Source organism: Polypterus senegalus, chromosome 13 (genome assembly GCF_016835505.1).
Source record: "Polypterus senegalus isolate Bchr_013 chromosome 13, ASM1683550v1, whole genome shotgun sequence".
NCBI lineage: Eukaryota > Metazoa > Chordata > Cladistia > Polypteriformes > Polypteridae > Polypterus > Polypterus senegalus.
The window spans coordinates 36881222-36946652 of record NC_053166.1 but is presented as its reverse complement, the minus strand read 5'-3'; the positions used below and the strand labels follow the sequence as shown (position 1 = coordinate 36946652).

The window sequence follows — 65431 nt, the reverse complement described above, 5'->3', positions numbered from 1 at the left end:
ACCCCTAAAGAAATTATTTATTTAATCCGGTTAATCTGACGGTGCATCACATTTTGCTAATTTAGCAGCGCCAAATGAATCGATAGATTATACTCTCCCATGAATGTTATTGGCTGACTTTAGTGACCTGAGTGGGGTATTGTGGATTTTATTTACAGTCATATGAAAAAGTATGGGAACCCCTCTTAATTCTTTGGATTTTTGTTTATCATTGGCTGGGCTTTCAAAGTAGCAACTTCCTTTTAATATATGACATGCCTTATGGAAACAGTAGTATTTCAGCAGTGACATAAATTTATTGGATTAACAGAAAATGTGCAATATGCATCATAACAAAATTAGACAGGTGCATAAATTTGGGAACCCCGGCAGAGATATTACATCAGTACTTAGTTGAGCCTCCTTATGCAAACAACAGCCTCTTGACATCTCCTATAGCCTTTGATGAGTGTCTGGATTCTGTATTGAGGTATTTTTGACCGTTCTTTCATACAAAATCTCTCCAGTTCAGTTACACTTAAAGGCTGCCGAGCATGGACAGTCTGTTTCAAATCATTCCATAGATTTTTGATGATATTTAAGTCAAGGGACTGTGACGGCCATTCCAGAACTTTGTACTTCTCCCTCTGCATGAATGCCTTTGTAGAGTTCAAACTGTGTTTTGGGTTATTGTCTTGTTGGAATATCCAACCCCTGTGTAACTTCAGCTTTGTGCCTGATGCCACCTGTCCATCACAACACTCACAGTAGAACAATATGGAGTTACCAAACAAACTGTATTTATTTTTTTTGGGATGTGAGAGGAAGCAAGAGTGCCTAGAAGAAAACCTACACTGATAGGAGGTGAAAGAGCAGCTCCATACAGACATGGATTCAGATTCCACTACTGACATTGTGTGACCATGAGCAAATCACTTCACCTGTGTGTGTATCTCAAATTTTGTCACAATGTGTGTCTGTGGTCACAGTGATAAAGTTTCAACCTTGATCAGTCAGTTTCTCTTGTTGTTTTCAAGGGATAAACTTGGCTGATCCACTCTCTATTTGCATCAAAGAAGAGCAGTGTGCAGTGATTCACATTTCATTGGATGAAAGTGTACCAGGGTTAAAATCCTTGTTGGTTAGTCAGAATCATGGTGCAGACGTGCTTAATGTTGTTGTCAGTATAGGATGTGGACTGGTGTTCCTCTCTCTTTAAATGCTCAACACTTGTCCAACCATTTTTAAAATTCTCAATCCTATTTGTAAACACTCTTCCATAGTTTAACACTGTCTCCATATTGGGCAGAAAGCCTTCTATAGATTATCTGCCCCCAGTACACCTTCAGCCCATAAAAAGCCACTGCTCTCTAATCTTCTTGTGTGAAAACAGAGAACAGAGTGACCATGTTTACTCTTAGACAACAGTGAGAACAACTGACTGAAACATGACCACAGTCACAAACACAACATGTTTCCACATGCAAGTGGGGAAAGTGTACAGACAACCCAAACAAAATTATTACAAAAGTGCAGATAATTATCGACTTACCATTGTAAATTGTTTAATTCTACTTTCAATTCAGGTTCAAATTTATTGTCAAGTGTACACAATACAACAAAATTCTTTATTGCATGCCTCCCACAGAATATTGGCAGCAGTACAATGTCAAGGACTAACAAAAAATGTAACACTATAATAATACAACATCACACATTAAAGGAAACTGCATACAATTCAAATTGTTTAAGATGCTGTTGCCAGACTGGCTGTTGAGTAGCATCACACATATGCGTCGGAGGACTGCTGCACAGGTTCTGTTGAGGTATATAATAATCCACCACTAACACTGTCTTCTCTTTCTTCCTCTGCAGTCCTGAGAGGCCACATGGTGAAGGCAATTAGTTCTGCCCCTTTCAGCCCCGCTGACATACAACCCGGACATACCGGAAGAAGGCATCACTTTTGGCATGAACAAGCCAGAAAATGGAGCTCCGCTGAATCCAGACCCCACAAATGTATCCCAAATCCCAATTGAAAGGAAGCACGCCATCACATGTTATTTATCTCTACTACTAACTTCTACCTGCCAGAGCCAGCATAGTCAGGACTGAAAATTTGACCTGGAGCACCCAGCAAGGGTGCAGGCCTTCGACCTTTGGGGCCAACTGGCTCACTGGCTCTGGCCTGGAGAGAATACAGCCAAGCAGATATTGGAAGTGGTGGCTACAGACTTCCTTGTCCACACCCTTCTAGAATACCTGGTTTGCCCTGGTCCAACCTGGGTGGAAATGGAAACACTGGTTGAAATCATAGAGCATCACTGCAAGCCAGACTGAGCGCCTAGAGGAACGCTGCCACTCCTGCTCCAGTCAGACCATGAAGACCAAGATGAACCCAAGAGACTCTCCAGGTGACTAAATCCAAGACCATAGCTTGGGAATTAGTAGGGGTTTTCTCATGTGTCTGCATCCCCAAAGAGATCCTTACAGACAAGGGGACGCATTTGATGTTACGGACCTTCAGTAATATCACCAGGCTCCTCCACATCCACCACCTCAAAACATCCATTTACCACCCCCAGACAGACAGCCTCATTAAGCATTTTAAGCAAACGGTCAAACAGATGCTGGGGAAGATAGTGCAGATGAACAGGAAAGACTGGGACCATCTTCTACCTTTTGTTTGCCTTTTGGGAGGAACTGCAAGCTTCCACCAGGTTTTTCTCCTTTGAGCTGCAGTATAGCAGACAGCCCCGGGGACTACTTGATCTTGTCCAGGAGGGCTGGGAAGAAGATGCAACACCCCTCTTCCATACAATCATTGAGACAGTTGTACAATCGAAACTCCCACCTTTGTGAATTTTGTCAGGGGGACAGAGTCATCGTGCTAGTCCCCACATTGTATTCCAAGCTCCTCACCCATTGGCAGGGTCTGTACGAAGTCCAGGAATGAAAGGGCTTGGTTGATTACCTCATCTACTAGCCCAGCCAGAGATCAAGAGAACACATTTTTATAATGTCAACCTCCTGAAGCCCTGGGTTGACCACGACTCTATCAACTCTACAGCTTCTCCAGTCTTGCTGGTCTTTACTGATGCCGGATGGCTAAATTGCAGGAACATCACATACCGTTTCCCGGAGGCCAAGAGGTTAGAGGTGGATCTCCAAATATGCTGGATGCTGGAACTTGGAGTGATAGAGGCCAGTTACAGCCCTTGGTCGAGCCCAATTGTATTAGTGCCTAAGCCAGACTGGAGTTGACATTTTTGCAATGACTTCCATCAGCTTGACCATGTTTCCTGGTTTGATGCCCATCCCATGCCAAGGGTAGATGACCTCCTAGAGAGACTAGGGAATGCTCAGTACCTGTCCACCCTTGACATAATATGAGGCTACTGGCAGATTCCCTTGACAGATGCAGCGAAATAAAAGACCAAGTTTTGCAACCCTAGTGGCCACTAACAGTACCGTATCCTACCCTTTGGTTTGTACAGGGCCCCTCGCAGCCTTCCAGGATCTGGTGGACAGACTGTTCCCACTCCACACTGCCTACAGTGCTGCCTACCTTGATGACATTGTCATCTATTCCAGCACCTGGGAGGAACACCTACTGTACATCAAGAATGTCCTCCACACTATATGTGATGCCAGTCTGCAGATCAACCCCTTAAATGTTATTTTGGGTTGACCGAGGCTAAGTATCTTGGCTACATTATGGTTGGAGAGCGGGTCAAGCTGTAGTGGTCCTGCTGACATACAACCCAGGCGTCCAGGAAGGAGACTTCAGTTTTGGCCAGAGCAGCCCACAATAAAGACCTTTGCTGAATCCAGACCCCACAAACGTATTCTGAATCCCTGTTGAAGGGACACATGACATTGCACTCTATTTCATTTCTTTTCTCTTGATTATATTCTTGTACTTGGATGAATAAAAGGGACAACCTGGTTGGTGTCCCAAAATTTCTTGGCTGTCTGATACTGGCATTCTTGCACCAGGCCACAGTAGCCTTATAGCGTGAGGATAAAAATAGTCTATGAATAAATTGGTGTGAGGGCTAGTGGTCTTATACTGCTTGTCAAAAAGGAATAGGGCAGAATGCGACTCTGTAGGCCCTAAACAGGGTGACTAAGGTCTTTAATGATAAGGTTTTCATTTCTTAAGCAGCCCATGATTTTTTTCCTGAAAAAGGGAGCTGTAAGACAGAAATATTCTGAGCCAACTTTGTCACCCTATACAGTGTTTTGCAGTTGGGATATTGTGCATCTAGTGAGGGTCCACTGATGTTGGTGAGCACTGATGGGAGACATTTGGGATTTCCTCAGCCATCTAAGAAGTAAAGGAGTTGAAGGTCCTTGTTTACAATAGCTTAATGTGTAATGTGTGGTGCCCACTCTGGTGGCTCCAAGAAAGCTACATCTAATATATAAAGCACAAAATGTATGTGTAAGTGCATTTATACATATGTGTATGGCCGGTATACAATTCACACTGTTGAACCAATCTCTGCCAAAATATTTTCACCTTCCTCATTTGATCAGGGGAAGACCTTAGACTATGTCTTGGATCTAAATTTTGACACTGGAAGGTACCTTTGTGTGTGTGTGTTTTTTTCCTTTTCAGTACTGTTTGAAGGACAGGGTCACTGGGTGGATCAGGAAAAGTTAGGACAAACGGACCAGAGCTTAAAATTACTTACTGTTTCTAGTTTTATTACATTATGTCGCATATATTTAATAATTTATAGTGTATTTCTCCTGAAAAACTGATAAAATATTTTTCTTCATTTTTTTCAAACACTTAACTAACGGAACACAAGTTAACAACTTTCGTTTGTTAGCCTTTTTATTTGTTAATTATTAATTAACATCAAATTATGAAAAAAAAAATAATGAAGAACTCCAAACCTTACTAGAATGATTTCAGCTAAAACTAAATACATAACAGATTCGTAATACAACACACTACAGGCAAAATGCTGTGTATTTTCACCAAATAACCATTACTTACGTTATGAAAGTAGAGTAATTAATTAAGGTCAACATTTCAGTGTTAGATCCATAAAATCTCATATCACGATTAACTGATCGTAATCTTCCTCTTTTATAATCTTACGTTTTATTTTTACAATTGTTCAAACGGCCTTTTTCTTGCAGAAAGACTTTAAACACCTACTCCGTCAGGGGATGGGTGGTGTCACTTTAAATCTCGCGGGCTTCATGTAATCTCGCGCCTGCGCATAGGGCTTAGCTGCGGACAGGCAAGATGGACGGTGATACGCTAACTGGAGATTTCTTGTTTGAACCGGTGGGCAAAGCTGAAGGTACGATATAAGGTGGTAATGAATGTCTGAATGGAAATAAAATGTGTGTCTAAAGTATGACAAGGAGCAGCACGAGGTAAAATAACACAACGATTTACGCCATAGGCTGCGGATCTGACCGTGGAATGAATGGCTGACTGCCTGCTATTTACTTGCAGGCACTGGCCTTAAAAATGCCATTTGCTGGTGGGCGCTGAAAAAGGATAATGCTGCTCAAGGTCGCAGTAGCGAGGTGCGATGGATGGATGGATGGATGGATGAATGGATGGATGGATGGATGAATGAATGAATGAACGAACGAACGACAGACATCACTTCACATAGCATAGTTGCGATGATCACGGCCCGTCCATTTTGTGCAAAAACAGCGTGCGAGAAACCGCACCGGTGCAAAATTCACAGTACATGTTTGATTGCTTTTAATTGATGATAAAACGCACACACACACATATAATATGGCGTTTTTATATAAAAATATTCTTGGGTCTTCTGTAAGTCCCCAAAATGTGAAAGCTGTGGTGAGTAATGCCATAAAATATTGTACCTTTTAACTTTCATTGAGAGTTTACGTGAATATCGTGCATGCCTCTGACTCGTATATGCTTGCAGAGTTAAAATAAATAGTAAATTCAGTTCCAGGGATACAGCTATATCAGGAAGGGTACTTTGGTGACCCATATCATTTTCTAAAAAACGATAAAGTTTAATTTTCATTCGTAACTTTTTTGCAGAAAATTAAGTACATGATATTTTTGTGTTTCAGTAGTAATATAGTGCCAACTTTTGTTTTGTTCATAATTATTCGATCCATTCAGTGAATTTTTTTCGTTCCCTGCAGGACGTTCAAAGTTATGCACAGTATTATCAGAAAATGTAGTTCATGCTCTGCCTTACCATTTATATTTTAAGAACTTAGACATTTCAAGCATACTGCCACAAAGTAAATTGTCCATTCTTTAAAGGGTTCGTCCAGGGTAACCTGGCAACAGTTCTTTATTGCAGTATTTTTTCATTACAGTATTTTACTGATACAAAGACACATACCAAGATTTGTTAGAATGATCAATTTTAAAGTTCTTTTTTAAAATAATTTTTGACAGTTGTTTAAGAAAATGCATTGTTGCTAAGACTTTTAAATGGAGCACTGGCCTCTGTCTGTTTTCACTTAAGAACACACATAGCCCGTGAGCAGTTCTTCTTCTTTTGGTGGATGCTAACAATAGCATGGCTGACAGAAAATTCTGTGTTCAAGTTGAGCCTTTGGATTTGTTTTTGTTTTCATTATGTATCACATGAGCTTGTTAACAATCCAGGTTTTTCTAGGGACAGTTTTATTTACCTCCATTGACTGAAATCCAAGGGTATTTTATAAATAAATTGGGGCATTTTGCAAAGTATACAGAATAATATATTACCTTATTAGAGTAGTGAAAGCTACTGGTTTTAGTCTCATCAGTAGCAGAAAAAATACATGTTAAGCAGTAGAGTTTGATTACCTTTCTTTTTATTAAAATAAGGCTCAAAATATAATATATTGATACATTCAAAAACATATTTCATTTGTCAGTGGTTCTTAAAGTGTTATAATCCATGCATGAATTTGTTAAAGTCAAAGATCCAGTGGGCCATCTATGGTTAACGGTCATTTGTTAGTGTAATACTTCATTACAGTTACCACTTTTATTCAACTTAACCTCATCAAATGGAAAATACTAAAATTGTAATCCATTGTTCCACATCTAACACAGAGACCGGGATTATACATTGTTGGGTATATCTACAGGAGGAGGAGGTGGTGGTGGTTGGGAGCATGCACTGATACAGTGCATTGCCGCACCCACCACACAACGAACCACCTTAGGATCCCAAATTAGGACCTGAGTGCAGCCATGCAAAAGGTGGCACTTAAGCAGCACACTAGTTTGAATGGAGGTTTTCTTTACAGTGGCTGGAGACCCCCACATTTTCCCTGCAAGTTGGAGGACCTGCTTGCAGGGTTAAATGTAGGTTAATGTTATATGCAGGACGGAGCAATTGCAGGATAAGGACCTTGCTCAAGGGCCCAATGGAGTGGAATCACTTCTTGCACTTATGGGATTTGAACTGGCAACCTTCCAATTGCCAGTGGAGATCCTCGGAGCCACTAGTAGAAGCTATGAGCTTGTGTTTTCCCTTTCTTTTCATTGCCTTCCTGATGAATTTGTAGAGATCCTGCTGTAAAACTAGGAAAGAAATCTGTACAAACTTGTATTGGGTTTGTATCACTTGCAGAATGAATTTGAACAGTTAATGATCTAAAATTGGAATTGAGTCACTTCTCGTTTCAGTGTACATGTAGCCAGAGTTGTATCAGATTTACTCTTGTTCAGTCAGTCTAACAGTGACAATTAACAATAAGCAGAGGGGATAATAGGTAAATATCATTAAAAGATTGCAACTTTCCATCAATCCATCCATTTTTCTAACATGCTAATCCAGTTCAGGTCATGGGGCGGCTAGAGCTTATCCTAGCAATCATTGAATACAAGGCAAGAATGATGCATTGGGATGGTGTCTATCCATCACAGGTTTAACACACACAAACACACACAAGCAAGGGCAATGCTAATCCACTTAATTTTCATGCCTTTTGACCATCAAAGGAAACGTGGGGAGAACATTTTAAACTGTGCAAGGAACACCAGGGGCACAAACCCTGTCTCCTTAATACAAGACAAGGCAGTAGCGCTATCCCTGTGCCATAAAGGCCAGCATGTTTAGTAGTAAATAACTGCCTAAATAACCAGACCTCCAGGAAAGCAGAACAACAGTTTCGTAGAAGATTCTTAAATATTAAAAATCCAGATAAAAACAAGTTAATTACACTTTATCAGTTCCATTGAGAATTTTGAAGACCTGGGTTAGGTCCCTCCTCCGCTCAAATCTAAGCGTGGAGCAGATAAACATGATACATACCTTGCCTCAAGAAAAGAGTGCTAAGAATACTTGATAAAATGTATGACTTCCAGTTTACTTTTAATGTCACAAGCATGCCTTTGAAACATGGTAGGCTTGTTTCTTAAACTAAAACCTCTGCTGCATTTTACATTTTAATGTTTTTGTTTTTACATTGGGACCTTCACCTCCATTAGAACATTCAACTGCAACTTCCTTTTTTTTTTTTTTTTTTAAATTCATAAAAATACTTCATATTAGAAAACCATTCCATGTTGGAAAATTAATATTTACTTTGATTAAGAAGATATATTTGACCTTTAAAATCCCAAACTTTAACAAACCAACTACAGTAAAATGAAGCACAAAAATGTTGCTTTAGCTGTTATTGCTTCAGCAGCAGTAACTGGCTTTCCATTAAGAAATTTGGTTGGAACAAGAACCTAAAGGACTTCAGCCTGCCAAGACTAAAACTGAGTAGCCCGGCTGTAATATATGGTGTGGAATGTACATGTGCTACTACTAACATAGCAGTGCACAACCTATTAAATGAATTATGATAAAGCAGAATGGTTCTGGGAGTGAACATAGGAGCCTGAAAATTGATGTAGGAGGCAAGCATATGGTTTTCCTTTTGTTCATTAATACTGTTGGCTCATTGGGAATCATCATATGCCTTTGCATGACAAAATGGACGAAATACTGCAGTTGTACTTGTCAACAAGATAGTCACTTGGTGTGCTCCTTGGTGGTAATTTTGAAGCAGTTTTCCATGAACCTTAGTTCACTCTAACAACATGTGTCATGCAGCAGCATGGTTGTAATAAATATGTATATAACGAATGTTAGCTACCTAAATTAATCAACCATCACCAGAGAGATTAACTCTCACTGTCCTCTGTTTATATTAAAAAAAAAAATAACTCGCATTGTTCAGTGTGGTGTTTAGGTTTCACCCATTGCAAGACTAATCGGCACATGCTCCCAATAAAAATATTAGAATCAAAATATTAAAGCTGAGTTTTAGTGCAATAATGTGTGTAGTACTTGTAAAATTATTACTAACATTACAGAATTACTTGTAATTCTGGGGGCACTTTTTACTCTTGTGCTTATATTTTATGGGATAAAATTGTTGAATTTGCTAATAATTATTTCTCACTCTAGCAGTTTTTAATCACTCGCTGATTAAGGTCAAGTACATCAGTAAAACATGACATTTTCATTCTCAAGGTATTATCCAGACATAGTGCTGCGTTTGCTTGCTGTGGAATTTTTACACATTTACCATTTTCAAATTCACCTTTCAAAATCAATCTGTTTCTGCGAGTGTGAATATCATGCTGAGATTTTGGGAGAATAATGAGGCAGTTGCAGCAGATTGGCTACCTGATTCACATAAAGAAAGAATCAAATGATCAACTTTTAACTAAAAAAAAACAACAACAAATAGCTGTCTAATTAAATTAAGCGCATATTGGACCGCTTAAAACATAATGAGACCACGAACATGTAATTTCTGACTGACTTTTTTTTTTTATTTGTAATTATTTAATGAGATGAGAAGTCAGTGTGGATTAAAAATTTGGTGATTCAAAGAGTATTGTTTTCTCCAAGTTGATCCACACAGTTTCTGTTTTGAAGGGTGTTCACATTTAGTTCTCCATTCGAAAGCTCATATTTCCCAATTTTCCAATATAGTTTTCATGCAGTGTAAGTTTAGATTGTATACTGATTAGCATACTGTAATGAAGTATTCCTTCGTAGGTTATTGCAATATTCTTTCCATTTATACAATTATAAAAACATATTTAAATATGATGGATTGACTCCAGTTTTTGTTTATTAAGTATGAAGAGTTAACACTTTTTTGTTCAAAATAAATGCAAAATATTTGCATAGTTAAATTTCAACATTTAATATTGTAAAGCATTTAAGTTACAATATTTTTAGACTTTGACCTAATTATTGTGATGGCCCTGACAATTTACTGAAATGCAAACATTTGATTCTCAGCTTCCGAGCTATAGAGGTCTTTCAAGGTGAATTTGTATTGGCCCTTCTTTGCCTCTCAAAAATACTTAATGTAACGTGACGTGAGCTTGAGGATGATGCTGCTACGCAAGCAGTGTAATGTCTATTAAAAAATAAAGTCTTTGCATTCTGATGTTGGTGGTTGTGTGACCAAAATATCTACAAATGCCCTTAAATGAAAGTTTGCAGTGTGCACTTTAATCATTTCTGAATTGTTTGACTTGTAATTTTAAACCATAGACCAGAGAGATAAATCAAGGAAAATGTATCTTTGCCCCAAACCCTTTAGAGGACACCGTATATCATTGGCAAAGTCAAGATCTTCTAGTGACAAGAACATGGACTATATTATGCCTCTTCTCTGGTCACTGGTGGGCTTTTTCATCACAAAGGCCGCTAGCTACATTCATTTTTTATTACTGCATTCAAATACACCTTCTGTGAGAATTTTATAGTCATGTACATAGCATTTGAATAGTGACACAATTTTCATAATTTTGGCTCTGTATGCCACTGCAGTGAATTTGAAATAAAGCAATCAGTATGCGATTTTAAGTGTAGACTTTCAGCTTTAATTTAAGGGGTTTACCAAACATACTGTATTGTATGAGTCGTTTAGAAATGACAAACTTTTTTATACATGGTCTCCCTATTTTAAAAAATATTTGGACATTTGTCTGACAAGCTGTTGTTCCATAGCCAGTTGGGAGCAGGTCCCTCATTATTTCATTAACTATTAAGCAGGTAAAACGTCTGCAGTTGATTCCATGTGTGGAATTTGCATTTGGAAGCTGACACTGAAGTCTCAATATGAGGTTCAAAGAGCTATCCATGCAAGTGAAAACAATCCATCATTTGGCTGAGAAAACAAAGCAAACACTTTAAAGAGAGAGAGCAGAAGCATGAGATGTGATCAGTTACACCATCTGGTACATTTTTCAAAAGAAGAAACACACTGGTGAACTCGGCAACACCTGAAAAGTCTGGGAAACCATGGGACACAACTATGCTAGCTGAATGCAGAATTCTGTCCTTGGTGAACATTGAGCCAAACCAAGAACACTCTCCAGGTGGTAGACCTGTCCTTGCTAAAGTCTTATAGTCAAGAGAAAACTTCATAAAAGTAAATATAGAGGGTTATCCAGAAATTGCAAAATACTGGTAAACCTCAAGCATAGGAAGGACAGATTAGACTTTGCCAGAAAACATTTTTTCAAAGCCTGTTCAGTTCTGGAACAGTTTTCTTTGGACAAAGGAAAATAAGGTCGCTATGTACCAGAATGATGGAAGAAGAGGAGTACAGAGAAGAAAAGAAAAGGCTCATGATCCAATGAATACCACATCATCTGTGAAGCATGTTGGGAGGAGGTTTTATGGCACGATCATGCATGACTGTGAATGGAAGCTGGTCACTAGTGTTTATTGATGACTAGCTATTCCCCGCGGCTCTGCCTGCGTAGTAGTGAAACAGAACTTTAAAAATCAATTTAAAAAAAAAAAAAAAGTAATAATTTGTATTTAGTTGAATTTATATTGATAGCTTTCGTATCTGAGGGCTTTTTGATACATGTGTTTTTGGTTTTGCTATCAGGGACGGGAATGTAGTTGTGATATCTTGCCAACTTTTTACATTTTTGGCAAGGAGATCTCTGGCCAAGTGGAAGGTAGGTACGCTCCAGCATCAAACATTGCCACTGTATCTGATCGTATTCAGCTTTGATGGGAGAGCGTCCCCCACATGGGGAGAAGAGCATGTGGCCGTGATATCTCTGCCAGTGAGCAGGTACCCTGTAAAACACAACTGTGATATCTCTCTCTCTCTCTCTCTCTCTCTCTCTCTCTCTCTCTCTCAAAAAATGTTAAATGTTATTCTTTAACAATCTCTATATGATAATGTCTGCTGAACAAACCGGTATCGCTAGCTAAGCGGAGGCAAGGTACGCTCCAACATGTGGCGAGAGGTAGAGCGACTCAAAAGGAGGCTGGCGCTTGAGTGAAGAGTGCCCCGCCTGGTTCCCTGCACCTGAGGTCTTACCACCCCCTCCTCAGCCTGCAGCCTGTCTCTTTGATTCGTGCAAATAAATTGGTGCTGAAACTGAAGTATAATACTTTGCGTGATGGGAGAAGTCACAAAATCAACTGAAATGTTTAAGCAAATTATAGAAAAAAACCAAATCTAAATCCATTAAGTAGTTCTCTCCTGAAAAGCGGACAGATATTTTTATACATAGAGATATGACTGCTGGCAGAAATAGGATGAATTTTGAAGTGTATAGGGCTATACTATCTGTTCAGATTCAATCAAATGCTGCAAATCCGGTAGAATGATGCTTCACAGTACAGTTGGACAATGAGCAAAACATACTGTCAAAACAAACCAAGTGCTTTTTAAGTCAAAGAAATTAAATGTTTAGTGGCCAAGTCAGTCGACTGAACTCAACCCAACTAGACTTGCATTTCACTTGCTGAAGACAAATCTAATGTGAGAAAGTCCAACAAACAAGTAGCAACTGAAGACGGCTGCAGTAAGACCTGGTAAAGCATCAGTAGGGTGGAAACTCAGCAGGTGGAGATGACTATGTGTTCAGACTTCAGGCAGTCATTGACTGCAAAGGATTTTTGACCAAATATTGAAAATGATCATTATATTTATGATTGTTAGTTTGTCCAAATACTTTTGAGTCCCTGAAAATAGGGGAACCATGCATAAAAATGTCTGTCATTCCTAAACACTGTATATATTTTTGGTAAACCCTTTAAATTAAAGCTGAAATTCTGCACTTCAATCACATAATGATTCCTTTATTTAAAATCCATTATGATGTTGTACTAAATTTTGTCCAAATATTTAAGGATTTGACTGTATATACCCTTCATAGCAGCCCATATCCTCATTTAAGTGGATGACATTAATGTAAACACTTTCTGAATGCTGAAGGACTTTTGAGTGTTGATTTTTTTTTTCGTCTCTCTCTCTCTCTCTGTATTCCCAGACCTATTTTAAATGGTTTCTCTTGTGACAGTTATGTATTTGTTATCTTCATCATCTGCCTTTCCCTAAAGTAAGCCTTAAATAGATGAGTAATTAATCCTTTGGCCTGCTTGTATCTGTGTATACAGAATGTAATAAAGTAAGAACTGCCATTCCTAATTAATCTTAAAATTATGCATTATTAGTGGACTAACGATTGTTTTTTATGACCGTTTACATATTTAATGGTGATCATTACTAAACTGTAAGGTAATGTAACTTAAGGTGTTGTTAAATTAAAATAGTACATAGTGTTTTATCAGTATTTTTTATTTTATTATTATTGGTATGCCATTGTGATCATTTTCATAAAAGTTCTCATGTCCCTTTTGTTGTCTTTGAGTAAAATAGCATTCAAAAATTATTTTAATGTATAATTTTATATGAAGTATAATTTTTGTATGCAGGATGTATTGCGTGGCAAATCCCCTTGGCTGTATATTCAAATCAAGACTTATAACATTTTTTGTTTCAGTGAATCGAATGATAAAAGACAATTGTCATATGTTCTCGGATACACATTGCAAAGTATGCAGTGCAGTTCTGATTTCTGAGTCACAAAAACTTGCACATTATCAGGTAAATAATTTTGAATGATCCTTTTTCTGTTTTGGCCATGTTTCTCACAGTAAGGTTCAAGTATTCATGAAATTATGAAAAAAATGTGTTTACTACTACAGGGTAAAAAACATGCCAATAAGGTTCGTCGATACATAAGCATCCACAAAGATGAGGAGCCATTGATGAAAAGATTAAAACTACAATCTGAGGAAGTAAGTAAGAATTTCATTTTTACTTTCCTAGCTGTTTTCATTAAACTCCATTGTTACCACTGGGGTTTGACTATAACGGTAATTGTTTTTTCTGATTTATTTAAAATTTGGCATTTTAATAAATGTCATGTTAACAAACATGCACATTTTGTTTGTTTGCTTCTTCTTGGACTATCATGCACAGTAATGGAGCTGTTTACATGGGGTTCACCCATTAATACACTATAGACGATTTTATTAAATATTAAAAGTTAGCTTGTGATTTTGCAAAGCCAAAGGTGAGGAGAGTACATTTTTAACATGAATTATATTCCCATTGATGCGGAGTTAGTTTGTTTTTTCTGGTTATGAAAAGAGACTTGTTATAAAGTCTTTAGCAATAGCAGCAATGGAGAAAATGAACATCTTGAAGCCTTGCGTCTGTCTTTCATTTGACCCCATATTCCTTACATGAAATGTAGACCTATTTTAAATCAACTTGGTATATACTGAATTTGTTTTCTTATTACCATGAAAGTGTCTTTAGAAAACAAGGTGAGGTGAGTTTAGCTGACGCTTTTATTCAAGGGTATTTACAATATCTGGATACATTACATCTGTTTAGGAATAATTTTTACAGTTTGACTTGAGTCAAAGTCACACAGTGAGTTACAGCATGGAACCCAGGTGGAAAATTTGGGAGTGAAGTCCAGAGTTTTTTGTTTTGTTTTGTTTTTTTAACCAGTACACCGCACCATCTACTAAGACAACACCACTACTTTGCATAGTGACAGTCGAACTCCGGACGCTTCAGTAAATGTCATAATATTTGACGAACCATACATCTCTTCTACACTGCTTTTTATATGCAAATTTATAAGGTGGGCTAGCCATAATGCTTTTTACCTGTGACTGTAATTATCCATAATTCATGTTATAGTTTGGCCCCATTGATTCTCTTTTTACCAGCTTTACACTTGAGGGGAAAAAGTGGTAATATTGTCTTTGCCAAAAGTATCCTGTTTTGTTAATAATTTTGAAGTAATTGGATACTTTTTTATTTATTGTTCAGTCATTCTCGGGTCATTCAAATGATATAACTGTAGAGACTTTGTGTTTTAGTTTTCCAATATTAGGATATGAATACAGTAACTTTGTTTACTTAAAAGCACAGGGAAATTTAAGTGGTGGACAAGTTCACAAAATAATGCGGAGATTGAAGCAGCAACTTTGGTTGAAATTAGGAGTGTGCCAGTAGGCTGCTTATCTTGACCAAAGTACTGACAGTTAATTGTTCTATCCTTACTGTCTAGGGGAGAGTGTTTATGGTGTAGATTAAGTTACTGCTATCAGATTTTTATCCATTTAAACAAATAGGTTTTTTTTTCTTTAAACAAACTTGCCTTTGTAGTTTAAACAGTGCATTGCTTCCCTACCAACAGTAGCCTATAGACTATGCAGAAGTATGAGTATATGAGAAGTATATGTATGTATGTATGTATGTGTGTGTGTGTGTGTGTGTGTATATATATATATATATATATATATATATATATAAATAAAGCTGATGTTTTTTATTTTATTTAAACGAATGCTTCACTGCAAACCGTAGCCTTTAAATAATAAATGGGCTCCAAGCTGTAGCCTATTACGAAAATTAACCATAGCAAAAGTACACTTTGACATTTCTAAAACTGTGTTTTTAAGCGTTTCTGAAAATTGTTTGTATTTGATGATTTAATGAAAGTCTTTTTGAAGAACGGTGGTTAATAGCCTTTGTCATTTTTTTTATATCAAAATACAGTGGAACCTCGGGTCACGGCCATAATTCGTTCCAAAACTCTAGTCGCAATCAGATTTGGTCATGACCCGAAGTAATTTCCCCCCATAGGATTGTATGTAAATACAATTAATTTGTTCCCGACTGTACGAACTGTATGTAAATATATGTTTAACGATTTTTAAGCACAAAAATAATTATACCATGGAATGCACACTGTAATAGTAAACTAAATGCAAAAACATTGAATAACACTGAGAAAACCTTGAACAGAGAAAACTTAACATTGCAAGAGTTCATGCTATAGCCTTACGAACCACTTGCTATAAACACTTTTTTTCATGAGTTTTAAGCACAGGGAAAAAAAATGAACATTTGAAAAATCCGTAATTTATACAAAAACTAACCATAAACAACCAAGAAAACTAACCTTGCATGAGTCGAGTTCTGGCATGAAGGAAGTGAGGAGAAACTGGGTGGAGAGGAGATTACAGTTTTGAGGTAAAGTCTCTGATGATGTGGGTTCGCTACATGCTCCCATCTCGCCTCTGGGAGCCCTTAAACCCGTCACCATCGGTAATGTTACCGATGAGCACAACAGTGAGACACTACTGTACAATGGAGCAAGGGGATGGTGCATAAAGTGCCAAGTGCTTTTATTAACATCAACAAAACAACAATCAAAAACAAAGTCCAAAATAAATAAAGTGCAGTGCTTTCAGAATCCCTCAATAAATAAATAATCCCATAAAAACAAGTGAAGTGGAGGTTAAAATCCAATAGAAAAAAGTCTTCATTAAATACGAGGTTAAAACAGTGCTGGAAGCAGTCTCTTTAAAAACAACCCCGGTGCATTCTTTAACTGGTGACCCCGCTGCCTTCTCAGCCTTATGCGGCCAGCCGTCGTCCTTCTGGTCACTCCAGCTCCTTGATCGCTCAGCTGGAGCGACCCCTTCCTTTTGCCCCACTGAATGTCAGTCAAACACCCTTGCTTGGGCTCACTGTCCAATTGCCTGCTTGCTTGCTCGCATTGGTTCTTTCTACACAGCTTCTTGCTTATTTCCTCACTCCGCAACCTCTGTCTTACCTTTCTTTTTCCTCCCTTTAGCTGCCTTGCGCTTCTCTTTATGAAGAGAACGTGGCAGCTGTAGCACGGCAATTATTTAAAACTGGCCTCTTGACGTAATCTGTGGACCCGCTATACCACAAAGTCCCTCTGTGTGATGCACGCCTGATCGAGAACAATGTACTGTACAGGAAGAGACTGAACACGCGCGGAAATCATCGGCACGTACGAACCGAAAGGGAAACTGGCTTGTTCGTCACCCAAGTTTGTGGTCGTGAACAGATGCAAAAGTTTGGCGAACTTTTTGGTTGTAGCCCAATTTGTACGTCGTCCGAGACGTTCATGACCCGAGGTTCCACTGTAAGTCTAAACTGCAGACATTGCATTTGGTCTCAAAATAATTTCTCTTGCCTAGGGTCATTCACAATCACTATCCAGTCATTACTTGGAATAACATTATCTAGTTAAATTGAAAGTTGGTTTAGAATTGCTACAAATCAAAATATGTATTAATTTTTAATGAGTCGCTTTGGCTAAACTGACAGCGTAACTTATAAGTGAATAATTCAGTCTTTTGACCTTTGGAATCTTGAACCATGTATGTTACTAAATCCACTCTGATTTGTACTGTTAAATAATGCAAATGAATGGCTTCTAAATGCCAATATTGTAAAGTCATCATATTATGATCATTAAATAAAAATAAGATGCTTAGCAACCAAACAATATATAAAGAGTTGTCTTACTTTGGTGAAGTAATTTTTATCTTTTTTGTTACTTTTATTGCTTTTCCCATTTTCTCAGGTTCAAATGAAGAGCTGCTTAACAGTGTGTTGGAGTGCAAAGCATTGTCTCGATCCTTGGCTGTTTGCCTTTGTGCATGTTGTAATATGTGTGAAACATTTAAATTTCCTGGTTTCATTCTGTGTAGTTGTTTAGGGTATATGAAGATTGTCTTATGGCGTATAGCTGACCTGTGATATGCTGTAGGTCTTTTCCACATTGTTTTTTACCACTAAATGTCATATATTGAAGTAAGCCTCACTTTACCCCCTTATTGAGCTTCATTCTTGGCACCAACCCAGGTTTAGCACAGAACCCTCACATATATACCCCTTAAACTTGACTACATTCTGTTTTTTAAAATAAGGTCATATAACCTCTTGTTTACATGATAGGTAATCTTTCTTTTTGAAGCTCTTATGGCTCTAAGCTTGCCCATTAAATTTGCCAGGAATTCATTTGGTGTTTTAATGAGTGAGCTTATATACCTTGCATTTGACCAAGTATTCAAACTAGTTTAAACCAACTTAATGTCTTTTGTCTTGTGAAAGTTTTAGAGATTAGATCTTCTGTAGGTTAACCCTACTCTTATTTATTAGGGAGAGCAAAGAAATGGATCTCTAGTTTAGTAAGGAATTGAGCTGGGCTGTAGGATGAATGTTAAGTACAAAGTACACCTTTCAGGTTTACAGGCATTCTGAAAGAAAGAAAAATCTGTTTTGCCATTCAGTACACTACAAAGGTGGTATCCAAATGTCTGCTTTTGGCTTAATGCGTTATTTGATGCCTTTTGAAATTGAATATTATTAATTTTGTAAATCATTGTTCAGTACACAGATGATAAATTGTTAAATAAAGTTGCTTCCTACATTAAAATCTAATGTAGGGGATGCTACACATTTTTTAAAAGGTCTCCTGAAAAGTTTGCCATAATGTATACTTAAGGTAAAATTCAAGTGACTGTTCTATGCACATTACATTTAAATGCTCCATTATTTTATTAAATGCATAATATTTTTAAATAAAAACTCATATAGCAATTGTTAAATGAATAATCTACTGAAGAGTACTCCCCAGGGTACTAGTATCAACTTCAAGTACAAAAATTGCAGATTTTCAAGTTTTAAAATGTTGTAGTTTATTGCTTTCTTTGAAAAACCAAACATGTTTAAGTCTGTCCCATTTTTATTTAGATCTTTCATCAAGGCTAACAGAAATACTACCCTGGCAACACTGGGTATTTTTGCTGGTGTATAATAAAGATTCCTTAATTTGCTAATTTGAAGTATGGTGCTTCAATTAGTGTGTGGGCTCAGTATTTGTTTTAAGGAAGTTAACTTTTAAATTCATATTGATTGAGCAATTATGAACTTATGAATGAGTTTTATGTTTTTGTTTTGCAGATTAAAAGTAATGGTGAAGTAGATCGTTCTAAGGCTTGCCCCCTTTGCAATATGACTTTCTCTTCACCAGTAGTGGCAGAGTCTCACTACCAAGGCAAAGTTCACTCCAAAAACTTGAAGCTAAATCAACAAGTGATCTTGGCACAAGGTGAGGAAAAATAGATCTCTCTAAAATTTTAAGAATAAACACAATTCTGAACAGTTTTAGTGTTTTGTGAAACTTACTATTGAACTTTAGCTATTTAAGCAATTGTGGTCTGGTTTGCCTTTTAAGTGTGTGGGAGAAATATTCAAGAATAAGGTGACATATGCTTGATTTTGTACACATATACAGAGTCTAAAATTTTTGTTTGCATTGCATGTATTTCGTATTTTACACAAATTTAATGTAACATTATTTTCAGTAAAGGAGATGAACACTTGATAATCATATCTTGTTTCAGTATATTTTTCCTTCTTTTAAAGGCCCTTGGTACTTGACATAAAATAATAAAGGCACATTGTGATTTTGGTGAGGTTATGCAGGTGTCATTTTTTAATATGTACCACTTGTGCCATTGACACATATAGTTAATACGCTTAGTCAGGCATTTGTGAGAAAATTTGGCAGATTGATTCATATGTGAATTAAGATGTTGAACCATACATGTTATTGTGTTGTTATTATGTAACCTTTTTTGCTAAAATTAGTTTTCTCTGGTTTCTAATTATTGTGGTATTGTAGTATTATGATGTTTATCATTTGATTTGCTTCCTGAATAGAGTAAGCTCTGTAGTTTTTCTTTTACATTGTGTTTACATTTCATTAGCAGTTCATGTTTTCTTCATGACACGGGGTTGTGATAGTTTTCGATTGTAGATCTATATAATAAACGCTTGTTTCAAAATTTATTGCACTTTTTGGAGGTTAAAGTAAATCAGCGAGTAAATGAGAAAGCTATTGAGTCCACAGAATTAAATTGTTTTGGTGTTTTTGTTTTTTTTTTTTTTTTTATTTTTATAGGTAATTACACTCAAAAGCAATCATTTATGCAATCACAATGCCTTTTATGCCCATACACTACTGGTCAAAAGTTTTAGAACACCTCAGTTTTTCTTCAGAGTTTATCAATTAAAATGCAACGAATGACCTAAATGGTGAAAAGCTAAGCAGTCAACTGCCAGAGTTTAAATTTAAACTTTAGGATAACAAAAACTGAACAAAAGGAAATTTTAGAATATTACAAGTGGACCTTCTTCAGAGAACAACGAATAGTTTACAACCTACATATGTACTGCAGCAATAAAGCTAATTGACACTAGAATCCCTGAAGCTTATCAAAAAACTTGTAATCCCTGTGCCACCATAAATTCCATCACACCTCTCCATTAGCGTTTGTTTGTTTTGTAAATGCATTGATCAGCACAAGCAGCAAGCAGACTGCTTTCCCATCCCCCCCACTGACCGCCAAAACTTCACTCTTTCAAACAGTTCTCCCAGATCAAGTTTGGTTTATCTGGGTGTGAGGTGCCTAGAGTTGTATAGGGCAAATAAAATATTATTTGGAACACATGCAATTAATGTGTGTTCCGTGTCTACAACGATCTGTGTAAATGTCGGATGACAGGAAATGTGATAAATGTAAGAAATGTTGAACACATAGCTAAAACAGAAACATTTTGCTTGTTATAGTACTGATGGAAAAATTTTGACATGATGTGTATAATGTGTGAAGACTGAAGTTCAAATATCAAACACTTTCACAAAAGGAACAGGTATAACAAAACAAGTGTGCTGTTATTAAAGAATATAACCAAAGAAAAAGAAATTGGGTTAGGGTATGACACTGACACGGCTATTTGGGTGATGCAGAATTACCATTTTGAGTAGTGAGCTGCTCTTATTGTTAGCATTATTCAATAAAAACATACATTTCATTTGAGTCTGTAACAGCCAGTGTAAATTTATGGAACTTTTAAAGGTTAGCATATTGTGTTTTTGTTTTTTTTAATTCAGTCTTATGCTTTCAGTCACGTTCACTCTCCCCCAGATCTCATACTGTTGTTTTCAATTAAAGACATGCTATAACAGAGGTGAACTCCGATGAGGATGAGGGTTCTACAATAGAGGAAGAGAACAGAAGCCCTCTCCTCAATAAACGTCCACTAACACATAAGAACAACGCAGCTGCAGTAGGTGTAAAGGCAAAATATGGCACCGTTTGGATTCGGCAAGAGGTCAGCCGTCATCCTGCCAGTCTATCTTCCACACGCATGTCCTTCAGTGAAACAGCAGGGCATGCTGACTCAACAAGGTATTGTGCAAAGTTCCATTTGTGATTTATATGTTACTTATATAAAACCCACATTGAATGTTATTTACCTTGATTTATTTACTTATCTTCCTACAGCGTAAAGGCACAAGTAGAATGCATAGCTATCTCTGTTTGATTGACATGGGCATACTCACAAAGTACATGTGCAATGCTACTTCAGTACACAAATGACTTTAGCTGCTGGTGGAAGCTCGCACTTTACGCAACTGTTATCACGGTTTTGCCTTTGTTCAGAAACGGATCTATAAGCTTTATAACCTAAGTCTCGGAAAATTTTTCTCCTGTGGGGTGACTGGGATCTTTTCCTGAATAAGGAATGGCATTGCACATGTACTTTGTCAGCATGCCCATGTCAATCAAACACAGGAAGCTCTGCAATCTAGGTGTGACTTTACACTGTAGGAAGATAAGTAAATAAATATAGGTAAACAACATTCAATGTAGCTTTTGTTTAAGTAAAATATAAATGTTTTTCATATAAAAACCATCACAAAACATAATTGCAAACAGAACTTTGCACACTACCTTGGCGAGCTCTGTAAGCCCTGCTGTTTAGTTGAAGGACACGTGGGGCAGACTGACTAGCAGGACAATACCCGACCTCTTGCTGCATCTAACTAGTGCCATCTTTCACCTTTGTGCCTGTTACAGCTGTGTTGTTCTTATGTGTGAGTGGACTTTTCTTGCGGGGGGTGGTTCTGTTTTTCTGATGTACAACCCGCATTCTCATCTGTGTTCACCTCTGTCATAGCATGTCTTTATTTGAAAACAGCAGTGTCAGATCGGGGGGAGCTTAAATGTGACTGAGAGAATAAGACTGAATTTAAAAAAAAAAAAAAGCCGCTAATAATATAAATACCATAAATTTACACCAGCTGTTACAGACTCAAATCAAATGTGTGTATTTATTGTACAAACGTAACAATAAGAGCAGCTCACTATTCAAAACAGTAATTCTGGGAAGTATCCAGAATCGAACCTGCAACCTCTTGATTATGAGTCAGCAGTTCTTAATGCTGCACCACGCAAGCAGTTGTGTCCGCGTCATACCCTAACCCGATTTTATTTTTCTTCGCTTATATTCTTCAATAAAAGCGTACTTGTTTTTGTTATACATGTACCTTTTGTGAAAGTGATTATTTGATATTTGAACTTCAGTATTCACACATTACACACTTAATGTAAAAATGTTTTCATTAGTACTATATAACATGCAAAAAGTTTCTGTTTTAGTCATGTGTTTAACGTTTCTTGCATTTCTCGTCATGCTACATTTACAGATCATTATTAATAGATCATTATAGACATGGAACACACATGAAATCCATGTTTTCCAAATAACAATATTTTATTTACCTTATACAACTCCAGGCTCCACATAAACAAATAAACAAGACTTGAGCTGGGAGAACATTTTGTCCGAGTTGAGCTGCGGCGGTGGGGGTATAGGATAGCAGTCTGCTTGTGCTGATCGACACATTTACAAAACAAAAGATGCTAATAGAGAGGTGCAAAGGAATTTAAGGTGGCTTGGGATTAAGAGTTTTTTTTGGTAGGCTTTAGGGATTCTAGTGTTAAACCTTGTAAGTTGAAGAAAACAATTAGCACATTTGTCCCAACCTCTGTTAAATAACTGAAATTAATTAATGTAATTTAATTTACTGAAAAGCCCCCTGTCTGTCTTACAGCACAGTTGGAACAGACTGTGTTACTATACCCTCTGAAGTACACCTTGGACAATTTTAACACTGTAGAAAGTTGTCCATTACAGTGAGAAAGAAAGAAAACTGCAATTGACAAATGAAATGAGGCAGAGCATTATTATCCTTAGAAGTGTAGACCTTTCATTTAGAGATATTGCTAAAAATAAATCAAAGTGTCATTGAATTCAGTGGTGTCCTACACAATCCAAAGGCAATTGGAAACTGGAAGAAACTCTGACAGAAGGAGATCTGGCAGAGCCAAAGTCACCACCCAATCAGAAGACAAGTTTCTGAGGGTCACGGACTTATGTGATAGACGCCCCACAGTTCAGCAGCTTCAAGCAGAGATTAACAGTGGTCGAGAAAAGCAAGTGTCAGTTTCTATAGTGAAGAGGAGACTTTGTGTTGCAGGTTTAACAGGGCAAGTGGCAGTAAAAAAGCAATTCTGTAAAGGACAAAATAGGGACTTTAAATACTGACTGTGGACTACTGGAGACAGGAAGAAAATCTTATGGACTGATGAATCACGCAGGGTGTTTGTATGCCGTCGAGTTGGTGAAAGGGTGGTTCCTCAGTATGTGACACAAACTGCCAAACATGGAGGAGGAGGAGTTAATGACTTGCACAGGGTGACTGGCATTCTGGATCAAAAAAATTACAACAGGTTGGCTGTTATATCAGCAAAAGGTGGCTACTTTGATGAATCAAAAAATTTGAATACAATTCTGTTCACTTTAAAGGTTACTTGACTTTCTTTTTGCTATTGTTTATTTGTTCTATGCCTTGATTTCATGAAAGATTAAGGCATTAAACTGCATGCCTTTTATTAAAAGTTGAAAAAACCGAGGTGTTGTAAAACTTTTGACTGATAGTGTATGTGCATCCCTATAGTGCATTAAAGGAAGAGTGTTATTCCTTATGTTGTATTATTTTTTCCCCCCTCATCCTAAAGATATGTATGTTAGGTTTATTGGATTACTTAAAGTTAACCCTGTGTGTATGAAGTAGACTTGTGCCATGTGTAGGGTTGAATCCAAGTTGTGTTCAGTGCTCCTGGTTTGTGCTAGCCATAGCAGCATAAGTTGGATTAAAGTGGTTTGGGGAAAATAGGCAAATTTTATAACTGTTTTGATAGTTCGTAGCAATACTTAAATTTTTTTTTTACAATTTGCAATTATATTAAATAGAAAATTTTTAAGAATTTGAAGTTGGAAGATTGTATGCACGTTTTTAAATTATGATAGGCTGGAACCATGGATTTATTTTCTGCTTAGTAAGTATTGCAGTAACAAAAAATCTATATTGGTCCACAAAGCAGTGTTTTTTAATCACACCTCTTGGTATATATGTGGTAGATTTGGTCATTTTTTATATTTTAACATAAACAGGACTTAAGCCACCATATAATTCTGTTAAATATAATTCATAGTGTATTCACTTGTTCAGAAATCTTTGGAATGATGGCAGAATTTTTATAGGTACAATTCCTTATATTCCGTAATACCAAATGATTTGTGCAGTGAAAGTAATCAAACTGTGAATTCCTGGTCTAAAAGTATGTTTTTAGATTCTCTGTTTTGTCTATTTTACATTATTAAAAACGCAGAGAGAACAAAGTGGAAGTACATTATAAAGAACTGTAAATTAATTTGTGAATAGCACATTAAAGCCTTAATATCAGGGTATAAAGTAAGCATAGGCAAAAGAGCTAAAGCAGTAATGTGTAGAATTAATTGTCACTTAGATGTCCTCAACACATCACTCTTTAAATGTGAGATTCTACTTGGTGATGGTCTCCATTGTAAATTGTGCCAATGACAAGTTCTAAAGCTTTATGCACAATACTGTATGTCTTCTAAAAGCTGCACTTTAATCCAAATTTTAAACCCTCTTAGCGCAAAGGTTACTTTTCAGTGTTTTCTTGAATGTCATTTTCCAGTTCTTTCCTTGTATTTCATACCCTAACCTGTCTATATACCTTTCAGCCAAGCCTACTGCTGCTTCAAAGAAAAAATCATCAGCCTCGGGCATAGCTTCAGAAGAAGGTGCTAGCAATGATCCTGACAAGTTCTGCTCAATTTGCCACACCAGGTTCAACAACCCACTTATGGCAAAACAGCATTATGTGGGCAAGAAGCATAAAAAGCAGATCACCAAGGTCAAGCTCATGGAACATTATGGACCATCCACCACACTTGGTAGGTTTACCTTAAAGTTGGTAATTCAGATTTGACAAATATCAATGGAGAAAATTGATTCTCAAGGCAAAATGTGGACTCAGTCATTTTATAAAGGTCTGAGAGGTATTTGTTGCATTTGTCAGTTTTTTTAAGCAGTTGCAGTTTCTTGAATTTGAATGTTAGTTTCATATTTCTGAAGTGTAATTTGCACATAAAACTGCAAATATAATTAAAAAATAGGTTTTAGTTCACTATTCATTGACAAACCATGTTACCAAAGGAAAAAAAGAATAAAAATAGGACAACAAATTAATGTTTCAGGAAACAATCCTTCACTTTGCAAAATAAATCAAATTTAGTTACTTAACAGTGAAAAGAGGCAGTTTTCTACATACAGAATTAATGATACTTTAAAAATTGGAAACTGTATTTACAACCAAATGGAAAGCAAAATTTTTTTTTTCCATTTTCATTATTAGTTAGAAAATTGTGATAATCATTGTTGTTAGTATTCCAGGTGTCTTTCTGTGGTTATCCTACACAAACACAATCTTTCCTGAATAAATATGTCCAATACAAGAATATCACTTCTGGGTTACAGTAATGCTTTCAGCAAACAGTTTCTTCTACACCCGTATAGTATGCCTGCACTTTAGATAGTAATTCCATTTTGGGAGGTAACAAGTAAAGATCCCTTTTATTATTGTTATGATAGAATTAATCTGATATACTATGTTTTCAACTATGAATTTAAAATGTAGTTTAACATTTTCCAAATTTCGCAATGCCATTCTATTTGGTGACCTTTTTCTGAAGAAGTGTCATTATAGGTTTGAAATGACTTTTTCCCCCTGGCCTGTGAAATTTTAAATTGTGTAAATTGAAGCAGGTTTAAAGCTAAACAGCTGTAGTTTTCTTCATGAAAAAGCATATTTAAAACTTAAATTTTTTAACTTGCAATTAGCTCACATTTTGAGTACTCCTTTGTGTCACTTCAACATGATAAAATGGTACTGTTCAGAAATTCACAGAAACAAAACTATTAAATCTGTGTCAGACCATAAGGGAAGCCTAAATATATGTGTACACAGATGACAATTTCAAGTAAAATCTAATTAGGTTGTAATGCTACTGAGCATTTTTATTTAATGTGTTGATTCATGGTTTAGATGTGAAGAGTTTTGAGAAAAAGTATGTGCCTTGAAGGCTTGCATGGAATTAGAAAAATAAAGCTATATTATTTCCTAGATGTAGCACAGTGGTAGCGCTGCTGCCTCGCGGTAAGGAGACCTGGGTTCGCTTCCCGGGTCCTCCCTGCATGGAGTTTGCGTGGTGTTCTCCGGGTGCTCCGGTTTCCTCTCACAGGTAGGTTAGGTGCATTGGCGATCCTAAATTGTGTGTGTGTGTGCCCTACTGTGGGCTGGCACCCTGCCCGGGATTTGTTCCTGCCTTGTGCCCTGTGTTGGCTGGGATTGGCTCCAGCAGACCCCTGTGACCCTGTGTTAGGATATAGCGAGTTGGACAATGACTGACTGACTATTTCCTAGATATCTGCTTATACATGTAGAAATTCTGACAAATTGTTTTTAACCTCCTTAGCGTTAGACCCAATTGTCACTTGGCTGTAAAGGTAGTTCTAAAAGCGTTAGTCCCGAGCGTCATTCGTGCAATTGTATAGATGGCGTCTCGCGTAAGCGTTCGATCCAAAGACTACTTCGGCTGTAGCAGTGTTAGTGCAGAGCATTGCTCTGGAAACGATATAGGTGTGTTTTGCATAAGCGACATGCACGAGTGCTACCCAGGCAACGGTGCAGACACATCTTCTCCCAGCCTCATAATGGCATCTTGTAAGAAACGGGTGCTGCACGCTCTTGACAGTGATATGAGCAGTGATGACGAAGTGAATCTTTCTTCAGGCAGTGAAACTTAAACGGACCGTAAAATCGAAAGCGTTTCTAATGAATTCAAAAATTATGCTCATGTCAATTGCTCATGTGCAGTGTGCTGTTCAAAATCAGACTGAAAAGAAAATCTGCAAGGAATCGCGCTACTGTTGTCCTGACTGTAACATTGGATTGTGAATTTCACCTTGCTTCAAGAAGTAACACACGAATGATGCATTTTGACAGTATATACAGTTTTAAGATATTTGTATCATTATACTTTCTACACTTCTGACTTTGTACTTTTAATGTTTTGCATGTTTTAAAGTAGAAAGATCAGATTTAATAAATATGTCATTTTTCATGCCAAAAAGTGCACTGCTTTTTACATGTTTTTTTAAAAAAAAAAAATGTAACGTTAAGGAGGCTACAGCAAATCCAGACTGACTTTACCTTTTTGCAACCTTCACAGTCAAAGGGTACCAGTGTACACTGTGCAAGATTGAGCTGAACTCCGTAGAGCAGTATCAAGCACACATCAGTGGAGCCAAGCACAAGAACCAGTAAGTATCCATGTGCAGTTCTCTGGAGGGAGGCGGTCTAGCACGAGATTTCAGTTTTACTTTTAAAATTTTGGATACAGTAATCATGGTATTAAATATTTTCATCAGCTATGCACTTAAATTCAGTTAATTTATAAAGTGCACTTCTACTTGTTGAGCTCTTGCTCTTTGTAAGTATAAATACAGTTCTAATACATGCAACAGAAGCAGTGTTTCTTCATAATAATAAATTTACCTGCACCCCCCACCGCTTCTCCATATAAGAACACAGTATTGTTACCTGAGTTCATTCATACTGTCTCTTGTCAGTTACAACGTTCATATGTCAAAACGCAATTTAACAGCAACTGGTGGAAGAAAGGAAACTATAATGGATATGGCTAATGTAACACTTGGATCACATTAGATTTCTGTTAATTGAGTTTAATCAGTGGTAGATTGCATTTGTTATTTTATATGTTTCAAGTGAGTATCTTTGAAGACATAGTTCAGGGTATATTACAAAACCTGTGTCATTTCATCACTAGTACATTATAAGCTGAGAATTGCTATCCATTTTCTTACCACTTACAGGTTTGTAAATAGTTTGTTGTACTGTAAATAAGTTATATCTGGTTGTGCACACAATGAGATTTTAATACAGACACAGTATTTAAATCTTACCAATTCAAGATTGAAATATTGTCGATTGGTAGATTTACATTTCTGTTAGTGGCTTACATTTTACTCCTGTTTGAGTATTATATACTCATATATTATATTCATATATTCAACCATCTAATTTCCTGTCATACTGCTTCCTCAAATTCATATTCAGTCCCTCCTGCATTGTCTTTGAATTAAGTATTTGGAAATCCTGGACGGGTTTCCAGTACATTGCTAGACTATATGCTTTTCATACCCCTAATTTCCCTGGTCATCCTGAAAATTCAACTTCCATTTTTATCTGCTGAATCTCAGCCAGGGAGCCAGAGCCTTTATCAGTTACAATGACTGCAACGCAGAAGCGAATATATTTTTTTGTAGTTTTAGTTTAAGGTGCATTTATAATCATCATTTTATATCAGCATTCTATAAATAATAAATAGCTGAGACTGATACACTGCTGCTGTATAGTTTGTTCTTTGTTTAGTTTTCTGCATGATTTGAAGAATGAACTTTCCTCCAACATGGTGAAAAAATATAATTGGAATAAATGACTGCTCAAGAGAAAGAGGGTGCATATATTTTCTACTCAGTGTACTTAACACTAGAATTCCTGAAGCTTACAAAAAAACTTGTTATCCCCGCCCACCTTAAATCTGTTTGCACCTCTCCATCAGCCTCTTTTGCTTTGTAAATGTGTCGACCAGTGCAAGCAGCCTGCTATCCCACCTCCCCCCACCGCCGGAGCTAATCTCGGGCAAAATGTTTTCTCACCTCAAGTCATCTTTATCTGTGTGTGAGGTCCTGTGAGTTGCAAAGGGTAAATAAAATTATTTGGAACACATGCATTTCATGTATGTTCCGTGTCTATAATGATCAGATGACAGGAAATGCGAGAAACGCAAGAAATGTTGAACAAATACCTAAAATGTAAACATTTTTCATGTTATAATAGTACTAATGACAAAATTTTGACATGTAGTGTATAATTTGTGAAGTTTGAAGTCCAAATATGAAATAAACACTTTCACAAAAGGTACACTTGTAACAAAACAAGTGCGCCTTTATTCAAGAAAATAAGCGAAAAAAAGAAATTTGGTTAGGGTATGAAGCGAATACGATGTGGATACGACTCATAATTGCTGACTCATAATCAAGAGGTACTGGGATCGAATCTGAGTGCCCTCTAGAAAGACCATTTTGAGTAGTAACTGCTCTTATTGTTACTATTATACAGTAAAAAAAGCATAGATTTTATTTGAGTCTGTAATATCCGGTGTAAATTTATGTTTTTTGCAAAGGTTACAGTTTTTTTTTAATTATTCATTCAGTTTTATTTTCTCAGTCACGTTCACGCGCGCCCCGATCTGACACTGCTGTTTTCAAATAGACGTGCTATAACAGAGAGTGAACTTGGATAAGGGTTCTACATCAGAGAAGCCATCCCCGGAAGAAGAATCCACTCACATATAAGAACAGTGCAGTTGCGCCAGGAATAAAGGCGAAAGATGGCACCGTTTGGATGCAGCAACAGGTTTAGCCTCATCCTGCCAATCAGTCTGCCCCACACGTGTCCTTCAAAGAAAAAACCGGGCTTACAAAGCTTGCCAAGGAATCGTGCAAAGTCCTGCTTGTCATTATGTTTTGTGATGGTCTTTATATAAAAACATTTGCTACTTCTATAAAAGCCAGATCGAATGTTATTTAAATTGATTTATTTGCTTATCTTCCTACAGCGTAAAATCACAAGTAGACTGCAGAGCTTCCTCTGTTTGATTGACACTGGCATGCTCACAAAGTACATGCATACTAAAGTGACTTTAGCTGCAGATGGAAGCTCCATGCAACTGTCATTACGGTTCTGCCTTTGTCCAGAAACGGTTTCATAAGTTTTATAAACTTAGTCTCGGAAAGTCTTTCTCCTGTGGGGCAACTGGGATCTTTTCCTGAATAAGATCAAACACGGTTGCGTAGGGTGCGACAGGAGTTTCCACCTGCAGCTAAAGTCACTTCAGTACACATGTACTTTGTGAGCATGCCAATGTTGATAAAACAGAGGAAGCTCTGCAGTCTACTTGTGACTTTACCCTCTAGGAAGATAAGTAAATAAATCAAGGTAAATAACTTTCGATCTGGTTTGTATATACAGTGGGTATAGAAAAGAATCACTCCCTTTGAAATATTCCCATTGTTTTTGCTTTACAGCCTTAAGTGAAAACACACACACAAAATATTTCTTCCCAGCTTTACTTACTCAATGCAACCTATGACATCCAAACGAAGGATATCAAAGCTACAGTTCAGAAAAATTATAAAAAAAAAAAATAAGACATACTGAGAATAATAAAGGATCATCCAAATGTCAAATATTTTGTTGAACCACCTTTTGCTTTAATGACAACCTTGAGTCTGTTAGGATACTTCTCTATCAGCATTGCACATCTAGATAGAGCAATATTTGTCCACTTTTCTTTACAGAACTGTTCAAGTTCGGTCAAATTGGTTGGTGAGTGTTGGTGGACTGCTGTCTTCAAATATTTCCACAGATTCTCAATGGGATTTAGGTCTGGGCTCTGACTGGGCCACACAAGGACATTCACTTTTTTTTTTTCTCCTTCAGCCACTGTGTGGTCAGTTTTGCTGTATACTTCGGGTTGTTGTTGTGTTGAAAGGTGAACATTCTGCCCATCTTCAACTTTCTAGAAGTGGGTAGCAAGTTTTCCTCAAGAATTTGATGGTATTTTGCCCCATCCATCTTTCCTTCTACCCTAACGAGAGCCCCCGGCCCTGCGGTAGAGAAACACCCCATCAATAGGATGCTGCCACCTCCATGCCTTACTGCAGGTATGGTGTTTTGTGGATGGTGAGCTGCATTGGATATCTGTCAGGTGTACTGTTTAGTATTGCGGCCAAATAGTTCAATTTTGGTCTCGTCTGACCATAAAACATTTTTCCATTTGGCATCAGAATCTTCAAGGTGCATTCTGGCAAAGCTCAAACGAGCCTTAATGTGGCCTTTTTTGAGAAGTGGCTTTTTCGTTGCAACCCTCCTGAACAAGCCACAATTGTGGAGCGCTTGTTAAATTGTTGTCACATGCACACAATGACCACTCTTTGCCATAAAATCCTGTAACTCCTTCAAAGTGGTAGCATCTCTTACCAGTTTCCTTCTTGCTTTTCCATCCAGTTTGGAGGGACAACCAGATCCAGGGAGGGTCCTATTAATACCAAACACTTGCCGCCACTTTATTATGGACTTTACTGTGCATCCTTGGGATTGATAAAGCCTTTGAGATTTTTTTTATATCCATCTCTCCTGGCTTATGCCTGTCCACAACTCTGTCCCAGAGATCTTTTGAAAGTGGCCACCCATAGTCAGTTATTTGCTGTCCATTGCACTACCAAGCAAAGGAATGCTCCAGGAACAGCTGTTTTTATGCTTCACTAATCACACTGATTACAATTGATCACAGGTGGAAGCCAGTAACCATGGTTTGCAATGGAAATGGTGGTTACTTACACCTGATTGAATTTACAAATATTGTTTGGGGGTAGGGGTGATGTTTTATTAATCTCAGTATTTCTTGTTTTTGTTTTTTTTTTTTTATTTTATTTTATTTTTTATAATTCTTCTGAACTGTAGCTGTGATATCTTTCACTTGGATATTATAGATTGCATTGAGTAAAGTTGGAAAAATATTGGTGTGTGTGTTTTCATTTAAGACTGTAAAACAAAAAAAATGGGATTTTTTCAAAGGGGGTGATTCTTTTCTGTACCCACTGTAAGTCACACATAAATTTTTTATATAAAGACCATCACACAACATAATGACAAGATTTTGCATGATACCTTGGTGAGCTCTGTAAGCCCTGCTTTTTCTTTTGAAGAACACATGTGGGGCAGATTGACTGGCAGGATGGCGCCCAACTTGTTGCTGCATCCAAATGGTGCCATCTTTCACCTTTACTCCTGGTGCAGTTGCATTGTTCTTATATGTGAGTGGATGTTTCTTGCTGGGAGGGCTTCTGTTCTCTTTTTCCGATGTACAACCCTCATCCTCTGAGTTCACTTCTGTTATAGCAAGTTTTTATTTGAAAATAGCAGTGTCAGATCGGGGTGAATGTGACTGAGGGAATAAAACTGATTTAAAAAAAAAAAAACGGTAACCTTTGCAAGCACCATAAATTTACACTGGATGTTGCAGACTCAAATCAAATGTATGTTTTTCTTGTACAATAGTAACAAGAGCAGCTCCTACTCAAAATGGTAATTCTGTAGGGTGCTCAGATTCGATCCCAGTACCTCTTCATGTTTCAGCAGTACTTATCGCTGTGCCATTCAAGAAGTCGCATCCACGTCGTACCCTAACCTAATTTCTTTTTTTTCGATTATATTCTTGAATAAAAGCACGATTGTTTTGTTATAAGCATACCTTTTGTGAAAGTGTTTTTTTGATATTTGGACTTACATATACACTCCATGTCAAAATATTGTCTTTAGTACTATAACGTGAAAAAAGCTTCAATTTTAGGTGTGTGCTCAACATTTCTTGCGTTTCTCGCATTTCCTGTCATCCGATCGTTGTAGACACTGACCATACATGAAATGCACGTTTTCCAAATAACGATATATTATTTACCCTATGCAACTCGCAGGGCCTCACACGCAGATAAAGAAGACTTGAGCTGGGAGAACTTTTTGCCCAAGATGAGCTCTTAGTAGTTTAGGGGGTGTGTGGGGGGTCTAAGGGGAGAATGGTTGAAGATGAGATAGCAGGCTTCTTGTGCTAGTCGATACATTTACAAAACAAGAGGCTGATGCAGAGGGGCGAACGGATTTAAGGTGGCCCAGGATAACAAGTTTTTTTTGTAGGCTTCAGGGATTCTAGTGTTTTAAGTGTAATTTTAAAATTCCCAGATGACTTTCACAAAGCATCTGCATTTGAGGCTAATCGGTTTTTTGCTACAATGGTTCATAATGTCTTAAAAGTACAGTGCATTCCAAAGGTCTTTAGACTCCCTTCACTTTCTTCACATTTTATGTTGCAGCCAATTATCACTTAATATCCTAGAATTAAAATCCTGCTTTCGCATTGTAAGTTTTTACAATTTTATTAAGAATGGAAACTAAAAACATATTGACAGTAGTCGGACTTTTTACTCAGTACTTAGTTGAAGCAACTTTGGCAGCAGTTACAGCCTGTAGTCTTCTTGGATATGACATGATGAGCTTCTGTCTCCTGGATATGGGCATGTTTTTGCCATTCTTTTCTACAGATAATCTCAAGCTCAGACACATTTGATGGAGACCATAGGTGGACATCTATTTTCAAGCCTTTCCAGCGATGTTTAATTGGATTCAAGTTTGGGCTTGGACTGAGCCTCTCAAGGACACTCTTGTGTTGCTTTTGCTCAGTCCAATCTTTGGTCCAGAGCACTCAGGTTTTTATTAAATGTATTTCTGTACTTCAGCTTTCCTTGACCCTGACTAGTCTCCCAGCCGTCCCCAAACTTCCTGTAGCATTACTCTGAATGACATTAACTACCAGACCTCCTATAGATGTGTGTGTGCCTTTCCTAATATTGTCCAGTCAGTTAGACTCAAAATAAAGTATAGAAACATCTTAATGATGATCAGTAAAATGGGATATACCTGAGCCAAATTTCAGGTGTCATAGCAATGGATCTACATACTTGTTGATGCGATATTTCAGTTTTTTATTTTTGTGAAGTTTGCAAAATTTTCATTCTTCATTCTGGAGAATTTAATTGTTGCTTGATGAAGAAAATATTCATTTAAATGATTTTAGCCTAAGGCTGCAACATAGCAAAATGTGAAAGGGTCAAGAAACTTTCTGAATACACTGCATTTTGTTAAAATGTATTTGTCTTTTAAGCATAGATTTAAGTAATAAGTTTCAGCTTACGTGTGGATGTCTTTATTATTTTTTTCTTTTTTGTCCCTTCCCTCCTGTTCTTGAAATGTCTAGTTTGAGCAATTCTACACCTCTCCAGTCCCCACCAAGCCAAAGGAGGACCACTCAAAAGAAGGCTTCTTCTGCCCCTACCTACCACTCTACATATCCACCCCATGGTTCTCAGTCCTTTCTTCCAAGCCATGGTTCTCAGTCCTTTCTTCCAAGCCCCCCAAGACGTGTTTCTAGCCAGAGAGATGACTATGGTATGGTGAGTGAAGCAATGTCAGCCAGCTTTTCCTTTCCTCGCCTTGGCAACCATGAGCCTGAACGGCAGTATCCTGGAGTTTCCCAGCCTTATTTCAGCGAAAGATACAGACAAGACTTGAATCGGCGACCTGCTGACCACATGATGCACCCTTCTTTGCTACGCACTGTTCCTTTTTCCGGGTGACTTGTTTAGTGTAGGTATTTTGATTTAGTTAACTTTTTTATATAGATATTTGAAAATCTTATATGGTTAGCAGATGATCTATGATGATCTGCATATTCTAGGACCAGAATGAAGACATGATTACATTCAAGAGTCAAAGCTCCTCATTGACAGCACTGCTCATTTCAGTATAGCTTGATATTAAATGATGCATGCACATGTTTTGCTGGCTTAAGGCTGGGGAGCTCTGGGACAAGCCTAAATTGACTGGATGCTGCCCTGGAAAAGAATCAGTCAGCTGGTAATTGTATTGCTTTACTCACTGAACCACAATGTCTCCTGTGATTTGCGAGGGCCTCCCTGTGAACCTTGGCAGGAGTTCTTTAGGCCTACAGGGTTAAACTTCTCTTGAGGGTGAGGACAATAGATGTTGCTTGTTCAGCATCATTTCCTCTTGTGCTTGCGGGTAGCTTGTGTTGAGGTAGCGAAGAGAATGAGAGGTTTAAAATGTAAAAGACATTAAATCATGTGAATAAATTGGACTATCTGTCTAATATTCCTATTTGACTGTTTTAGTTATAGATTCCAAATGTCTTAATCATTTCTTGTAGTCCTTATCAACTGCCACTGATTTTTCAGTATATATAGAAAATTAAGCATTTGTTGTGTGCTGTTCAGTGGCAAGATGCTGCTTCAAATTTAATTTTCTAAAATTATATATTAAAATAAGTAATAATACTGCACAAGATTTGGAAGCTTTGCAGTTTTGGGCTATTAGGTAGTTTTTACCAGAAAAGTTACATTTAACCTGGAAAGTTCATTTTGGAATTCTCATAATTCAAAAATAGAACTTTTATATTAACAGGTATTTCTAATATACATATATTGCGCAATAAATTACCAAACTGTTCCTGGAGTTCATCATATATTTCTTTTTAATTTCCATTTTGACATTGGATTAACCAAGTAAGATTCTTGTTTAATGGTCAAACAGTGTTATTAATTATGCTGTCTCTAATTCATTTGGGAGTTTAGTGGATATGAGCACTGTGATGTAACCACAATCTATTGATGTGTGAGACAGTAATGAAGTGTAGGTACTTGTAGAGAGCACAGTGGCAGGAGACCAAGCAAGTGAGCACCAGATGATCTCATGGAGCCAGCCCCAACTAAACAGCTGTCCATTGCATTAACATGACAGGGAAAAACAATTTTCATTTGGGCACACTCTATTCAGTCATCTCCTGGTATTTTGATCAGAGTTTTCTTTACTACTCTACATATTTTATTCCTTTTCCCTGAAATTGCATCAATTAACAAAGCCAAGTCTACGGGGTAACTTGGCATATTTGAAACTGCAGTAATCTAATTAACTAAATGAGAGACTGGGACCGTGATATTTTTTTTTTTAACAAAGTGTCTTGGTGTTCTTTTTACGGTTGACATTCTTTTAGAAGTCAGTTGAAATGAATTCCTGAAGATATTCAGAGTGCGTGTTTTAGGACTTCAGAGAAGGTGCTAATGTATTTTAAAAGATGTGTGTCTGAGACTAGTTTTAAGTATGTAGTTTAAAGATTAGATCAAGAAGAAACCAGAATTGTTAGTGTAATTTATCAGTTTATCACATACATTTCTATGGAAATTGAGTAGTGTTTAATATTTATAAGCATGTTCTTTAAAATGACACTGACATTCTGGTGACAGTTCATTTTTATTACTGTTTTGAAAATTGTTTGTTGCAACACTTTCTTTAAACAGCCAATGTATTGAATATAATCAAATTGTATGTTTTTATGAAAAGGCAAAGAACATAATGTGCTTTGTATTTGTGTTTGTGTGTGTGTGTATTAGTTTATATATTTATGGTGGAGATCTCCTACCTGAAACATCGGTCGAATTATATGTATTAAAAAATAGATTAATTCAGTTGACTTAAGTTTATTTTTGTGTAATGCTTATCATTGAGTGCAAGGGTCAGAGTGCTGTGAACAGATTAATAGTGTATGTCTGTTAACTGGTGAGCTCTTTCTAAATCAATACTTTTTTCTTTTAATAGGATGAAAGGGAAAAAAGAAGATGATACACCTTCATCACCACAGAAAGAGTCAGACAACCTTCAAGAGTCAGACAACCTTCAAGAGTCAGACAACCTTCAAGAGTCAGACAACCTTCAAGAGTCAGACAACCTTCAAGAGCCCGAAAACCTACAAGAATCTGACCACCTACAAGAGCCCGAAAACCTACAAGAATCTGACCACCTACAAGAGCCCGAAAACCTACAAGAATCTGACCACCTACAAGAGCCCGAAAACCTACAAGAGTCCGAAAATCCCTGATGTGGGATCTGTTGTTGAATTTTCAAGTTACAGTCGAGATTATGTGTGAAAACCTGCCCAAAGAACATTATTAACCTTAAATTCATGATGACATTTCCTTGAAAGCATTGTTAAATAGAATCAGACACCTAAGTTAGAAATGAGAATTTCAGATAAAGCTCAGTTCTCATGTTGTTTATTACTATTTTTGTCTTTTAAACTTCAGTTTACTTCTCGTGAATGTTTTAAGTTCGATGTCCTGCTTTATGGTCATTCTTGTTAACACTGGTTTCCTGATACCATTGCAGATCTATCTGTAAATAATTTCTGAAAAGAGCAGAACTACCTTTGTGTCTTGTAATTTTCTCGTAAAAATTTACCTCCGGTTTGGTGTCAGAATGTTTATCCAAATATTTTAGTCTCTATTTAGCTTTTATAATAACTTTAAGATGCATTTGAAATCCTGGGAATTGAGTTGTAAATCTCCATAGCAAAAATGTTTTTTTATTAGAACTGAGCTTCATCTTTCCAATTTTATTGAGTAATTTTAAAGTGAATTGAAATTTTTAAAGACTTAGATTGCACTTTGCAATATTGATTCTTTGATTTGTTCATCTGTTTAGAAAGAGGTCTGTTTTTCTGTTATGACTTATTAAGCGATCAAGGACAGGGGCATAGTTAACTTAGAGATGTGTACCTTTTGAAAATCTCCCAAAAGTGTATAATTTCTTTTCCTTGTGTAGGAAGCAGCATTTAAAGTTGGAATGGTTGATAGAGATTCAGCCAAAGTAGAACTGTTTTCCTTTTGCCCATAAGGAGTAGTTTAGTTATTTCCACATGGCCCTTTACGGTGATAACCAGTACTTCTTTTCCTTCTGCTTCACTAATAGTATTTTTTTTATTATGGATGACAGCAGCTTTCAACTGTTTGTAGGCTGTGAAGTAGCAGTGTTTGCAGTTTCATTTATGACAGTAAAGTTGTTTCATTGTTTTACACTTTCACCTCATATTTGAAAAGTCTGAGTGTGATTCTTTGTAGCATTTGCAGACTGGCTCCTTTCATCTTTCTTGGTTTATATACAACACTTGGATGAAGCAAAGAAGTAGCATAAAAGGGCACAGTGTTTGCATCTAAATTCCACTCGGTGGTTTGGCACATGAATATCGTATACTCTAATGGACGTGAGAGAAGGGCTTCATTAGTGTGCATTCTTCAATAGGGGAAGATAGGTAAAAGTGATTTCAAGCTGATAAAAGGTAAGAAGTACAACATTTCTGCTGTTAAGCCTTCCTGTGTGCACCTGAAACATAAGTTTTTAATCTTTCATCAGTATGAAAGTAACCTTTGCCTTTTATTTATGTATGTATAATGCGTATTCTTTCATAAAGAAAGACAAAATCCTCTGTTATCCACAGAAGGGAGTTGCATTCCATGCCACGGTTCATTTGACTGCTGTTTATGCAGATACTAGATTTTGTTTAGGAAATTTCGCTTATGCAGAAGGTCTAAATGATTTATTTCTCAATTTAATAAGAAATTTTTATGTTATTCCCTAAATGGGCCATTTTTGGGAGTAAATGCACCTTATGGATTTTAAATGTAGGCCACATAATATAAAACAACAGTTCTTTCTGTTATGGAAACACCAAAAAGGGAACACAGAAATGGTATTGTAGATGCCAACAACAAAACGTTTCTGTGTGGTTATGTAAGCCTTTATATTATTCATAAGTTTCTCTTTAGAACTAGATATGCTGTTGCTCTCTGTAGTTGAATTGTGAGGCATATTCTTTGTGGAGTGTACACGTAATATGTGGGAAGAAATTCAATATGATGAAAGTGTTAAATTATACACTGGGGATCTTGAGTGGCAATACATTCTAATTTTATACTGTGCTTTTCTTCATATTGGCTGTGCTTTTAAATGTAGTTTTTCTGTAGAGCAGGAGTGTCCAACTCTGATCTTGGAGTGCTGCATGTTTTTATTCCATCCACTTTTTAAAATAATGAACTAATTTCTGTTGCAGATCACTCCTACTAATTTTGCCTTGCGTTTTAGCATTCTGGACACTTTGTGGTTTCTTTTTTTTAACCAGCAGCCAAACATCAAGGTGAAACTACGGCAGGAGATGAGCAGCTAACTGAGGGGTCTTCGAAGCCTGTTTCTGGAGGGGGACACTATTTATTTTTACTGCAGCCAATTTGTAGTTAGAAGCCAATTCTTGCTTTTAACAGAACCGTCTGTTTAATTCTTTGGCCTTTCAGTGCTCTGTTTCTGCCTCTCTAGACATTTGCAGAACTGTTGCTTTTCTTTCTCTGAGCACACTATCCAAATGTTTTGTAGACTAGAGCAGATCAATATTTTTATGTCGCATTGTTCTTTTCAAATATTTTATTGACACACAAAATGCACACACCGGTGCAGATGGGATCACTTTAGCTTGTTCACTTTGCATCTCATTGTGAAGCTGCTGGAAACAGTTCAAGGAATACTCTATCCAAATGTGACTTGTTTTATTTTAATGTGTTACTTGCCTCATGTAGTTTGTAGTGATGTCAAAAGTGTTTTAATCTCTTGCTTTCATGCAGAATGAAGATGATGTTTCTAATAGAACAGACGTCTTATGGTGACCAGTTTTGGAAAACGGCAAACACAACGAAAAATGGCCATGAAAAAAATCTGTCATTACTCATGTTACCTAATCCAACTGTAAAGTCCTCTATTTGTTTGTTCACAACATCCCAACCATGTGCATTTTTACTAAAATATTGTTAAATAAGTCATGCTCTTTTGAACTAAAATTAAATGCACTCAAATGTGTCCAATTAGATATGCAGGATATATTCAGATCAACAACTGGAGTACCTCGAAATTATTTAATGGCGGTCTGTTAAACTGAACAGCTGAATTAAACATATGCTTCTTGAAGCATCTTGGACACCTAGAAGTCTGAGGAGTGTTCGGTTTCAGAAAATAACTTGCTTTTTTGCTCTTAATATTTAGTTCTGTGTGCCCCTTAGTGAACTTCGCGAATGGTCAAAATCTTGTGATGTTCAGTATTAGCCAGTGAAAAAAACTTAAGACTGGGCTGGATTTCTGACCAATGAATGAAGGGAGGAGGCGGGCGGGTGGTTCAAGCATCAGCTCAAACGCTTGGGCACATTCCAGCAGGTTTCATTTTAGTTCAAGAGACTGTGTTCCTAAAGTGATTTATTTTAACAGTATTTTGATAAAATACACATGAGGCATCCTGAGCATTCGACTGAATGACTTTACATGTGGATTATGTGACGTGTAATGTGAGATGTTTTTCAAGGGACATTTTGATCTTGTTAGCTGTTTTTCCAGTGTTGGTTACCATAGACTTCTGTTCTAACAGAAACTTTTTTTTTTTATCTCCACTCTGCACAAAAATACGAGTTTAAAATTTTTCCACAAACATTGCTATAAGCACCATTTAAAAAAATTGATTATGGGGTGATGTATTATGAATATTAAAAAGCAAATCACTTTAAATTTAGACAGAATAAGTTAAATGAACAAGAGAAATTGCTCAGTAATTAAGGTGGCTGAAATAATAACCTGCGGCCCTCCAGTGTCCAAGTTTAACACCCGGGCCTTGTACCCAAAACTGCTATCAATTGTCTATGCAAAGGCAGTTTTATTGGAATTGATCACGTTATAATATTTAATCTTCAGCCGTGTAAACATCCAGGCAGTAGGGGCTACATAACTCGGACCTTAAGAAATTGGAGGACAGTCCTGTTCCTGAAGGGTCAAAGTGGTTGGAGGTTTTTGTTCCCACCAGTTTATTAATTTAACATCAAAGAAGCTGCTGGATTTGATTGGGTTGCTCTGCCTCGTGGCTATTGCTAATAACGCTGGTCAATGAAGCTCTTGATTCCTGCTAACTCTTGGGTGTATCTTATGGGTTTTAGCCTGCTGATAACATAAACCCCTGTTGAGTTTTCCTATCATGTAATGTTTATTGCAAATGCTTATTTTTTAAAACATGTATGCGTACAGTGGATCAGCTACAAACTGGAGCATCGGTGTTGACACTGCTACTAGGAGTGTAGCGTGGATTTACTGAGTACTGTTGAGACTGTACATGAAAAAGAAATGGCAGATCTTTACGAGCAGAAAAGTGTGGTCCATAAACCACTTGGCGATTAATTTTGCCTCCTCTTTTATATAAAAGTTTTGTGAAAGCAATGAGCAAGTAGAATGAAGGATTTTGATATTTGCGACAGAAATTACTGATGCCAGAACTAAGGAAGTCCTTTTTGTTGCTCCACAAATCGGAAATGCCATCAATCAAAGGGAATTTGGAGAGCTGCTAGTGGGGCTGAAGAAAGTCACATGGAAGGCATTCAAGGATGTTGAGAGAACTACAGAGCTCCAAACTAAAGTCCATCCAACTGGTTGACGATATGCTTCAAGCTAATAAAACCATGAAGTGTAACACGTCGCTCAAGATTTGTTGTCTGTATTCACACTTGGAGTTCTTCCCTGCTAATGTTGGTGAAAATACTGATGCAATGATTGAAAAGTAAAATCGGAACCAATGGAATAAATCAATCCTTGTAGACTATTGTTGGACGGTGAAATGAGAAGCAATATAGGCAGAGTATAAATGAAAATTAGCAGTGGAACTAAAGCATTGTGTCTGCATCATGAACTGAATAAAAGTTAATTTCATGTTTCTGCAAATTGAAAGATACGAGATACAGTAAATCAGGAATTATATTTCTTCTTCAGTTGACGCTTTCTATTATAACCACCAACATTCTTTTCATGTAGCAAAACTTGGAAAAAAGTGCTATCTGGTGTAAAGTGACTTAACTTTGAAATTTAGAAAGACTCTTAACTGCTGCTGTTCCTTTTCATGCACAGTCTCTTGAGCTGTACCTTTTTACTTTATTTCACTTCGCCTTCTATTTAAGGAATTGTAAGTTATTATTTCATTGTATCAACTAGAAAATACATATATATAAAACTTTTTAAAAACCACACTTAAGTTGAAAAGTGTACTGAAAATTTGCCTCTGATACATCACTTGTAAAAAAAAAAAAAATGAATAAATAAAATAAGTGTGGGTGCTTTTTGAATGTTGATGAAAAGCGCTCACGGTTTTATTTTATGAGTGATGTATGAGAGACTTATGTTTTACTTTTTAGTACACTTTTTAAAAACCATGCTTATATTAAGTTAAAAAGTGTTATATATATATATATATATATATATATATATATATATATATATATATATATACACACACACACTTCAACTTTTTAGTCTTAGGTTTGTTTTTAGTATAATTTTGTAATCGATATTTTAACACTTCCTTTAATATTTTTATCCGTTACTAGCGCCATCTATTGGTGAAATCTTCAACTATTGTTCATATGAAAATTTCATGGATTAATTGATCAATTAGTGAAACTGATTATTGATTCCTGTATTGTCATTGGAAGTGAGTAAGTGTGCAAAATTTCAAGGTATTTGGACAATATGAAATGGGTTAAATATCGATTACAAGATTTGTACCAGACAGCAAACAGGTGAGGTTAATATAAGCGTGGTAATAAAATAGCCATTAATAAGAGCTTATCTGTTACAGCAGTACCATTTTCACCTGTATCTGTCCCTGCAAATGGGAGTTCAAATATTGCTACTCTCCCTGAGTAACCATAAGCAAGTCACTCTGCCTACCTGTACTTCAATTGAAGAAAAATAATAAATAAATGTAGCCAATTGTATTTCACATATTGTAAGCCGCCTTTGATGAAGGCATCAGCAGTATAAGGAAGTAATAATAATAATCATTGAGTGCTTGATTTTAATGAAATAATAAAAAGGAGAGAAAAAAATAATTCATGCACTACTCTGTTTAAATCAGTTTTTCCCACAAAATAAAAAAAAAACATTACTGTAAATGAAACCGCATTTATTTAAAACCAAAACAATTTGAATACAATTACGATACAAGTTGGAATAAAAGAGGCCGTCCAGGACCAGGATTGTTCACCTTCGCCTTGACGTTTCTTCAGGACTGAGCCTGGAGTTGTCCGTTCCTTGATGACCAACAGGGGGAGCCCTCGGTCCGTCTCCGTTTCTGAGCAATGACGCGTCTACGTTTGCAGGGTTAATGCGCAAGCTCAGGAACAAAGCGCACGGACCGGGGATAGAAGGGCTGAAGTTCGCTTGATTGCTTTAATCACTTAAATATCTTACTTTACAAAGGAAACAAAACCCGTCATTTTCATCTAACCTAAGTGTCCTAAAACTATAGGAGCTTGATACATTGTTCTGCGTATGCTATTTAAATAACAATGCCCCACCTGGACTTAATCAAGCAGGAAATAGTCATTTATATTTCTAATTTTATTTGGTCTGACATTTAAGGATTTTTTTTTCGATTCCCTGGAGCCAGGAAACTACTGTGTCTGCTACCCTTACAACTTTTAATGAACTGAAAAATTATCCCTTCCAAGCACATAATTGGAGAAAAATATTTTAAAAAAATGCGGACATTTTAAAAGAGATGATCTGTGAAAGCCTTACTTCTGATTTATCACATTTCTTTGGACCACAATACATTCGGTGCAGCAGCATTTATTAAAAAAAGAAAAAAAAAATCATGCCAGCATTAAATGTCTCCTGTAGGAGACAAAGCCGCTTGTGAATTTGAGAAAGAAAATAGCATACAGGAATTAGTTTATGCTTTTTGAGCAGATTGTGAGAACTATTTTTTTTTCTCTTTCTGAAAATATATGTCCCTCTATTTTTTATTTTCTTTTCTGTAGAACAAAAGGGTTTAGTGTTCCTGTCCTGGCACAGTTACAAGTTCCATTCATAAAAAAAATAAGCCACCTTTCTAAGTTCTCCGATAACATCTATTTACTCTAAGGGGGAGGTTTCTATATCTCCCCATTCACTGGCTGGCCAGACGGTGCGAGAGTCACCGCAGGCCCGGAACCTTCCTTCCTCTCAGGCGCCAAGTTTCGTAAACAGCGTGGCCTGCCTCTGTGCTTTGCACAAGGGGTATGAATTGAGTCATTAACTGAGATTTACTGAGAATGGAGCTCTCACACCGGATGAGGCTCAGCCTCTAGAATGAGCCATGAAGACTTGTCCATGGGAGATGCACCTCTTCCTTTTACTATGTCACAAAATTCATCTGTGATGCTGCATAAAGCCTACACAACTAATGTGTGCTTGTCCGGTTCATGTCTGCATCAAATTCAGCCTGGACCTGAGATGCAGGCCATTCACTGGAAATGGCAGCAAGTCTTTACGCGGTCGAGTAAGTCATCCTTGATCCTGCATACTGTCCTGGCCCACCTGGACACTAAGAAAGGAGATTGCCTGTTAATACCGTTTATAACATACAGTCAGGCCATAAGCATTAGACAGCGATACAGTTTTCCTAATTTTGGCCTCTGTGTGCCACCGCAATGGATTTGAAATAAAGCAATCAAGATGTGTTTGATGTGTAGACTTGCAGTTTTAACTTAAGGCATTTAACAAAAAAAATGTATGAGCCGTTTAGAAAAAACAAACAAGTCCCCCCCCATTTTCAAGGATGCAAAAGTATTTGGACAAAGTAATATATATATATATATATATATATATATATACTTTGTATATATATATGATATAAATTGTGTCAGATGACCCGGGACCTTGCCCCACCAGGATGCCTGGAATAAGGAAGGACTGGGAGAGGGGCAATATATTCCCCTGGACGGTTCCATTAGGGCCATGGATACAGAGCTGGGAAACTCATCCCTGTGGGGGTCCGTGGCCACCACCAGGGAGTGCCTGGATCGTTCCTGAGCCATGGACTGCAGCCCTTACCGGAGTGCTTCCGCGTGCAAGGGCAGCAATTCTGCCACACCAGGACGTGCTGCTGGAAGATCATCAGGGAGCACCTGGAGCCAAGATTATTATAGTTTTGCCTTTTTATATTCGTTTTTATGTCTATACTTTTTCTGACCCTACATGGAAATTCAGTTTAGTTTTAGTTTTCCATCATCATTTATTTTTAGTTTTCATTTAGTTTTTATTTTACAAAGACATTTCTATTTTATTTATATATATATATTAGTTTCAGTTTTAGTTTTAGTAATTATAGTATGGGTAAAGAACTACTATGGAGTTTAGGTTTTGTGTCACAATGAGACAGAACTGTACACTTAACGGGTTTGGATATAATATGAATTTAATGTTAGTGGAAGCTTACAACACTACACAACACACTTTACTATATGGTTTTGGTTTTGTCTGATAAAAACAATCATAATCAAAACCAGGTACTGAATATGAACAATTTTACACAATTGTTTAATTTTTAAAATATTTTCTGTCATTTGTGCTGAACAAATATGTGCTGCCTGTTGGCACTTTTTTCCTTTTCTTTTTATTGCCCAGAATGGGCCAATTTGTAATGAAATTTAGGTAAATTTTAAGGTGTGAGGGTTTTTTACTCTAAATATCTAAAGCACACAGCATATCCTGCTCCAACAACAATGTGCTTATAATGAATGCCTTCAACATTGCATTCAAAAATCACAAATACTGGGCTTTGTTATTTTCTATCAGTCATATTGATCTCTGATTCCATCAGGCACAAACAATTTATAGACAGAATTTTGCCACCTGCAGGCCTGAAAAGATATAGAAAATAAGAAAAAAGATTCTACTGTGTTCTGACAGGTGTGACCATGAAAATCACAGTAGTGTGAAGGTTAGGGGCAGTGAGACTTGAATAGGCCATCATAAGAACAGTAAACCCATAATGAGCAGAGGAAGAGCTGCTAATAAGAGTATGGAGAGGCATAAAACAACAGAGACAGCATCTGAGATTAAAAGCAATATATACATTTTCTAAACTTGTTTATGCTTAGCAGGATCACATGAAACCAGGAGCCTACCCCAGCAGGTTTGGATGCAAGGCTGGAAAAATCCCTGGTATGCAATATGTATGATAAGGCTGATGTTAAGAACAAAAAGAATATGATATTTCAACTATCTATTTTGAGAGAGAGAAACATTGAAAAAATGGGGACAGATATTTTAAAAATATTCTGCTGCTGGATTCTTTTCATAATATCAGGTATTTCGAGCTGTGAATATTAACTAAAAAGCTAAATTAATAAATATAGAATAAATACAAAAACACATTAGTATGTTTAGCTTTTCATCACTTGGCAGACTCTCTTCACCTACCTACCTGTAGTTCAGTAGAGACATTAATTAAAGAAGAGCAAATTGGTATCAGTGGGCTCCTTTCAAAAAAACGTTATTGGGGTGCAATTAACACTGTTATGAAAACTCGGGTCACAAATACTTAAAGGTTGCGAAACGCTGTTATAAGGGTTAAAAAGTAACAGCAAGAATATTCATTCAAAAACAAAAACTAAAGTTATTTTAGTAAATTATCATTTTATTCAAGTTGGTCTTTCCAGCTACTTTAATAGTTTTGTTTAGTTTTAGTTTTTCATTTCAGTTTTGTTAATTATTTTATTTCAGTTTATGAAAATGTTTTTTTTAATAATAGTTTCAGTTTTGAGTTTAGTTTTCGTTAACTATAATAACCTTTAATATATACCTATAATAATGGGTGGAAGAGGACAGAGCTTGCGACGGGAGGAGTAGAGGCAGCAGAAGAAAAGGAAGTCTAAAGGACTGTGAGCTGTATTGGGCTGAGTATTGTGTTGTATTTTGTACCCAGGAATAAAATATGTGTGCTTTTCGACATCTGGAGTCCAAGTCTTTCTGTGTTGAGGCTGATCTTCCACAAAGTATATAACATAATAATATATATATATATATATATATATACTGCTCAAAAGAATTAAAGGAACACTTTTTAATCAGAGTATAGCATAAAGTCAATGAAACTTATGGGATATTAATCTGGTCAGTTAAGTAGCAGAGGGGGCTGTTAATCAGTTTCAGCTGCTGTGGTGTTAATGAAATTAACAACAGATGCACTAGAGGGGCAACAATGAGATGACCCCCAAAACAGGAATGGCTTAACAGGTGGGGGCCACTGACATTTTTCCCTCCTCATCTGTTTTTTCACTGGTTTTGCATTTGGCTGCAGTCAGTGTCACTACTGGTAGCATGAGGCGATACCTGGACCCTACAGAGGTTGCACAGGTAGTCCAACTTCTCCAGGATGCCAGAAGGTTTGCTGTGTCTCCCAGCACAGTCTCAAGGGCATGGAGGAGATTCCAGGAGACAGGCAGTTACTCTAGGAGAGCCAGACAGGGCCAAAGAAGGTCCTTAACCCATTAGCAGGATTGACCGGTATCTTCTCCTTTGGCCAAGGAAGAACAGGATGAGCACTACCAGAGCCCTACAAAATGACCTCCAGCAGGCCACTGGTGTGAATGTCTCTGACCAAACAATCAAAAACAGATTTCGTGAGGGTGGCCTGAGGGCCCGATGTCCTCTAGTGAGCCCTATGCTCACTGCCTAGCACCGTGGAGCTTGATTGCCATTTGCCATAGAATACTGTACCAGAATTGGCAGGTCTGCCACTGGCGGGCACCCTGTGCTTTTCACAGATGAGAGCAGGTTCACCCTGAGCACATGTGACAAACGTGAAAGGGTCTGGAGAAGCCGTGGAGATCACCCAGGACGCCATCCGTCGTCTCATTAGGAGCATGACACCCCCCGCCCGACATTGTCAGGTATGCATACAAGCACATGGGGGTCATACAAACTACTGAGTACGATTTTGAGTTGCTGCAATGAACTTTCAGCAAAATGGACTAGCCTGCCCACCCCATCATTTTTTCACTTTGATTTTCGGAGTCTCTTTGAATTCAGCCCTCCGTAGGCTGATAATGTTCATTTCCATCAAAATATGTGCCATCCTTTCATTCCTAACACATTGCCCAGTCCTTACCAGTAGAGCTATCCAGCAGGATTTTTTCCCATTGAGATCTGATGTGTTTTCAAAGTGTTCCTTTAATTTTTTGAGTGGTTTATATATAGCAGTCATTTTCAGTATGACTGCCTGAAGTCTGAACACATGGTCATCTCCACCTGCTGAGTTTCCACCCTAGTGATGCTTTGCCAGGTCTTACTGCAGCCATCTTCTGTTGCTGCTTGTTTGTTGGACTTTCTGCCATCAGGTTTGTCTTCAGCAAGTGAAATGCAAGTCTAGTTGGGTTGAGTTCAGTCGACTGACTTGGCCACTGAAGAATATTCCACTTCTTGACTTGAAAAGCACTTGGTTTGTTTGTTTCACAGTATGTTTTGCTCATTGTCCATCTGTACTGTGAAGCATCATCCTACCAGATTCACAGCATTTGGCTGAATCTGAGCAGACAGCATAGCCATGTACACTTCAGAATTCATCCTGATGTTTCTACCAGCATTCATCTCACCAATAAACACTAGTGACTGACTTCCATTCACAGTCATGCATGATTGCACCATTAAACCGCCTCCACTGTGTTTCACAGAGGATGTGGTATTCATCAGATCATGAGCTGTTTCTTCTCTTCTCCATACTCTTCTCTATCCATCATTCTTGTCTTTTCTAATATCTTTTAATGAAACATTGAACAACAACAACAACATTTATTTATATAGCATATTTTCATACAAGTAGTAGCTCAAAGTGCTTTACATAATGAAGAAAAGAAAAATAAAAGACAAAATAAGAAATTAAAATAAGACAACATTAGTTAACATAGAAAAGAAGTAAGGTCCGATGGCCAGGGTGGACAGAAAAAACAGAAAAAAAACTCCAGACGGCTGGAGAAAAAAAAAATCTGCAGGGGTTCCAGGCCACGGGACCACCCAGTCCCCTCTGGGCATTCTACCTAACATAAAGACATAAAGACTTCTGGCTTTTAATTCATCCATCATTGTTGGAACATCATGGTGCTTTGAGTAGATTAAATTAATTAGTAGATTAAAGGACACCGGAAAAGGAAACAGAAGAGAGAGTAGGGGTTAGTACAGATTTTAGAGCCACCATGAATAGTTATTTTAATGAGTTGGATATACAGAGTATCAGGATAAATTACAGTGAAGTTATGAGAAGGCCATGTTTTCAGCAGTTTTTTAAAGTGCTCCAATTATTTATTTATTTATTGAAAGCAATAAAGACTACTAATACATCCCAATTCCTACTTATTTTCTGAAATCGAACCCCTCATGAGCATATATTTCCGAGACATTTTTAAATTGTGAATTTAATGTCCAAACTACTTCACAGTCCTCAGTTCTGTCTCCATGTCTCAATGTGCAGGTCTGGCAGTGATGATTCCTCTCAAAGGTAAGGGGTTGGTGGGGGCGCCATTTATAACTTGGCCTAGGGCAGCAGCAAAAATTCTAGAACCAGCTCTGCTCATCCCCATTGCTGATGAAACCCACCACTGTGGTTTCGTCAGTCAACTTAATGATGGTGTTAGAGTTGTACGCAGCTGTGCAGTCGTACGATGTTCCACCAGTTTTATAACTCTCAAGAACGCCCCATTTTCTGACACCCTATACTATGCTGTTTGACAGAACTGTATGAAGTCTTTACAGGTATGGCTAGTTCAGCCACATTCTGCAACCCTTTTTTGGTTTTCTTTTTCTTCTTTCAATTCTGTTCTGGTACATAAAACTGGAGACATCTGACAGATGAGCCTCTCTTCAGTTTTCGAGTTCCAAAATGCACGCTTCCTTGTGGCTGAATTGCATGCACTGTACTTCAATCATTGGTTCTCAGCTCTTGTCCACAAGAATGCACCCTGTGATTTAATCAAACCGTATTGATTTTGTTGGGTCAAGTTGCAGATTGGTTGGACTGAGTCGCTGGGTATCTTAGACAACATGACTGGATTTCATGAGAGAGTGCAGTGACTGCCTCCCACTCGCTAAGATTCTGTAAATGAAGTCTGAGACTGAGAATTGCTGGACAAATCGTGTAGTGTGACATCGCCAATGTGATATTGTTGTGTAAATGATGCAGTATATGCTTCTCAATGAATAATGCACTTTTATTCAGGACGGTTCTAGCTGGCATCAGGGGTTGGCAGTGATTCTTGTTACATCCCAGCACATGAGTGAAGTTACTTGCCTTTTCCAGACCAGCCCTGTGCGAGTTTGAGAGTGTGCATGAGTGGGCACTACGGTGGTCTGGTGTCCTCTCTACAGTTGTTTCCTGCCAGAAGAGGCCCTCAACACCTCTGGATTGGATAAATTGGGTTGAGAATGCTATATCAATACATATGAAGAGTTGTTCTTGTTTATAGGTCCTATAATTGACTCCTCAACTCCAACAGAGGATTTGGCAAGTTTGACTTTGTTTGAACCCTGACCTGGCCACTGGCTCTTTGGAGTCTGCATGCTCTCCCCATGTCTTTGTGAGTTTTTCTCCAAGTACTCCAGCTGTCAACAGATAATTGCCAATTGTAAATTGGCCCCGTAGTTGGTTTGTGTGTAAACGTATCCTGTGGTTGGCTACTGCCCAGTCCCTGGTTGGCTCCTGCGTTACTACAATTTACTTTAGACCCCTTTACACAGAAGTAGATTGTGTGGCTTTGATAAAAGACGGACAGACAGACATGGTTAAAGGTCTGTTCAAAACCACTTTGGCTTCAGACTGACATCAGTACCTTAGCATCCTGCAAATTCTTTGCCAACTTCAATAACATAAGGAAAGAAAGACATGCCAGGCATAGTTTCTGGTCTCTTGGCTGTGAGAATATTTCACCTTGCGAACCAAAGAAAACAGGGTAAGCCACATTTCTGGGAATCATATACTTGCAGCATGGTGCCCATGGTGGCCAAGTACGGCTGCTTAGCCCAGGAGGTTTTCAATGCTTACTTGACAATTTTTAGTCCTAAAATAAACTTTCAGTTCAGGTATTCATTTTTTTTCTGAAGCACTCGTTTACATGACTTAGACTCAAGAGACGAGAGTAATGGAGGTAAAGCAATGCTGAGTGAGTTGATGCCAGACCTTGGAGTGGAGTGGTCACTTTCTGCGCACTTAGAAATGTCAAAGAGTACACTTACATCTATCATTTTATCCAAAGCAACTTACAAAAGATGTCAATATAATCGAGTAAGTGTCAGTCTGGGGTACTGCTTAGGAACAAGTCTTACAGGACCAAGTTACAAAATTGCTCATCACAAGTGAAGAGTTTTAAACTAAACGGAGCACAAAACTACTTAATCTTTTCTAGTTAGAAGAACATTTTAAAGCCATTATCAGTTAGACAGATATTTACAGAATTTGAGAACAAGAAGAGTCCCGACCATCTGAGATGTCAGTATACTTCTGGGTATTGACACAGGAGAGCACAACCTGAAGTGATGCCTCTGCTGTTTTAAAATAAAATGAAAACAAGGAAAACCTCAACTTCTAGAAAACTGAAAAATTTTGACAAAATAAGTTAAGTAGCCAGGAGCAGAGCAATGTGAGGAATGTGTGCAGCTGTCATTTTGTGTTTGTGTGAGAGGGCAGCAAGTTGGCACAGTGGTTAGCACTGCTACTGCCACAGCACTGATCCTTGGGTTTGGACCCTTCAGCCAATTGTTGTTTGTGTTACAAGGGCTGGTGCATTCAGAAGACAGGCCCTTCCATAACATTTATAACTTCAAGTGAGGAACCCCTGTCCCACAGACATTACCTCAAAACCTCAAGGGGGTCCCCTCCAGACCTTAAAATGGGCTGCTCAAAACTTCAAGGGGCACTTGAACCTCCTTATTGCTTGAGCACCCTGTTGTTTCCAGGTCCACCCACTTTGCACTTTCTAGCTTCACTACTAGCGGGGCTTTTGCTTGCCTTTGCTGTGTCTGCATGGACTTAACTGGCAATTACAAATTAGCCATATATGCCCTTAGAGGGTCTGGTGCCCCACAACTCTGAATCTTTGGAATGTATGTTGTCGGGCAAGTTGTTATGTTGAAGCCAAGGTTTCACTGCTGACGTATGTGTAAATTTCGTTTTTGTGTATTTTTTGCTTATTATTTATTTTTTGCTTAATGTAATTTATTTTATTATTGTTATTTTTTATTAAATGTCTAGGTTTGTATCTTATGCCAATATTTTAAAATTTCTTGATTATTTATTTTCTATGTGCATATTTTTGTTCTCCTATGTTACTTGTATTTTATGGGTGGACCTCCTAAGAGGCGTGGCCACCAATTCCTCTCCATAAGGAACCACCCCCAGCTTTTAAAGGCAAGCAGGGAGAGCACGTTTCTTGCAGTTCATTGAATGAACTGTGGAGAAGAGTAAACTGAGCATTGCTGTTTCTGGTTTTTCAATTTTTTTCCTTGGTAGAGCTGTAGATAGATAGATAGATAGATAGATAGATAGATAGATAGATATGTAAGGCACTATATGATAGATAGATAGATAGATATGTAAGGCACTATATGATAGATAGATAGATAGATAGATAGATAGATAGATAGATAGATAGATAGATAGATAGATAGATAGTGTAACACTAGAAGGTGCTGTCGCTCCTCTAACCTGACAGACAAAAGTGTGTGATTTTCCGCAGGGTCACAAAAGAACTATGGGTAACTTCTACGCCTCTAACTAAAAACCTGTCTCACATTGATTAATGTTAATGTTCGTGATCTCACCACCAGGAGAACACTTAACAACAAGTATGGTAGGACTGCAAGAAGAAAGCCACTGCTTTTCGAAAAAACATTGCTTCCCTTCTACAGTTTGAATGCATGAAAGCTTTTGAAATAATGTTTTATGAACAGATGAGACCAAAATAGAACTTTTTGGTTCAAGTGAGAAGCATTATGTTTGGACAAAGAGAAACATTGCAGCATGAGAACTTCACCCCATCTTTGAAACATGGTGGTGATAGCATCATACTTTGGTCCTATTTTGCTGCTTACCAGTACATTCTAAAGGAAAATGTCAGGTACATCTGTTCATGGACTACATCTCGTGAGAAACTGTGTCATTCGGCAAGACAACAAGCCTAAGCACACAAGTCATTCTACCATAGTGGTTGAAGAAGAATAAAATAAATATTTTGGAATGGCCAAGTCAGAGTCCTGACCTTAACCCCATAGACATGTTGTAGATGATCCTGAAGTGTGCAGTTCATTTGATAAAACCCAGTAACATCTCTGAGTTGAGGCAATTCTGCATGCAGGAATGGGCTAAAATTCCTCCAAGCCAATGTGCAGGACTGATCAAGACCTACTGGAAATGTTCATTTTTAGTTATTTTTGCAAAAGGGAGTGATACCAAGTACTAAAAGCAAAGGTTCACATCATTTTTTCCACTCATAGATATGTAACACTAGGTGATTTTCCTCAAAAAATAAATGACCAAGTATGATATCTGTCTCATTGTTTAGCCTGGTTCTCCATATTTACTTTTAGGAGTTGTGTGAAAATCTGAAGATGTTTTAAGTCATATTTATGCAAGAATATGGATAATTCTGAAGGGTTCACTAACTTTCAAGCACAATAGTATACCAGCCAGCATAGGGTGCAAGGCAAGAGCAAACCCTGGACATGGTGTCAGTCCATCACAGACGAACTGGAATTCCTGATTTCAATCTTAATTTATGTCATTGCCTCTTATGTTGGCATGTTAATGCTGCATGAAATTTTTAAAGTGCATGAATTGAAAACGTGGAACCTTCTGAAGTCCAGAAACTCACAGCTGAACGCAGATGCCAGCAGCAAAAGTAAAGAGAAGTGTCTGTCTGGGCTGTGGACAATTCACAGGCGTCACTTAGATTCTGAACAGATTGTGTGGCCACAGACTCATTATTGCTGGCCAGCATGCTAATGCACCAATAGAGCGAAACGTAAGTCAACACAATAATCATTATTGGTCAAAGCGAGCACTTAAGAAATGCAGGCTGCAGCTCAGCTGTTATTTTTGTCATTCAACAAGCAGAACACCTGCTAGGCTGGGCTCTCTTAAGCTGACGTGTTGACAGACTCAGAGAACATGCCAGGATCTCATTGCTGGGGCAAGCAGGTAAATTTGGTAGGAATGAGTCACACATACAAGCCTGTTTAATTATGCCCTGCAGGACTAACCAATTTATACAATAACGGCCTTTTTTGTTTATTAATCCGCTGAAGTCTCTTAGAAAGCTCGGCAATGAATACTTCACTATGCTGTCTTTGTTTGTTTTTGTTTAATTATATTTATGTTCCTCATAGCCTGGAAACTTCCCTGCATTTTTTTATTATTCATCTGAATAGACATATATGAAAATATTCGTTAATTTCATTAAATTGTAGTTGTTAACTCCAATGTAGAAATCACCAGAGGCCAAGGAACTCTTTAACATAAAAATGTATGTCATAAGAAGCAACTGAAGTGTGGGGCCATGGCCCACCCATTAGATATTTAAGAGAATAATAATTATAATGTAATTACCATCTTGCCTTTATCATTTGGCTAATCAGTAGGGATTATTTCTGTCAAGTCTGTGAGTGGCTGACATCCAAGGTTCAAAGCTCCAGCAACCTTTCACATTCTCTGCTGCACATGTCATGGTTTCAAAGCTTCTTAAGAAGAAACGTTTTTATTACTTACAGTATATGTCAATGGTTTCTTATTTCATTCATTTGATGGAGATGCCATATACACAATGGAGGCATCTTTTGAAAGTGCACGATGTGACTTCTCCAGCATGTTGAACCTTCTATAAATCCCCAAAGAAAAAAGAACTGGAGATCTATAGTGGAGTATTCTACATGTTGCAGTTGCCTCTAATTCTTTCTTTAAAAGAACATAAGAAATTCGACAAAGAAGAGGAAGCCATTCATTCAATGAGCTTGTTTGTTTCGTTAGTAGCTAAGCTGTCCCAACATCTTGTCTAGGCATTTCTCAAGGGTTGTCAAGGTTTCTCCTTCAACTCCATGTCTTGGTAGTTTTTTCTGGAGTCCCACAACTCTTTGCGTAAAGACGTGCTTCCTGGCTTCACTCTTAAATGCACTTCTGCTTAACATCCACTGATATCCTTGAGTATGTGATTCACAGTTGAGTTGAAAGAATTAGGCTGGATCTACTTTATCAATGCCTTTTAGGATTTTGAAAACCCAGATTTGGTCTCCATGCAGTCTCCTCTGGTTGAGAGCAAACAGATTTGATTCTCTGAGTCTGTCGCAGTATGACGTGTCCTTAAGTTCTTGGATGCTCTCCTCTGCACAGCTTCAAGTGCTGCTATGTCTTTCTTATAGTGTGGTGGCCTGAACTACACACAGTACACAGTCTGAGCACAATGTTCCTTGGCAATATTCAACTGGTTTAACAATAAAATCTAACATTTGGCTTGTCTTTTTAAACACTTCTGCATATTGCTTAGACAATGAAAACATTGTCTCAACATAAACCCCTTTTTCTTCTTCTTCTCCTTCTTTTGGCTGCTCCCATTAGGGGTCGCCACAGCGGATCATCTTCTTCCATATCTTTATGTCCTCTGAATCTTGTTCTGTTATCACCTGCATGTCCTCTCTCACCACATCCATAAACCTTCTCTTAGACCTTCATCTTTTTCTCTTGCCTGGCACCTCTATCCTTAGCATCCGCCTCCCAATATACCCAGCATCTCTCCTCTGCATATGTCCAAACCAAAGCAATCTCACCTTTCTGACTTTGTCTCCCAACCGTCCAACCTGAGCTGACCCTCTAATGTCCTCATTTCTAATCCTGTCCATCCTCATCACACCCAATGCAAATCTTAACATCTTTAACTCTGCCACCTCCAGCTCTGTCTCCTGCTTTCTGGTCAGTGCCACCGTCTCCAACCCATATAACATAGCTGGTCTCACTACCGTCCTGTAGACCATCCCTTTCACTCTTGCTGATACCCGTCTGTCACAAATCTCTCCTGACACTCTTCTCCACCCATTTCACCTTGCCTGTACTCTCTTCTTCACCTCTCTTCCACAATCCCCATTACTCTGTACTGTTGATCCCAAGTATTTAAACTAATCCACCTTCACCAACTCTACTCCTTGTATCCTCAACATAAACCCCTAAATACTTCTAAAAGGTTAATTCCTTTGGAAAGGTGTCTCACATTTGGTATTTATAATTAATGCTCCTTTTGTCCATGTGTAACACTTTGCACTTAAACTGTATTTTCCCAGTGTTCACCCAGTTCTGAAGCTTACCCAAGTCTTATGCCTGATGCTCCACAAAAGCAGATTTGATATTGTTTTGAAGAAATAATATTAGGTATATAAAGGTGGTTCAGAAAGTATTCAGACAACTTCACTTTCTGCACACTTTAATGTGTCACAGATTCAATTTTAACCGCATAAATCTGCCATTTTTACCCATCAATCTACACTCAATAAGCTGTAATGATGAAGTGACAATGTGCTGTCAGAAAGGTTTCCAAATTTATTACAAATTAAAAGCTGAAATCTCTCATTCATGTACATATTCAGGCCCTTCATTCAGTACAAGCTCTTTCGGCAATGATTCCAGCTTCAAGTCTCCTTGAGTAAGTCTGCACAGGTTTTGCACACTTACCCCATTCTTTATGACAGTTCCTGTCAAGCTCTGTTAGATTGCATGGAAAACTTCTGTAAGCTACCATCTTGAGGTTCTCCACAGATGTTCTATGGGGTTTAACGTCTGGGCTTTGGTTGTGCCACTCAAATACAGTCAGAGTCTTGTCCTGAAGCCACTCCAACATCTTCTTGCTTGTAAGATCAATGTCATTGCCATGCTGAAAGGTGAGCCGTCACCCCCAGTGTGAGATCACGTGTACTCTGGAGCAGATCTTCTTCAAGGACTTCTTTGTATTTGGCTGCATTCATCCTTCCCTCAATTCTGACCAGTCTTTCTGTCCCAGCACCCTCATAACATAACAGTGCTAGGATTGCCTGTGTACTCATTGTTTCTGTTGATAACCCTTCGTGATGAAATTCTTCAATAAGATTTGGACATAATACATCTTCTTTATTTGTGAACTTCAAGTGAGTAAAACGTTAATATTTATAAGAGCAGAGAGAGCAGGAACTGTGTCTGACAAAAGCATTCACATGAATGAGAGGAGCATGATTGAATATGGTTGAGAGGAGGGCATGACTTGAAAAAATCTCATGGCAAAAGTCTCGCGGGACTTGGTAAAATCTCTTGAAAAAAGTCTTGTCTCGTCGCAGGTTAGTAACTACTGGTTACTGTGGTGTGGTGCAGACAAATACGAGCAGATGCCTCCTAAATTAGAATACAGATACAACCTATATAAGTTAAAACGGAGTCTTTAAAAGAAACAAACAATCATCATGGACCGTATGTAACATGTTTTGAATTTTGGTAAAGTGGGTCACTTTAAAAGGGTCCAAGGCCATTAAGTTTGATGCCTCTGTCTGATACCTACAAGTGTAAAGAGGCTTCCATGTGCCCTTAATCATTTATTGTATTGTATACCTTGTGACACAAAGTGTCTTAAATGACTCTCAGAACCATGGTTGAATGTTTTTCAGGAGCCTTAACTACTTGTAGGAAAATAAGGAAGTTGTGGTTGGAATATGAAAGCCAAGCATTGCCTACAAGCTACTACTACAAGCAACACTCTTAAATTACAGTCAGCAGAAAGGACTATACATCCGCCTTTGTTCCTCTGTAGGTTGACACAATAAAAGCTAAAGGCCACAGAATGCATGCTGAAAACAGACCAAAGGGCACTGTGTGGTTTCAACTAAGGAAACAGATGGAGGTACAGTGTAGAGGTAAGTAGGGTAGGGTAACAATGTGGTTAGATCGGAAATGAGGAGAAAAGTTGGATTAAAGTATGGCAGGATGTGGCCTACCATTCCTCATTGCTTTGTTCCTTTACTCCCTTTATTGGGTCAGACCCCTCTGGGACTTTGGTTTGCCATTGAGCAAGTGTAAGTGGTCACATTCAAGGGGATGATGACAAGTAAACATCCATGTAATTCTGTTTAACTGAAACGTAGGGGCATGAGGATCCTAACAACATCTCGAAGTAACAAAAACAAAAATCATCATGTTCCTAAAGGAAAATATCAAAACAGACCCGCTTTACCATCAGTGTTATAGTCTTAGGAGCATCAGTATCTCCTGAATCAACCTGGTGATGAAGGTTAAGGCATTCAATCATGACTGCTCATCAAGATCTGAGATCACACATCATGTCAATCTTGTCTCTGGCTGTAACGTATGGCCTTATTGTGTACTGTAATGGAATGAGCCAACCAACATCTTGTAGTAACATGCAAGCAGGGCTTCTCGAGTTCAGTCCTGGGCTACCTCTGAAGCTGCAGGTTTTCTGTCCACCCATTTTCACAAATCAATGAGTCACTTTTTCTCCTAAATAATTTTATTGTTTAATTAAGCTAACCTTTCTTCTTCTCTTATATTACAATCAGAAAAAGTGTCCACTATATTTATATTTAGAAAAAATTATAAATGGGTGGCACGGTGGTGCAGTGGGTAGTGCTGCTGTCTCGCAGTTAGGAGGCCCAGGTTTGCTTCCCAGGTCCTTCCTGCGTGGAGTTTGCATTTTGTCTGTGTGGGTTTCCTCTGGGTACTCTGGTTTCCTCCCACTGTCCAAAGACATGCAGGTTTGGTGCATTGGCGATTCTAAATTGTCCTTAGTGTGTGTGTGTTTGAGTGTGTGTGTGCCCTGGCTGGGGTTTGTTTCCTGCCTTGCGCCCTGTGTTGGTTGGGTTTGGCTCCATCAGACCCCCGTGACTCTGTAGTTAGGATATGGTGGGTTGGATAATGGATGGATGGATAAATTTATAACTGTACATACTTTTAAATGCTTACCTTTCTTTGGCCGCATTCTTTCTAATTTGACTTTTAAAGCTGATCCTTAATTGTATCCACTTACTGACAATCAATGCCATGCAGTGCAGACACGGGTGCAAATGACACAGCATGCCAAACGCAAGCAGTTGATTCAGTGTCATTCATGTGCATGACAATAAAACTGGTCAGCAAAAAAAATATTTGAGGTTGCTGAATCCAAATCTGGCAGCAGAATGGCTCTATCATATCCAGTTTTAGAAAGGTTTAAACTGTTGCAACACAAGACAAAGGACAATGTCAGAGTGTTGGGTCAACTTGCGACAAATCCCATATATCTGAAAGTTGGAAAATCAAAAAAAAAAAGCATGTACACGCACACACAGAAAAATATGTCTTCCTCCAACTTGCATCCTCTCAGGATGACTTCCCAAGATGGCAGCTCTTCTGGCTATGAGGAAGCCCAGGAGGAAGAGGCGGGTCCAAGTGGATGGATCTCAGAAGTGACGTCTGAGGTGGGGAGCTGTTAATCTTCCTTGATACAGAAGTAGAAAAATAGAGACCATTATCACACAGCACCAAACCCCTGGCTCAATGGAGAATTACTATCATTCAAGCCTTTAAAGTATTTCCCTTAGCTGTGTTAAAAACTTGTATTTTTAGGGAAAAATTATAATACATTTTTAAATAAATTTCTTTGCGTTGAAAAAAATATTAATTACACCTATAATTGTTTTAAATATAATTATAACTTACAAAAAAAGTAGTCACTTGGTGGATTTTTTTCTGTCTTATAATCATCTGATGGGGTTTCAAGGTGCACCGAGAAATGTCTGCTAACATAGAAAGACTCCTCCTTCCACTATGACAGCTTTCCATTTGAGTGGTGTCCTCGGAGAAACCCTGCCCATGTTCATCAGAGACCACTCCCGTATTGTTATGTAAAAAAAATGCAAATTATTCAATATGGATTTTTAAAAACATCCTACACCCAAGTGCTGGTGGGGAAGAGAGAAGCTCCTCTGTTAGCTTTGGTTTTTCAGTAAAGGAAGGCGGTGTATTATTTTACTGTTTGCTTACCTGTTACCTGGTCAAGACAATGGATGGATCAACCTGACCTTTACCTTCTGTAAAAATATTTATATGACAACTTTCTGTCTTCTGGATGATAAAAGGTGTCTTCCTAATGTTTTAAATATAATTTGCTGGCTATTCTGAAGGACTAATAAGACAGACAAAAAATACTGATTGAGGGCAAAAAATGTGCAGCAAATACCTGATTTCCACAAGCAGACTGCTATTTTTCAGTGCATCAAAAAAAATAATTTCTGAGCATGAAAAATACTTGCACCATAAAATAAGTGTTAACTTATTAAAAAAAATCCACTATGAAGAACTGAATTCAATATCTCATTGAACTGGATTATGGCTCCAGAAATGGATTCTGCACATCAACATCTATAAAGAACACCGATTGTTTTGTGCAGTAGGAGTTTGGTGCAGACCAGAGTTATCAAGAAAAAGTATAAATAACAAAAATAATAAAAAGGGGTAAAAGCTTGAAAAAGGAAAATGATTAATTTCTGTTTAACAGACACAAGTGTTTGTTTTCCCCCGGGAACAAATTAAGTTCTATCTGTCTATCTATCTATCTAAGGACTGTGGGAGCTCCCAGACGGCGAGCTGAGCTGGGTGGTAGGAGGGCATCGCGTCTGGGAGTGGAGGATTGTCTATTGTTTGTGATTAGTGATTATTGTATGAGTATTGTGGAGGAGAGGGTGCGTTGTGCACTGTGGCATTTAAATAAAGTCAAGGATTGGACTTTTTCCTGGTTTCTGGAGTCGTGGACAGGGGTTCAAGGGAGCGAGAGCGCCCCCTATCTACCACACTACATACACAGTGATGATATTTATTCAGACTGGTCAATCAGCAGATGCTGTGTTTTGGAAGTGGGAGTACTTGGAGCAAACCTGTGTAGCCATTTACAATTATTCACATAGCAAATGCTTTCATCCAAAGCAACTTACAAAAGAGGCCAACATAATCAATTATGGAGACTGTGTAGAACAAGCATTAGAGGACCAGTTTATAAACTGGCCATCCATTACAAGTGAAGAGCTCTACTTTCTGAGCTACTAAGAATATCACATCAAGCCATTATGAGTTGGACTGACACTCACAGAATGACAAAATCTTCAAATGCTTCTTAAACACATTTGAGGGAGTCAGCAGTTCAGATGGAGTTGAGAAGCTCATTCCATCAGGTAGGTTCTACACATGAAAAGAGTCGGCATTGAGATTTGATGCTATGCAGAGGTGTTGTTACCAGACGACGTTCATCAGCAGACCTGAGTGGTTGAGAAGGAGCATAGGAGCTCAAGAGGGACTCCATATACTGGATATACAGTAGGTGCTGATGGTCTATAGACAAGCATCAAGTACTTGAACTTAATAAGCACTGCAATTATTATTGGTATGCACTTTTAAAAGAATTATCCTTATCAATTGTAATCTGCTGTGTTTTTTTTTTTTATCTTTCTTTATTAATTTTATTGCAATCCATACAAAGCAATCAAGTTTTTGCAAAAAGAAAAATTGAGTTAAGGACAGATCGCTCCCCACCCCTGAGAGAGAGCAAGCCAAACGGCGTGAAATTTAAGGCTTGTAAACATACCTAAATTAATAAATTCTCTGTGCTTTATGAGCTTATTTTAAAATGTTACTGATTAGATCCTGCCATGTTTTGAAGTGTTTTTACTGATGACAGCACTGGTTGTCAGGTGTTGTGTCTTGGCTTTTTTTCTTGCGTTCCTGTAACAAAACCTTTTATTTTTGTGCTCTCCTGCTGCAAACATTTTTTTCCTCTTGGCTAATAAAGTCTACCTAACCTAACTGAACCTAACCTGCGTCCATCTCAGACATGCCACTGTGTGGGGAGAATGTGCAAGCTGCTAACTGACAGCAATTCCACTTAAAGTACCACAAAAACAAAGCAAAGACATATTTAAACCAATGGTGGTCACCTGTTTAGTTAGTTAGTTTAGTTAGTAAATCAATAAAAACTTTCACTTGTTAATATGTAACACTGCACCTTTGGCCAAATGGCTCCACTGAGGATGAATGGACTGAAGGGGTGAATGACTGACGGGCTGAGGTGAATGAATGCTGTCTCCCTTTGTGAATGACTTTCAGCAGAGGGGCTGTTTTTGGAGGAGGGGTCTAATGAGAGGGCGGGGCCAGCGAGGAGAGAGTGAACAGGAGATCAGATTACGGCACACTAATATAAACACCTGCATATCTCCACCGGTGGGCTCTGCTGGCACTTATTAAGCAGATCGGGCTGATGATACCAGCATTCAGACCAGACAGCAAGTGAGAAAACAAGCCAGCAGTTAACTGTTGTCATCATCTCTATTTCAATATGACCCTCAGCTTGATATTCCTGCCCTGCACTGCAGTTTGCATCCTGCAGATGACAGATAAGCTCCAGCAGGCGTTTTTTTTCATGATGAAGCATTTAAATTTTGCTGGCTTAAAACACACAAAAAACAGAAATATCAAGTGGCCAGCATTTATGAAGATAGTGTTGAGCAGAGAGCTTTCTTTTTTCACTGCGTGTAAAGAAGCTGCAAGGGTCTGCTAATGAGATAGGGTGACTGCAGCTTGCTCAGGTTGTAGTTAGTGCCCCCCCACTTTCAGAAGGTCTGATATCCTTTTGAACAAATCACCAAAGATCAAGGATACATTGTGGCCCTTTACCTTTAGGATGTGCTGTACTCTGGTGCCATTCCTAATTATTTAGTTACCTCTGACCTCAGAAGTGTCACAGACCAATGGCTTTTTAAAGTCACGGAGAACTTGGATTGTATCTCTTCAACGCGATGAGTATCAGTTACCGGGATTTTGGAGATATTGCTAGGAAAAGCTTTCAGAAGAGAGAAACATAAATTGTTATGGATAGGTGCATAGGGCAGCTACCTTCCAGTTTAACAATAACAGAGCGGTGCACGAGCCAGAATTGTCAAGTCAAGGTGCGTTTCCTTTAGGCACTCCATTTATCTTCCGCATCCCATAGTTGTGCACCTCAGGTTGGTTACCAAATTTAAAGGGCCTGGTGTGAGGTTGTACCTGGATTGGCATCTCTTACAGGGTTGATTCCTTCCTTGTGTTCAATGCTTCTAGGATGGACGCTAATCCTGTTATGGTCAGCGGTCAAAGTGGAAAAAAAAAAGAGCCTGCTTTAGCTAAATTTCCACTACGTCCACATATAAAATTCAAGTTGGATAGAGTTTATGTTGGATACCCCTTTCTTAAACTGAAAATATTGAAGCCTGGCAATGGATGAATTTTAAACACTGGGAATGGGTGCAGAGGTGGTCTGCCCTGTTGGTCGCTCCCAGAAGATAGCAGCTGGTTAACATGTGTGGTATCATAAAACTGAGCAGTTGTGAGAAGTGCTGATGCTGCATGCTGGTGAGTGCCGGCCTGCTTAAATTGCTGGTTATCACTTAAAATAGACGGAATATTAACTGTTTAGACACACAGTTGCTGATTGTCATTTTTCTTGAACTATATGAGCCATCTTTATTATATTAGACCTTCTAAATTTTCCCTAGAAATCAATTTCCAGCTTTTCCATTTGTCTTTCTTTTAAATATCTGCATTTTAGCAGCCTGTCATTTAACCATATATTAAGCAAGCTTGAGACTGTGTACCAATCCCTTAACAATATATACATACTAGTTACGTGTGGTCTTTGGGACAAATGAAGACTCCCTAACAGTTTTACTATATTCAACTTGGAGAGGCGTCAGCTAACTCTTAAGAATTACCCAGGGCAGAGGACGTGGACCCACCTGTGCTTGCTGCCCCACTGCTTTCATTAGAAGACACTGACGATGCCATATCTTGGCCGTATCGCTGGCCCATGAGTTCTATTAATCTTTGTCTCAAGAAAATGCCTCCAGATAGACAATGATTTTAGTGAAAACGTCAAGCCTTGCCCTCCGTTACTGAGGTTTTTCACTTGCACGTTGTTTAGCTGCGGTGTTTGCTTCATTTTGATGTTGTGTCTCTTCATCAATGTCATTTTTGCTGCACACAGGCCTTTCACAGTGAGAAGTGAGGTGCATGCAAGTACTGAAAACATGTAATAGTGCGTGGCTGTTGTTGAGCAGAGCATGAGTAGAGCGGACTGCTCGTAGCGGCAGGATACGAGATCCCGGAATGACGGAGGGACAGGACCTGAACACCGTGCTGCAGGGAATGAACGCCCAGCTCCAGGCCCTGCAGCAAGCGCAAGCCGCTACCAACCGGGAGCTGGAGGCCACGAAGGCCAGGTTAGTGGAAGCCCAACGGGCGAGACCAGACCCGCCCAGGCAGCCGCCTCCTCCTATGGAGCCGATGGGCCTTCGAGGACGCCGATGCCTACCTGGGCATGTTTGAGAGGCGGCCACCCGAACAGTGGCAGCGGTCCAGTGGGCGCCCATCTTGGCGCCATACCTAAAGGGACCAGCGCTGCGGGCCTATTATGACCTCCTGAGGAGGAGGCCGCTAATTACGACCTCCTCAAGCCCAAATATTGGCCCGCTACGGCATTAGCCCGGCCAGCAGGCGGCAATGGCGGAACTGGGTCTTTGACCCCGGTGCTTCGCGCCCAGGCGCTCGAGTTCTGGGGCAAGATGGGCCGCTGGCTACGGCCAGAGAGCCCGACGGGCGGAAAGGTCGTCGAGCGGGTGGCCTGTGAAGGCCTGGTCAACGCAATGCCCAGTTCCCTCGCCCAGCAGGTCGGGGGCACGCTTATCAAACATGTCGGGCCTCCTCGACGCCCTGGAGCGCCAGTTGGCGGTCCTCCGACTTGGGGGTCAGAAAAGCCTGCTCGCGGGAACGGCAGGGACGGGCGGCCACCCCGAGCCCTCGGCGCTGCAGAAGCGCCAGCCAGAGCCAAGAGGCCGGGTCCGCCCGCTGTTTCAAGTGTGGCGAGACCGCCACCTGCTGCCAAACTGCCCCATCACACGCCCGGAGCCTATGGACTGCAGCTGGACATCAACGGAGAGGTATTGTACCCGCCGCATACACACACACAGGTCTTTTGTTCATATATGTCTAATATATATATATATATATACTGTATATATATATATATATATACTGACCTATATATATATATATATATATATATATATATATATATATATATATATATATATATATGTATGTACAGTATATATATGGTCGAATAGTTTACTGTCAAATAATGCAAAGAGTACGCGACACGTGTTTCGCCCTCTAATTCTGGGCTCATCAGGCATACACACTCACTGCACCCCCTCTTGGGGAATCGAAACTCGGATGTCAGCGGCGAAGCCTCTTTACATTGTGCCACGGCTTGTGGTTCGTTTATTTGAAAGCATGTAGATCGGGGTAATTACATTCATGGCATTTGTAGTCTGAATCACAATCTGATTGTATGGGTGATAACCTACCAGGTAACGCTTGTAGTTGGTCAGCAAGTTGGCAAACATCCACCAAGGTGCCCTTTTTCAGTTGCGAGAAGCAGATTATAGAATGGTTGAATAGTTTACTGTCAAATTATATATATATATATATTGTGAGACTTGCCCGGACACCATCA

The 65431-nt window shown here is 38.2% G+C and overlaps 1 protein-coding gene across 2 annotated transcripts; it reads left to right on the top strand.

Annotated features, from left to right (window-relative positions):
- Nucleotides 1-5198: 5198 nt before the first annotated feature.
- Nucleotides 5199-38047, top strand: znf346 (zinc finger protein 346). Of its 2 annotated transcripts, XM_039774684.1 has the most exons (8): nucleotides 5199-5303; nucleotides 13778-13881; nucleotides 13983-14075; nucleotides 19087-19234; nucleotides 25090-25302; nucleotides 27640-27730; nucleotides 34366-34754; nucleotides 36780-36876. In XM_039774684.1, the coding sequence occupies exons 1-7, from the start codon at nucleotides 5246-5248 to the stop codon at nucleotides 34742-34744; spliced, it is 1086 nt and encodes a 361-aa protein (XP_039630618.1). In that variant the 5' UTR covers nucleotides 5199-5245; the 3' UTR covers nucleotides 34745-34754; nucleotides 36780-36876. The 2 variants fall into 2 exon arrangements, with proteins under 2 accessions (XP_039630618.1, XP_039630620.1); XM_039774686.1 differs by lacking the exon at nucleotides 34366-34754 and having other exon boundaries at nucleotides 36780-38047.
- Nucleotides 38048-65431: the final 27384 nt, after the last annotated feature.

Coding starts and splice junctions, on each gene's coding strand:
- znf346 (XM_039774684.1), top strand. CDS start 5,246: ATGGACGGTGATACGCTAACTGGAGATTTCTTGTTTGAACCGGTGGGC. Junction 5,304..13,777: donor ACCGGTGGGCAAAGCTGAAG/GTACGATATAAG, acceptor TTTTTGTTTCAG/TGAATCGAATGATAAAAGAC. Junction 19,235..25,089: donor ACAAGTGATCTTGGCACAAG/GTGAGGAAAAAT, acceptor TATACCTTTCAG/CCAAGCCTACTGCTGCTTCA.